Consider the following 71,937-nt stretch of genomic DNA (forward strand, 5'->3'; position numbering starts at 1 on the left):
ATCGACAGATCTCTAAAGGTTGCCACTCAAGTGGATAGAGCTGTGAAGAAGGCCTATAGTGTGTTAGCTTTTATTACCAGGGGGTTGGAGTTTACGAGCCGTGGGGTTATGCTGCAACTGTACAGGACCTTGGTGAGGCCACATTTGGAATATTGTGTGCAGTTCTGGTCACCTCACTATAAGAAGGATGTGGAAACGCTGGAAAGAGTGCAGAGGAGATTTACCAGGATGCTGCCTGGTTTGGAGGGTAGGTCTTATGAGGAAAGATTGAGGGAGCTCGGGCTGTTCTGTCTGGAGCGGAGGAGGCTGAGGGGTGACTTAATAGAGGTTTATAAAATGATGAAGGGGATAGGTAGAGTGAACGTTCAAAGATTATTTCCTCGGGTGGATGGAGCTATTACAAGGGGGCATAACTATAGGGTTCGTGGTGGGAGATATAGGAAGGATATCAGAGGTAGGTTCTTTACGCAGAGAGCGGTTGGGGTGTGGAATGGACTGCCTGCAGTGATAGTGGAGTCAGACACTTTAGGAACACTTAAGCGGTTATTGGATAGGCACATGGAGCACACCAGGATGATAGGGAGTGGGATAGCTTGATCTTGGTTTCAGATAAATTTCGGCACAACATTTTGGGCCGAAGGGCCTGTTCTGTGCTCTACTGTTCTTTGTTCTATGTTCTATCATTGGTCCGCCAATTTAGACACAGCCTTTCGGGTATCAGTCCTCCCTGATGTTCTGTGCGGATGCTGGACCCGTAGCTCACTGGCTACATGTCTGCAGATATCCATTCGTCTGGTTCTCCTCTCCGCGATTATTGCCTTCGGATTCTTCTGGTATTCCCACCAGCTGTTCATCTTCGATGACCATGTTGACTCCTGGCACGACCTGAGCCATCATAACTTTACAGCAGTTATTAAGAAAGCCAATAATCAGACAGCAAACAACTCTGATTACAACAAGAGCAATCAATCATAGAAAGCTTAGTGTAAATCAAATAACACTTTGCATATCCATTCATTTGGATATAATCTTATCAAAAGCCATCGCTTTCCTTATTTAAATCACATACCACACAGCTCCGATCTTTGTATGATGTATTCTTACATTATATCTAATTTAATCATTTGTTTGAGCAGAAATAATCCCTCTATAGGCAGATTGTCTCATAAGGTAAACAACAGTATTACGTGGTCACAGAGCCAGGCACAGCTCTTTAAAAACACAGATAACCGAATGAGCTATCTGTTGTGTTCAGTCGAATGCTGCAAGATTTTTGAATCTGGTTGTAAGGCCAGTCACCAACTCTTTCTCTCTCTCTCGTTCTCTAGTAATCCGGTTTCACTTCCTGTCATGTCAATGTTAATTGTGCAAGTTATTACAAATTATGGCAAAGAATGGTTAAATATCTGGAATAAATAGCCTCTTCTCCCACAGAATTATGTTTTATCAATACAGAATATATAAAATTGGTTAAGGCTCTCCAGGATTCGATTCTCTCAGGTATATCCAACCCCTCTTAATTTAAGTCGTTTTATTTTTAAACTGCTCCAGATCGGAATCCCTGTATCTTAGAACAATAACAAGCACAATACATATAACAATAACAATCGTTACTTGATTAGAAATGTTTTGATTTGATTCCTAGCTGGCTAGGTTTTAGGCTTTGCAGTGTTTTACATCTGGAAAACCTTGAACAATAGATGGCACATGCAATTCCAATGGTAGTATATAATTTTACAGAACTATCATCAATGAGAGATGATTTAAATGATGTAATTTGTTGCATGTTATCGGAACATCGCAGAAGTCTTGAATTTCATTTTATTATCATGTTATTTAAAAATAACTAACTGGTAACACAATAGAACATAGAACATAGAAGAGTACAGCACAGAACAGGCCCTTCGGCCCACGATGTTGTGCCGAGCTTTATCTGAAACCAAGATCAAGCTATCCCACTCCCTATCATCCTGGTGTGCTCCGTGTGCCTTTCCAATAACCGCTTAAATGTACCTAAAGTGTCTCACTCCACTATCACTGCAGGCAGTCCATTCCACACCCCAACCACTCTCTGCGTAAAGAACCTACCTCTGATATCCTTCCTGTATCTCCCACCACGAACCCTATAGTTATGCCCCCTTGTAATACCTCCATCCCCCCAGGAAATAGTCTTTGAACGTTCACTCTATCTATCCCCTTCATCATTTTATAAACATCTCTTAAGTCTCCCCTCAGCCTCCTCCGCTCCAGAGAGAACAGTCCGAGCTCCCTCAAACTTTCCTAATAAGACCTACCCTCCAAACCAGGCAGCATCCTGGTAAATCTCCTCTGCACTCTTTCCAGCGCTTCCACATCCTTCTTATAGTGAGGTGACCAGAACTGCACACAATATTCCAAATGTGGCCTCACCAAGGTCCTGTACAGTTGCAGCATAACCCACGGCTCTTAAACTCCAACCCCCTGTTGTTAAAAGCTAACAAATTATAGGCCTTCTTCACAGCTCTATCCACTTGAGTGGCAACCTTTAGAGATCTGTCGATATGGACCCCAAGATCTCTCTATTCCTCCACAGTCTTCAGAACCCTACCTTTGACCCTGTAATCCACATTTAAATTAGTCCTACCAAAACGAATCACCTCACATTTATCAGGGTTAAACTCCATTTGCCATTTTTCAGCCCAGCTTTGCATCCTATCTATGTCTCTTTGCAGCCTACAACAGCCCTCCACCTCATCCACTACTCCACCAATCTTGGTGTCATCAGCAAATTTACTGATCCACCCTTCAGCCCCCTCCTCTAAGTCATTAATAAAAATGACAAAGAGCAGAGGACCAAGCACTGATCCCTGCGGCACTCCGCTAGCAACCTGCCTCCAATCCGAAAATTTCCCATCGACCACCACCCCCTGTCTTCGATCAGACAGCCAGTTACCCATCCAATCGGCCAACTTTCCCTCTATCCCACATCTCCTTACTTTCATCATAAGCCGACCATGGGGGACCTTATCAAACGCCTTACTAAAATCCATGTATATGACATCAACTGCCCTACCTTCATCAACACACTTAGTTACCTCCTCAAAAAATTCTATCAAATTGGTGAGGCACAACTTGTAACCCTCCATCGAGCCATCTGAACCTTGTTTCCTCATCCCTACATAAGCTTCCCTCTTCCTTTTCACAAGACATTCCACCTCTTTCGTGAACCATGGTTCCCTCACTCGGCCATTTCCTCCCTGCCTGGCAGGGAGATGCCTATCAAGGACATCCAGTATTTGTTCCTTGAAAGAGTTCCAATTTTCACGTGTTCCTTTCTCTGACAGTTTCTGTTCCCAACTTATGCCCCCTAATTCTTGCCTAATCGCATCATAATTACCTCTCCCCCAATTGTAAACCTTGCCCTGCTGTATGGCCCTATCCCTCTCCATTGCAATAACAAAAGACACCGAATTGTGGTCACTATCTCCAAAGTGCTCTGCCACAACCAAATCTAACACTTGGCCCGGTTCATTTCCCAGTACCGAATCCAATGTGGCCTCACCTCTTGTCGGCCTATCCACATATTGTGTCAGGAAACCCTCCTGCACACACTGCACAAAAACTGCCCCATCCGAACTATTTGACCTTCAAAGGTTCCAATCAATATTTGGAAAGTTAAAGTCGCCCATGACAACTACCCTGTGACCCACACACATATCCATAATCTGCTTAGCAATTTCTTCCTCCACATCTCTATTACTATTTGGGGGCCTATAGTAAACCCCTAACAACGTGACCGCTCCTTTCCTATTTCTAACTTTAGCCCATATTACCTCAGTGTGCAGATCCCCCTCGAAGTGCCTTTCCGCAGCCGTTAAACTATCCTTGATTAACAATGCCACTCCTCCACCTCTTTTACCAGCTTCTCTACACTTAGTGAAACATCTATACCCCGGAACGTCCAACAACCATTCCTGTCCTTGTTCTACCCACGTCTCCGTAATGGCCACAACATCGTAGTCCCAAGTACCAATCCACGCCCCAAGTTCATCTACCTTGTTCCGGATGCTCCTTGCATTGAATTAGACACACTTCAACCCACCTTCCTGTCTACCGGTACCCACCCTTGACCCTGATACCTTCCCCAATACCTCACCACCCTCACTGACTTCTGGACTACAACTCCTTTTCCCACTCCCCTGACAAATTAGTTCAAACCCCCCTGAAGAGCCGTAACAAATTTCCCTCCTAGGATATTAGTGCCCCTCTGGTTCAGGTGCACCCCGTCCTGTTTGTACAGGTCCCACCTTCCCCAGAATGTGTTCCAATTATCCACGTATCTGAAACCCTCCCTCCTACACCATCCCTGCAACCACATGTTTAACTGCACTCTCTCCCTGGTCCTCAACTCGCTATCACGTGGCACTGGCAACGTACCAGAGATGACCACATGTTTTGACTTGGCTCTCAGCTTCCAGCCCAGCTCCAGAAATTCCTGATTTAAATCCCCGTCCCTTCTCTTACCTATGTCATTGGTGCCAATGTGTACCACGACTTGTGACTGTTTCCCCTCCCCCTTCAGAATCCTGAAAACACGGTCTGAGACGTCACGGACCTTGGCATCCGGTAGGCAACATACCATCCGTGAGTCTCTTTTGCTGCCACAGAACCTCCGACCTATCCCTCTAACTAACGAATCCCCAATAACTATTGCCCTCCCGCTCTGCCCCTTACCCTCCCGAGCCACAGAGACGGACACAGTGCTGGAGATCCTCTCACTGCGGCTCAGCACTGGTATGTCATCCCCCTCAACCGTATCCAAAGCGGAATAGAACATAGAACATAGAAAGTCACAGCACAAACAGGCCCTTCGGCCCACAAGTTGCGCCGATCACATCCCCACCTCTAGGCCTATCTATAGCCCTCAATCCCATTAAATCCCATGTACTCATCCAGAAGTCTCTTAAAAGACCCCAACGAATTTGCCTCCACCACCACCGACGTCAGCCGATTCCACTCACCCACCACCCTCTGAGTGAAAAACTTACCCCTGACATCCCCCCTGTACCTACCCCCCAGCACCTTAAACCTGTGTCCTCTCGTAGCAACCATTTCAGCCCTTGGAAATAGCCTCTGAGAGTCCACCCTATCCAGACCCCTCAACATCTTGTAAACCTCTATCAGGTCACCTCTCATCCTTCGTCTCTCCAGGGAGAAGAGACCAAGCTCCCTCAACCTATCCTCATAAGGCATGCCCCCCAATCCAGGCAACATCCTTGTAAATCTCCTCTGCACCCTTTCAATGGCTTCAACATCTTTCCTGTAATGAGGTGACCAGAACTGCGCGCAGTACTCCAAGTGGGGTCTAACCAGGGTCCTATAAAGCTGCAGCATTATCTCCCGACTCCTAAACTCAATCCCTCGATTCATGAAGGCTAGTACGCCATACGCCTTCTTGACCGCATCCTCCACCTGCGAGGCCGATTTAAGAGTCCTATGGACCCGGACCCCAAGGTCCTTCTGATCCTCTACACTGCTAAGAATGGTACCCTTCATTTTATACTGCTGTTCCATCCCATTGGATCTGCCAAAATGGATCACTACACACTTATCCGGGTTGAAGTCCATCTGCCACTTCTCCGCCCAGTCTTGCATTCTATCTATGTCTCGCTGCAACTTCTGACATCCCTCCAAACTATCCACAACACCACCTACCTTGGTGTCGTCAGCAAACTTACCAACCCATCCCTCCACTTCCTCATCCAGGTCATTTATGAAAATGACAAACAGCAAGGGTCCCAGAACAGATCCCTGGGGCACTCCACTGGTCACTGACCTCCATGCAGAGAAAGACCCCTCCACAGCCACTCTCTGCCTTCTGCAGGCAAGCCAGTTCTGGATCCACAAGGCTTGTTGCTCAGGGGAACGACCACCGGGGATCCCTGCACGGACTGCTTCCTCCCAACCCCTCTCACCGTCACCCATCTGTATTAATTCCTCGAAGTAACTGTATTCCTAAAGCTTCTGTCTATGGCCACCTCTGCGTCCCTAATGATCCTAAGTTCATCCAACTCCAGCTCCAGTTCCCTAACACGGTTTTGGAGGAGCTGCAGATGGGTGCACTTCCCACAGGTGTAATCAGCAGGGACACTGTCGTCGTCCCTCATCTCAAACATAGTGCAAGAGGAACATAGCACAGCCTGCACACCCATCCCCTCTAGATACCTTGCCAGTACCAGGAAGAAAGTTCAAAAATGAATTAAACTCACCCCTGCTCGCCCTTTCTGCCTAGCCCCTGTGTGCCAAAGCCTTATAGCTCATACTCTGCTTCCCACGCACTACACTGCCCGCTCCCGACGCTGCCCGCTGTATACTGCAGCCTACCTTTTATACTTTGCGCGTTTAAAAAACCCTTCCCAGACTCCTTAGCAGCCAACTTCCAGTTTTCACTTTGAACTTAAAATACTACTGCAAAAGTAAAGGCCAAAACAAAACACACACTAGCTGACTAATTAAATAAATAAACAATTCAATTTATCTCTCACCAGCACTGCTGCCTCCAATCACTCCCTCTCAGCTTGCTCCAGTGGAACAATGAGGGGGAACCTCCCAGGTAACTGACTTTGAAAGTTAAAATAAAAACCCTTCCCAGACTCCTTAGCAGCCCACTTCCAGTTTTCACTTTAAACTTAAAATACTACTGCAAAAGTAAAGGCCAAAAAAAACACAGACTAGCTGACTAATTAAATAAATAAACAATTCAATTTATCTCTCACCAGCACTGCTGCCTCCAATCACTCCCTCTCAGCTTACTCCAGTGGAACAATGAGGGGGAGCCTCCCAGGTAACTGACTTTTAAAGTTAAAATAAAAACCCTTCCCAGACTCCTTAGCAGCCCACTTCCAGTTTTCACTTTAAACTTAAAATACTACTGCAAAAGTAAAGGCCCAAAAAACACACACTAGCTGACTAATTAAATAAATAAACAATTCAATTAATCTCTCACCAGCAATGCTGCCTCCAATCACTCCCTCTCAGCTTGCTCCAGTGGAACAATGAGGGTTTGTTTCAGACATTGTCCAGTGGGAAAGATGGTGTCAGTGACTGGGAACGGAACTTATGGTGGGAACTTTGGTTTTCAAAATATTTACTTGGGGGAATTCTCTGCTTAGCCAGGACTGGAGGTCAGAGAAGGAGTCGAATAATTTAATAACAGGGGATTGGTTGTGACAGGTGATGTTGAGGTAGAGATGGGTGTTATCAGCATACACGTGAAAACTACCACGGTGTTTTGAGATAATGTCACCAAGGGGTAAGATGAGAAATAGGAGGGAGACAAGGATAGATCCTTGGGGGATTTGGATGTTAACAGCACAGGAGAAGGAAGAGAAAGCATTGCAAGTGATATTCTGCATATGACCAGAAAGATAAGAATGGAACCAGCTGAGTGCAGTCTTACCCAACTGAACAATCCCTCCTCATCCTTCTCAGACTATCCATGCCTTTGACAGGGTTGACTGCACCATCCTACTCCAATACATTCCCACTGTCAGGGCAGTGTTCACAGCAGACGAAGATGTTAACGTACCTGACATCCTCGGGAAACATGACGAAGAACGACTGGGCCTCAGTAAACGAGTCAGGAGAAGGCTGGAGTTCTCAATCATCTTCATCTTAGGCGGCAGCGCCTCCATCTCAATGTGTGTGGTGACATACGACCATTCTGAACAGTCAGGGTTACCCAGATTGACTGTAAGAGACAGAGGTTGTAATTAGAACCAAACAATGAGTAACCAAGCCCCACCCAAACACAGAATCATAGCATCCCTCCAGTGCAGAAGGAGGCTATCCGACCCATCATGTCTGCTCTGACCAAATTCCCACTCAGGCCCTTTCCCTCTCACCCCATATATTTACCCTGCTAACCCACTAACACTAGGGTCAATTTAGCATGGCCAATCAACCCAAACCACACATCTTTGGTGTGGGAGGAAACCGGAGCACCCAGAGGAAACCCACGGAGAGACGAGGAGAACGTGTAAACTCCGCACAGACCATTGACCCGGGGCCGCAATTGAACCTGGGTCACTGGTTGTGTGAGGCAGCAGCGCGAACCACTGTGCCACCGTGCCGTTCCCACAGAACATTGAAAGGTCCCAGTATGTCTCCCTGGCCTAATCAGAGTGAGTTGCTCGAACCCGGTATGGCACTGAGCCCCACACACAGAGCACTCGAAGATCCCAGTATCTCTCCCTGGCCTAAGCAGAGTGAGGGGCTCTTACCCGGTGTGGCACTGAGCCCCACACACAGAGCACGCGAAGATACCAGTGTCTGTGCTGATTGGTCTGACTCCAGGTGGTTTGCAGGACCGTCACTGCTGAGACTGGGGAAATGCAGCATGACATGTTTACATCGCAAGCCGCTATTGGAAACCCTGAGCTGCGGGCTGATAGCCGGGCGGGACGGAATTCTCGATGCCAAAACCTTTTACCCATCCGAAGCCCCGCCGCGGGCTCAGGATCCCGGTCCGGAGACTGAAGCCACTGGCCGGACATTTGCTGCCGCTCCGTCCGGTGTCTGATGGACCCAGGGTAAATTTCCGCCAGCGACCTGTGACTGGCAGCTGGGAAAGCCAACAGGAAATTGACGCATCACGGTTATCCAATGGACGGTATGCGCCGACTGATTGATAGCTACTTTATTCAATCTGTGAGCTCCCTTCGGCTGAATTAAGAAAAGAATGAAAATGACAAGAAAAATTCTAACCAATAACAGATCACGCTGCTGACAAACCACGTCCCTAATGTGATTGACATCTTCTTTAGCCAATCGCAACGCACTGACCAATCAGTATGCGCCGAGCTTGCGCGACTGGCCGAGCGTCACTCCCAGCCCAGCGTCATTGCGTCTTTCAATTCGATCCGGGGCTGAAACCAATGAGAACTCAGAGAGCTGGAGGCGAAAGAATCCTTAAAGTGGAATCGCTCAGTGAATTATAGTTGTGCAACTATTATTTGGTGATCGGAATTGAAGAGGCAAAAGTCAGGGTGCAAAATATGAAACCCGCGGGAAATGAAAGAGGAAATAAATGAATGGGAAGGAACGTAAGTGAGAAGCAGAAGCGTTTAGAGAGGGAATTCCAGAGCTGAGACCCAGAGAGCTGGTGGAGTGAATCAAATCAGGGATGTTCACGAGGCCAGAATCAGAGGAGCTCAGATATTTCAGAGGATTGCTGGGCTGGAGTTGATGAAAGGGAGGAAGAGCTGAGGAGATGGAAGGATTTGGAAACATGGATAAGAATTTTATAATCGAGGCATTGCTTAACCACGAGTCAGTGTTTGTCAGTGAGCACAGGGTTGATGCATTAATGGTATTTGGAGTAAATTCTGATATCAGAAATCAATTACCGGCTTTTTGGATCCAGCAGCATAATAAATCGGCTTAGAAGTGGACCACATGGCCCCTCCAGCCTGCTCCGCCATTAAAGACGATCATGTTTTAGATTCTCAAACCACTGAATCTTTGCAATGTACGACAGCCCATTTGGCCCATCAAGTCCACACTGCCTTACTGAAACAGCATTCTACCTGATCCCACTCCCCCACCTCACAGCCCCAGAAACCCTGGTTTGGTTATGATGAATTCGGGGAGATGAAAACCTTTATCACAGGATCCCTAATGTGCAGAAGGTGGACATTCGGTCCATTGAGTCTGCACTGATTCTCGGACCTATCCATGCAACCTCACACATTAACCCTGTTAATCTTCCTAATCTAACCATACTGGGACATATAAGGGAACGTTTAGCACAGTAAATCCACTTAACCTATCAATGGAGTGTGTGCGTGTGTGGGCGGGGCGGGGGGGCGGTTGCGGGGAGGGGGCAGGAGCACCCGGAGGAAAGCCATGTGGATACAAAGAAAATGTGGAAATTACGAACAGTCACCCAAGGCCTGAATTGAACCCGGGTCCCTTTCATTGTGTGGCAGCAGTGCTAACGACGGTGCCACTCTTCTTTCTGTTAAACAAGACCATAAGACATAGGAGCAGAATTAGGCCACTCTGCCCATCGAGTCTGTTGCGCCATTCAATCATATATTTGTCTCATTCCCATTCTCCTGTCTTTTCCTGTTAACCCCTGATCCCATTATTAATCAAAACCTATCTCTCTATGTCTTAAAAAAAACTTAATCACCTCGCCTCCACAGCCCTCTGCGGCAAAGAGTTCCACAGATTCACCACTTTCTCGCTGAAGAAATTCCTCCTCATCTCTGCTTTAAAGAATCGTCCCTTCAGACTGAGGTTCTGCCCTCTGGTTCTAGTTTTTCCTACTAGTGGAAACATCCTCTCCATGTCCACGCTATCCAGGCCTCGCAGTATCCTGTAAGTTTCAATAAGATCTCACCTCATCTTTCTGAACTCCACCGAGGACAGACGCAGAGTCCTCAACCGTTCCTCATACAACAAGCTCTTCAGTCCAGGGATTATTCTTGTGAGCCTCCTTTGGACGCCTTCCAGGCCAGCACATCCTTCCTTAAATACGGGTCCCAAACTGCTCACAATACTCCAAATGGTGTCTGACCAGAGACTTTGTCGGCCTCTGACGTACATCTCTGTTCTTGTATTCTAGCCCTCTCGACATTTCATTTGCCCCCCTAAATGCCGAATGCACCTGCTCATTAACATTAATAGAATTTTGAACTGGGACTCCCAAGCCCCTTTGTGTCTCTGGTTTCCTCAGCATTTCCCCATTTCGAAAAGAGTCTATACTTCCATTCCTCCTTCCAAAGTGCATAACCTCATACTTTTCCACATTGTATTCCATCTGCCACTTCTCTGCCCACTGTCCTAGCCTGTCCAAGTCCTTCTGCAGCCATCCCCCCCCCCACCACCCCTCCTCCGCCCCCCGGCTTGTTTCCTCAATGCTCCCTGTCCCTCTACAGTTCCTCTTAGACTTATTTGCCTCATGGAAAATACGTAACTTCCAATCTATCTTCATAGTTACAGATCTTTATCAATGGAATCATTCATTTAAATCTCCTTTGCACCGTCTCCAATGTCTTCACAACCTTCTTTGATTGTGGTGCCCAGCACTGGGCTCAGTGCTCCAGGTGAGGCCTATCTCGTGTATTTAAAAGCTCAGATTGACGTTCTTATTCATGTATTCAATCCTCCAATAAAACGTAGGATGCCATTTGTTTTATTACATGCTCTCTCAACATGCCCAGCCAACTTCAATTACTTTTGTCCTTAAAAACCGAGGTACCTTTGTTCCTGCATTTCCTTAAGAGTTTCTCCCTTTATTTCTCCACACTCTCAAAATGAATCAACTCACACTTCTCAGCATTGAACTTCATCTAATTAGCTGCATTGACGCGAACAGGAGCCGGAGTATGGAGACGGGGGGAATTTCACTGTAACTTCACTGCAGTATTTATTAGTCAGAATCCTGATTTATGACGAATATAAAACATTATTTAAAGTTTACTTTACTTTACTTTTGCTTTATCTGCTGCTTGTCTGCCCAGAGGACAGGAATGGAAGCATTGACTCAGCGTTTACACATTGTTTTGAGCGCCAGGGTCTCTCAACTTAATTCACTCAGCCTCTCCTCACAGAACAACCTCTTCTTTCCGGGGGGCAATCTCGTGAACCTTCTCTGTACCGCCTCCAATGCAAGTCTATCCCTTCTCAAATGTGGAGACCATAGCTGTACACAGTATTGCAGACGTAGTCTCAATAAAATCCTGGATAATTGCAGCAATACACCTTTCTTTATCTACTCCAATCCACATGCAATAAAAACAGACATGCCATTTGCTTTTCTAATAGCTTCAATGAATAATCCCGAATGTGCTCCGAATTCCCTTCAACATTTTAAAATCCGTCACATTTCAGCCTCTCTTCAACTCTGAAGAAGAGTCATACAGTGTCGAAGTATTCACTATGTTTCTCTCTCCGTAGATGCTGCCAGAGCTGCTGAGGTTTCTGGCATTTTCTGTTTTTATTTCAGATTTCGTCTCCCTGCCATCCTCACCTTCTTTTAGGCACAGAGTTGTGCTTTTTTTAACTCTCCCATTAGACTCATGACTCACACCAGCTCTCTTGCCATATAATCATTGCTGCACTTCTCCATGTTTAGTAACGACAAGACAACAATTCAAATTCGATTCAGTGATCAGTGATGAACAAGAAGTTATGTAAGAAGTTGTGAAAGAAAATGAACATCTCCGCCTTCTCCCTGTAACGCTGCACATTCTTCCTTTTCAGGTAACAATCTGATTCCTTTTGAGCACTTCAATTGAATCCGCCTCCACCACACTCTCCGGCAGTGCATTCCACACATTAAGCACTCGCTGTGTGAAAAATATTTTCCTCGTATTCCTATTCCTTCCTTTGCTAATGATGCTGAACCTGTTCTCTCTCGTTCTTCATCATCCCACGAGTGGGAACGGTTTGTCCCGATCCACTCGGTCCAGAGGTCTCATGATATTTAATACCTGTAAGTGGAATCCCTCAGGGGGTGGTAAGATTTTCAAAGCAGTCGACATTAAGGCATTGATAAAATTACCAGCATTCAGTTAAATGACTTTTTAAATATGTTAATGAACTAACAAAAGGCAATTTACAAATATGAGATGCAGCAATTGACTCAAACGTGTGATTATCTTAGAAATCATAGAAACCCTACAGTGCAGAAGGAGGCCATTCGGCCCATCGAGTCTGCACCGACCACAATCTCACCCAGGCCCTACCCCCCACATATTTACCCGCTAATCCCTCTAGCCTACGCATCTCAGGGGCAATTTTAACCTGGCCAATCAACCTAACCCGCACATCTTTGGACTGTGAGCGGAAACCGGAGGAAACCCACGCAAACACGAGGAGAATGTGCAAACTCGACACAGACAGTGACCCGAGCCGGGAATCGAACCCAGGACCCTGGAGCTATGAAGCAGCAGTGCTAACCACTGTGCTACCGTGCCGCCCCACGGTAGTAAAATACATATTCTGATATTTTGAATGGATTATTATTGATTTTAAGGAAGTTATCAGTTAGCAGTAAACAAGTCCAGATGGCCCTTTCTCAAAGGGTCACCTGGACTCGAAAGATCAGCTCATTTTACTCTTTACAGATGCTGCCAGACCTGCAGAGATTTTCCAGCATTTTCTCTTTTGGTTTGAGATTACAGCATCCGTAATAATTTTCTTTTATTTTCGAGTTTTACTGTTGCACCTCATGTAGAGTTGTAGGACTGAGAAACCTCACTAATGAAATGGATTCGAAAACTTGGAACTGTTTTCCTTTTACTTTTCATTGTCTCTCTATCATCTTCCAATCAGAATGAATCACTTCGCAATTCTCAGCTTTGAATTTCATCTGCAACTTGTCCACTCATTCTGTCAACTTGTCGATGCCCTTTTTGAAGTTTTACATTATCCTCCTCATAGGTCACAATGGTTCCAACTTTCAGATCATCCACAAATTCTAAAATTGTGCCCTGCACACCATTATCTCTGTCACTGATATACCCTGGTGCATGTTCACAGCATCGACAGCTTGTGTGCAGATCAATGTGATTTACTGCAGTTTGAGGGTGAATACAGAAAAGAGGATCCAATGTAAATGCCTGCACATTCCACGAAAAAGTTGCAGAATTGCTGTGAAGTAGTTTTGTTATGATCGCGAACAGAAAGTAGTAGAGGATGGCTTCGAAGCAGCAACCTCTGAATTATCAGTCCAGCACACGTCCGCTGCGCCACTTTGCGATGGCCAAGCCAGCACCCCCCTGCTGTCTATCACTGTAGCCATTCATATATTCACTTCCACATTCTTGTTTAACACCACCACGATTGTCAGGGAGGTTCAGTCTGGCCACACAATTCTACTGCAGAATACCAAGAATGCAATGGACAGAGAAAGACACGCACAGAAGCAGCAAAAGAGACTGTACACGTGTAACGACAGACAAAGGTGCCGCGAAACCGACAGGACACGGAATCTGATGTTTTAAATTAATTTTCAGTTGCAAATATATGCTTGTAAAAATATTTCCTGATGTGTCGCTGTCCTCTCTGCTGTTCAAAGATGTTCAGTGTTGTTGTGCAAAGTGTTTCACTGTTTATAAATATATTTCCAGCTGTGCTCTACGATTTAGAGGATTACAACATGGAAACAGGCCCTTCGGCCCAAAGTGTCCATGCCGCCCAGTTTTCTTTTACTTCGGAGCTACTCCCAATAACCCGCGTTTGGCTAATATCCCTCCAGACCAATCTTATCCAGATAACTGTCTCAAATGTTATTGAGAGTTTTATTTTTCTGCTGTTGTGTAAAATGCTTCCCTGTTGTTGTGTTTCCGGCTCGGTAAATATTTGTTTCTTCTGTTAATATGTCCCCTTCTCTTGCAAACGTGTTCCCTGTTGTGTAAAAAGATTTTCAGTGAAGGTGTTTTTGTCAGTAAATTGTTGCGTATTGTGTTTAGATGTTCCCTCTTCTTGTGTCAAACTCTGGTTGCATATAAAAGTAATTTACTCCAGATCGAGGTTTTTCGCGGGAAAGATAAGCCAAATACCTGTCTTCTCCACGTAAAAATTATAACTGCTTGCCAGTTGTCATATCACCAGCGTGAATTGGAGTAGCAGAGGATGGTTTCGATCCATCGACCTCTGGGTTATGGGCCCAGCACGCTTCCGCTGCGCCACTCTGCTACAGGAAAAAGTGTCTCTGCTGCTTATCAATGTAGCAGGACAGACTTTCACTCCTGTATCGTTTAACAGGAACACCAGTGCGAGGAGGCATCACTGCATCACACCGAGAATACAATAGACAGAGACAAACACACAATAGCAGCAAGAGACTGCTTGGACACATATAACGACAGACAAAGGTGCTGGGAAAACGGCAAGACAAGGAATTGCAGAATCCATCATTGATTTTTAAAGGGATTTTCTGTTGCAAATGCATGTTTGTAAAAATATTTCCTGCTGTGCAACTGTGCTCTATGTTGTTGAGAGGTGTTTTCTGCTGCTGTGTAAAATGTCTCCTTGATGCTGTAAATGTGTTTCCGGCAGTGCCAATTTGATCCATCTGGTGTCAATATTTCTTTAATATTCTGTTAGTATATGCCCGACTCTGTAAACGTGTTCCCTGTTGTGTCAAAATGTTCTCCGTGAAGATGTTTTCTGTTCAGCAAAAGTTACTTATCTGGTCTCATGATGTTCCATATTGGGTTAAATTGTTGCATGTTGTGTTAAGATCTTCTCTGTTCTTGTATAAAACTCTGGTTAAACTGCAACTGGATAATGACTGTCTTTTACCCTCTGTTAGCGAATGTGATTGGGGAATTCATATTGTATCCAAGAGATGCATGTGAGTGAGATTTGTTCTGTATCTGTCCGTCTCCGGTTGCAGTTACGAGTTTTTATTTATGTATTCATTTCGAGAGGTGCGCATTACTGATGAGGCCAGAATTAATTGCCAATCCCTAACTGACCTTACGAAGGTGGTGGTTTGCTGCTCTCTTGAACTGCTCCGTCCCTGAGGTGTCGGTACAGCCACAGTGCTGTTAGTCTAACAGTGTTTCAGGATTTTGCCACTGCGACCGTGAAGGAGCCGCGGTGTATTTCCAAGGTGGAAGGTGAGTGGATTGGGGGCGGGGGTGTGGTCGGGGGGGGGAGGGGGGGCGGGGCGGGGCTTGGTGGGGGAGGGGGGAGATTGCAGTGCTGGTCTTCGCCTGTATCTGCTGCCGCTGTCCTTCGAGACGGTAGAGGTGGTGGGTTTGTGGGTGCAGGCTAAGGAGAGTAGATGAAAAAATACTGTTTCCATTGGCAGAGGAGAGAAGGATGGGTTTTAATGTGCTGAGTGTTTCGGACCTAGAATGCACTGCCTGGGAGGCTGGTAGAGGCAGCATCAATTCAGGGCTTTCAAAGGGGAATGGGTTCAGATCCTGAAGTGAAAGGATTTGCAGGTTTATGAGAGAAGGACTGGGAAAGGGATGAGCTAAGTTGTTCTTGCACAGACCAGCACACAGACAAAGGGCCGAATGGTCTCCCTCTCTTTGTTGTATCCATTCTAAGATTCTAGATGTATGAATATTAGATTCATTCTGTACCGCTCTGTGTCTGGTGCGACATATGTGTGTGATATTCTTGATAAATATATCTTAGAGATTTTGCAAATCTGTACACATTCTACCCGGAAGATACCTAATTGAAACCGGGCCTTTTGTTCTAACTAGTACATGATTCCACACGATCCTCTACTCAAAATCCTCAATGTAACATCATCTACGTATCTCTGAAATTCGTTCTCCATCGTCTCATTAGCTAGATTTCCCTTTAGTACATCGATGCTCGTCGACTCAACTGCTCCAGATAATAGCAAATTGCAAGTTATATTGACTATATGGGAAAGTATATTAATATTGAATTTTCTAATGGATTTAGTGCTGACATCCAATCATTAATTCCTGTTTGATCTGTCTCTGCAACAGCGACAGTTAATGTGATTTATGTCCGCTCTACTGCAGTTCTGCGTTGCGGCCAGTAGATGTCAGCACCCTCTGGTAGACTGAAGTTCAAACATCAGAGAGGGATATAACAGACAGGAAATTTTCACATTGCATTGAACCTGGGGCGGGGGAATTTCGAAATACTAAATGTATTGGCCGCATCAATTCGGAATCTACCAGTGGCGCAATGGATAGCGAGTTAGACTTCTAAATGATGGCACGTTAGCCATTCAAATTTGGAGGTTTGAGTCCCACCAGAGTCGGATTTTGGATCAGATTAGTAACAAACAGTTTGCTGCTTCATTGATGTGATTCAGCTTTCGCACCGACATTTCCTGCTCTGCCATCTCTCCATGCTGTTTCTGTTTACTCGGCTTAAAGGGAAACCACTGCTTTCCTTTGTATTCATCATTTAGATACCGAAAAATCAGCAATGCTATGCTTTTTAAGTCCTTTTGAAGTGAAAATATTAGTTCCAAGAGGTATTTTCTTTTCCACCAAGTGGCATTTTGAATCATTGTTGTTTAGCATAGTTAGAATTTCATTATACAAGGTTTAATTATTAGTACAAACCTATTAAAGCAGATATTACACCAAGTTTTACCTAGTTCTGATTGGGGATAGTATAGAGAGAGAAAGTTGCTTTTCTTGATATATATTACTGACCTATATCTGGGTGTCCAGGTTTCAATCTCAAAATTTGTCAGTGGTGCAAAACGTGAACATATTATGAACGTCAGTGAGAAACATATTGATAATCTTCAAGAAGATATGGACAGGCTGGTAGAATGTACAGACACGTGACATATGCAACTTAATTAATGTAAGGAAGTGTGAAGTGATACATCTTCGTCTGAAGATTAAGGAGAGGCGATATAAAACAATTTATATTTTACATAAAAACATTTAGCGTTCCTAATCCGTATTGCACCTTTACCATGCCAAGATGACGCAGTCTATTCACCCATCTCAGAACCCATTGAATATCCAGCCTGAAGTCTGTATTTCACCGTCTACTTGTACAGTGATCATTAAACATTTAGCACTCCCACTTTCCTATGTACCTTCACTCTGCAACGACTCCCTGCTCCGTCTGACAAGTCAGTCAACGTCGCACCTTCACTATGTGCACTGCCCATGGTAGGCTTATCCTGCCCAGTCCCCATTGTGTTTCACCTTGCTCAGTTACATAAACCAGATTGCATACTGTTCCAACTTTTCTTTTCTCAATTAATAATAAATGAATAAATAGAACACTGTTACCTTTCAATGTTCAACGGGCGAGTTTCATGACGTGTTGTGTGTGATTCCCTCCTTTATGCTTTTGTACAAATTTAGTCAAAGGAAAGTTATCCAAATATATCTTCAATTCTCCTTCTCATTCACAAAGAACTGAGCGGATCATGGATACAGTTTCAATAGTAGCTTTAAAAAAATAGAGAATGGATTAACAAAGTTAAAATCCAAGGGTGACATCAATGCCTGAAGTGATTTTCAGGCTGTGGCGACGAGAATAACAATGCGCATTATCAATTTGAATTGTTCAAAATCATAGAATGGAGCATCCATTGTTGATGAAAGGAAACTTTAAACTGTGCAGCTGTGCTGTGCTTCAGGAGCTGGTTTTATGGAAATCTCCATTAATCAAAAATGTTGCCTCACCTGGTAAGCTTGTCCAGCATTTTCTGTTTTTGTTTCAGATTTCCAGCTTCCAGTTTTGCGTTGTGTTCTGTGCAGCTGTTTCCCTGGAACTGGGAACAGGTTCTGATCAGCCCTGTGACAGATAGAGTAGAATGTGTCTCCCGAGTATCAAACCCGCAAGATTAGTCTCCAAGCTGTACAGGAGAATTAGGAAGAGAGAGAGGGAGGATCATTCTGTAATGGCCAGATTTCCTGTATATAGGACACAAAGGTTTGTATTTCCACAGCCGTTTGAACAGACGTAAGATGCCCCAAGTTGACTTGCAATCAATAAAGTTCCTCTAAACAGTTTTTGGCATTTTAACTACGAGAGTTGTGAACTTACCTGTCGTTTCTACATTGTCAAGAATCCATGTATGGAACTGTAAAGTAGATTTCTGGCACGCGGCTCTGTGGCGCAATGGATAGCGCGTTGGACTTCTGAAAGATGGCATGTTAGCCATTCCAAGGTTGTGGGTTCGAATCCATCTAGAGTCGGGTTTTGGATCACATTAGTAACAAACAGTTTGCTCCTTCATTTATCTGATTTCGCTTTGGCTCCGACAATTCCTGCTCTGCCATCTCTCCTTGCTGTTTCTGTTTCCACGGCTCCCAGGGAAACCACTGACTCGAGAAGAAATCGCAAACCCCAGCTTTCTTCAAGATTGACACAAAATTCGCTGGTTGGGTTAAAAATAGTATTTTTTCAACTCGATATTTCGCTTCCTTTGGAAGATGAAGAAGATTAAAGAGCACACACGGAACAACAACAACTTATAAATAACTACAATCAACCTTTCAACCTGGTGGTGTTATTCTGTTGTGTCTGCTGCGCTTGTCCTTCTCGGCTGTGGTGGTCGTGGGTTTGGAAGGTGCTGGCAAAGGAGCCTTGCTGAGTTGTGCAGTTCATCTTGTAGATGGTGCCAACCGCTGCCGTTGTGTGTTGGTAGTGGACGGAATGAATTTTTGTGCATGGGAAGCGAATGAAGTGGGATGCTTTGTCCTGGATGGTGCCAAACCGTCGTGCTGTTCAAGCTGCATTCACCCAGGCAAGTTATCCCAGGAAACCGAGTGCTCCGGTTTCCTCCCACAGTCCAAAGATGAGCAGGTTGGGTGGATTCGCCATGCTAGATTGCCTCTTGGTCCCCAAGGTGTTTGTATCGGTAGATTAGCGGGGTGGAAAGGTCCTGTGTGCGATTCTCTGTCGCACAGTCGGGACAGGCTCGATGAGCAGAATGGTCTCCTTCAGCACTGTCGGGATTGTGTGATTCTCAGGCCATTTGACTGTGTTAGAAATTCCCTGAGGGAAAAAAAATGGAAAACTGTGTTTGTAGAATTTGCAGCATTGGGTTTATTGCAGAATATTTTTTTGACTGAAAAATGATGAAAATAACTGAATCGTATCAATGAACAGTCGAGATATTCGTGGTGAGTCTCGAAATCTGTGTTTGTTTCATCTTTGTAGATCATCCACTGTAAAGGGAAAGACAATATTGACGAGCAAGAAAGGGACATTGTAACTTGAGCAATTGCAATGAACACTTGAAAGATCACGTGAAAGTAAGCAAGGCACTGCTCGTGTCCCTGAAACCAGGATTTACCTGTTACGAGACACGGGTTTTAACCAACTCAGCTGCAGAGCCTGATACTGCTACTCCCGGTACAGCAGAATGCTGGAAAAACGCTCCAGATCTGGTGGTGTTTGTGAAAAAAGAGATACTGCCAGATCTGGAACGTATCTGAGAAAATAGGGGTAGTTCACATTTCAGATGCAGACCTTTCACGGGAACGACCGTTTCTCTCTCCCCAGATGCTATGGGATCTCGGATAGATTCATGAAAGAAAATAATTGAATCCCACAGTGGGCCATCGAGACTGCACCGATTTCCCTGTAAACATTTCATATCTGCCTTTCCCGACATTGAACAAGCACATCAGCGGGAATCAGACACATCACTCAGTGAAACTCTTCCGCTAAACATTGAGCGGTTTATCGTGAGCTGGTTCCATTTACTGTTTTCAGACACACATCTGGTATAAAAGTAACCGTGTTCAGGATTTGATTCACACATATCGTTTACTGCTCGAAAGTTGATTTTTTTAAATACTTAATTCATACGGGATATGTGTGTCACTGGCCCGGGAAGCATTTATTGTTCAATTTAAATACTTCTCCGTAATTGGCGATGAACTCATTCTTGAGCCACTGCAGTCCATGTGGTGTATGTGCATATACATTGCTGTTTGGGAGGGAGTTGTAGGATTGCGAACGAGCCACAGCAAAGGCGATATATTTCCAAGTCAGGATGGAGTGGACCTTGCAGGTCGTCGTTGTTTCTCTGCATCTGCTGCCCATGTGCAGCGAGGGGAGAGATGCCTTGGGTTTAGAAGGTCCCTCGCGACGGAAAAGATCACTGTCAAGAGTGGGATTTGAACGTCTCCAGAAGAGCCTGCGACCTAAACGCAGCGCCTTCGACCGCTCGGCCATCCTGACTACAGTGGAGCTCGGGGAAAACCTCTGCACAAATCGATTTGAATTCCATCTTGATTGTTATTACTTTTAAAACTCGATGTGTATTTTTCCATTTGTCAATCCCAGCCAGAGGCCCGTATCTGAGTCCCATCCTTCTCCAAGCCGCCGGGGGGTGAGCGGTTTCTCATTACTGCGTTGTCCTGTTTGCCCAAATCAACAAAGACCCAATCCCGCCCTACCTGTTCCTCACATGAAGGTGTTTAGAGTGTCAGATCTGAGTAACATGAAATATTCAATTGTAGAGTTACATCCTTGCGACAGGAATATCTCTCCACAGCTGCTTTCGGAGCTGCTGAACATTTCCAGCATTTCCTCTTTTTGATTTTGTGCTTTCATTACAGGAGTTCATTTACTGACAACCCAAAACTTGTCTCTTGGACGCAGCTCCAGATACAGCTTTTCTGTGATCTTCTCACAGACAAGGTCACTCTTCACTTTCCGACCCACATGCTTTAAAATCGGTTGTTTTACACTCAGCACCCTGCGGCATTGCCTTCAAACCTCACCACACCTCCCATCCGCCCATCAGGGTCACAAGGGTACAAGTATTTTTTAATAAGAATTCATCGGTGCAAAGGGATCACAATGTTTGTGAGAGAATATAGGGGATTAATCCACACTCACAAGCAGAATGAAAATGAGTTAACCTCTCTCTCACACGCACACTCACATAAACACTGACACATCCACTGCCACGGCAGATGGTGAAATTCGACATCAATAAAAGTGTCTGGAATTAATTACCTTGAATCGGTTGTCGTAGAAAAAAAACAACTGATAAACTGATGTCCTTTCGGGAAGGAATTCTTACCTGGTCTGGCCTGTATGTGACTCCCGACCAACAGCAATGCTATTGACTCTCAGCTGCCCTCAAAGGTGGCCTAGCAAGCCACTCAGTTGGAGGGAAATTTGGAGGCGACGTCTTTGTGGTATTATCGCTGGAATATTGATCCCGAAACTCAACTAATTTCAGTGGGGATCCGTGCTCAAATCCCATCACGGCAGCTGGAATTTGAATTCAATGCAAAATGTCTGCAATCAAGAATCTATTTATGCTTTCATGCATTGTCGATTATCGGAATAACCATTTGGTTCACCAATGCCCTTCAGAAAGCGAAATCTTCCGTTCTTGCCCAGTCTGGCCTACATGCGACTCCAGAGCCACAGCAATGTGGTTGACTCTCAACTGTACTCGGGCCATGATGCCATGAGTGAACACACAAAAAAAGGTTGGCCCAGTCAGCGACGCCGAAAAAAATATATCGGAGATTCAAAATGAGGAGATACATCATCTCGTTCACAATCCCAGAGCTTGCAAATACAGAATGAATTCCAACTAATTTACAGTTCCGGGAGCTGACGGTCATACCAAATCGCTTGTGCACGCACAAATCCACAGACAGAATGAGAAAGATCCCAACTCCCACACAGCAGCAGACAATGAAAAACGCAGTTTAACTATGACCCTGATGTGGCGATGCCGGCATTGGGCAGGCGTGGGCATATTGAGAAGTCTCACAACACCAGGTTAAAGTCCAACGGTTTTATTTGGAATCATAAGCTGTCGGAGCGCTGCTCCTTCAACAAAGAACAAAGAACAAAGAAGAGTACAGCACAGGAAACAGGCCCTTCGGCCCTCCAAGCCTGTGCCGCTCCTTGGTCCAACTAGACCAATCGTTTGTATCCCTCCATTCCCAGGCTGCTCATGTGACTATCCAGGTAAGTCTTAAACGATGTCAGCGTGCCTGCCTCCACCACCCTACTTGGCAGCGCATTCCAGGCCCCCACCACCCTCTGTGTAAAAAACGTCCCTCTGATGTCTGAGTTATACTTCGCCCCTCTCAGCTTGAGCCCGTGACCCCTCGTGATCGTCACCTCCGACCTGGGAAAAAGCTTCCCACTGTTCACCCTATCTATACCCTTCATAATCTTGTATACCTCTATTAGATCTCCCCTCATTCTCCGTCTTTCCAAGGAGAACAACCCCAGTCTACCCAATCTCTCCTCATAGCTAAGACCCTCCATACCAGGCAACATCCTGGTAAACCTTCTCTGCACTCTCTCCAATGCCTCCACGTCCTTCTGGTAGTGCGGCGACCAGAACAGGACGCAGTACTCCAAATGTGGCCTAACCAGCGTTCTATACAGCTGCATCATCAGACTCCAGCTTTTATACTCTACAACAGGTGAGTTGACTCAATAAATTCCAAATAAACCCGTTGGACTTTAACCTGGTGTTATGAGACTTCTTACTGAAGATGTCCCAGATATAAAGGTAAAGTCAGCTTAGTCCCAAATGACCATCCGCTGTTCCCCCTCTCAACAGGGAGAGCTTACTGGTGAAGATTTAGCTTAATGATTACCACACCTCAGGCGAGGGGCAAGGCTCAGAAGAGCAAATTTGCTATTTAATAGTACATCTGCATTTTCTTCACTGTAAATTTGTACTAACGTCTTGCTTTCAGTTAGAAAGCCAATGATACTTCAAGCTTTATTAACGGCTCTTAAATAATGTCCTGTCACCTTCAACGATTTATGCACACGTCCACAATATTCCCGCTGTTCCTGCATCCTCTTTTGGAATTATACCCTTTATTTTATATTGCCTCTTTTTGTTCTTCCCAACAAAATTAATCACTTTGTTCTTCATCTGCCACATGACATCCCATTGCACGAACCTTTCTGTGTCCTTTCGGAGGTCCACTGGAAATTCTGTAGCTCCTTTCACAACCACAGGACGTCCCAAAACATTTCACTGATAATAAAGTATTTATTGAAATGCAATCACTGTCCAATTGCTGAACTTTTGAACTTTCTGTTCCACGACGTCAGAAATTCCCATATGGGGATGGGGAGTTACATTAGCGAACCTCCAATCCATTGGAACTCTTCCAGACTCGATACAAAACGGGAAATGATCACCAATGCATCCACCATTTCTATGGCCACGTCCTTAAGTACTCTGGGATGCAGAGCATCAGGCCCTGGGAATTTATCGTGTTTTAATCCCAGCGGTTCCTACAATACAATTTCCTGACGAACAAGGATTTTCTGCAGTTCCTTCATCATGCTTTTGAAGGTAGAGATTTTCTACAAGATGCTCCGAAAACCAATTACTCTCTTGAAGCTTCAAAACACTCTAAAATAATTTCACCAAATATATTTGTGGGTGCTAATTGTTTGGAACGCATAATTGTATACTTTTAAGAGGATATGGCAAATGGAGTATAACGTTGACAAATGCGAGGTTCTACACTTTGGAGGAAATAATAACAAATGGGATTACTATCTTAATGGAAACAAATTAAAACATGCTACCGTGCAAAGGGACCTGGGGGTCCTTGTGCATGAGACGCAAAAGCCCAGTCTGCAGGTACAACAGGTGATCAAGAAGGCAAATGGGATGTTGGCCTCTATCGCGAGGGGGATAGAATATAAAAGCAGGGATGTCTTGATGCACCTGTACAGGGCATTGGTGAGGCCGCAGCTGGAATACTGTGTGCAGTATTGGTCCCCTTATATGAGGAAGGATATATTGGCATTGGAGGGAGTGCAGAGAAGGTTCACCAGGTTGATACTGGAGATGAGGGGTTTGGATTTTGAGGAGAGGATGAGGAGATTGGGTTTGTACTCGTTGGAGTTTAGAAGGATGAGGGGGATCTTATGGAGACTTATAAGATAATGCGCGGGCTGGATAGGGTGGAGGCGGAGAGATTCTTTCCACTTAGTAAGGAAGTTAAAACTAGAGGACACAGCCTCAAAATAAAGGGGTTTCGGTTTAAAGACAGAGTTGAGGAGGAACTTCTTCTCCCAGAGGGTGGTGAATCTCTGGAATTCTCTGCCCACTGAGGTGGTGGAGGCTACCTCGCTGAATATGTTTAAAGCGCGGATGGATGGATTCCTGATCGGTAAGGGAATTAAGGGTTATGGGTATCAGGCGGGTAAGTGGTACTGATCCACGTCAGATCAGCCATGATCTTATTGAATGGCGGGGCAGGCTCGAGGGGCTAGATGGCCTACTCCTGCTCCTATTTCTTATGTTCTTATGTTCTTATGTAAGAGGAACGTTGCTTATTTGGGACTAAAACAATGAAAATTAGTCATTCTAGTTGTTTGCTTTCTTCTTTAAATATTGTTCAATTGTTAATAGTTAAGTTGCTTCATTTGTTAGAGTTGGTTTTAAACTGTGACTTAAACAAATATCTTGCTGCAAAAGATCTTTAATTTGTCAGTGGAATTACTACCTGATCCAGTCCCCTAACTCTTAAACAGCAGCTTCTAAACCCACGATCGTGACCATCGAGAAGAACAAAAGGAGCAGATGCCTGGAAACACCTCCACCCAAATGTTCCACTCCAAGTTACTCACCATCCTGATTTGGAAGCATATCACCGTCCGACACTGTCACTAGTTCAATACCCAGGAATTCCCTCCCGATCAACATTGCAAGCATGTCTACACCCCAGGGACTGCAGAGATTCAAACGCACGACCACATTCTCAAGTACAGCTAGGGATGGTCAATAAATGAAACCTGTCCTGCGGCGCCCAAATCGTGTTAAAAAAATAAAGCAACTTAAAGGGAGGCCATTCAGCCTTATCTGTCTCTGCTAGCTCTCAGCGGGCCCCTGGTCTCACTGCCTTGTCGGTTAACTGTTACCCTGCATATTTTCCTTTCGAATAATAATCGAATTCAAGTGAACCTGCCGTGACTCTCTCTCAGGCAGCATTCCCTTGATGCTGCTGTTGCTTATTTTGACAATTACTTCCAATATCTGCCCTCTGGGTCTCGAGCCTACTAACAATGAGAACAAATTTGTATCAATCTTCAGACCAGACCTATGAGGATTTGCACGTTTTTTTCCCAATTCTCCTCTGAACCTTCCCTTCTCCGAGTAGAGAAGTCGCAGTGTATCCAACCATTCTCAGTAACTCAAGTTCTTCATCAATTGAACTATTCTGGTGAAACATTTCTGCTACCTTCTGAAATCTTTTATATTGTTTTTTTAAATTTGTTCTCCAGAAAATGGAAGCAATATCCACTTGAAACCGAACTCAATTTAAATGCAGGCTTAACATAGTCTCTGTAGTTTTATACTCTGTGCCACATTAACAAAAAGCAGGGCACCGTCTGATTTATTATAATCACTCTCCTCACCATCCTGTGTACAGTTCTGGTCATCCTATTATCGAAAGGATATTATTAAAATAGAAGGAGTGCAGAAAAGATTTACTAGAATACTACCAGGACTTGATGGTTTGAGTTACAAGGAGAAGCTGGATACACTGTGTTTTTTTAATTTAGAGCGCAGGGGTGATCTCATTGAGGTCTACAAAATAATGAGTGGCATTGATTAACTAGATAGTCAATATCTTTTCCCAAAGGTAGGGGAGTCTAAAACTAGAGGACATTGGTTTCAGGTGAGATACAAAAGGGTGCAGCGGGGCAATGTTTTCACACAGAGGGTGGTGCGTGTCTGGAAAATGCTGCCAGAGGTAGTCATAGAGGCGAGGACAATTTTGCCTTTTAGACAGTTACATGAGTAAGATGGCTATCGAGGGATATGGACCAAACGCAGGCAATTGGGACTAGCTTAGTCGTTAAAAAAGGGCGGCATGGACAAGTTGAGTCAAAGGGCCTGTTTCCATGCTGCAAACCTCTATGCCAACCCCTATCAACTTGGGAGATGTATGTACTTGTTTGCCTCTTTAGAATTGTACCATGTATTTTATGTTTTGAATCTGGGTTCTTCCTTCAAAACAGATCAATTCACATTTTGATACATTTAATTTAATCTGCTGTATTAAAAATTTCCATGCTTTCGGAAGTTTATGTCAACCGCATGAACAGCATTACCCTCATCAACACTCTCGGCTACCACTTCAAAGTACTCAAGATAGTTAGTTGAAAACATTGTTACCTTACTAAATCCGAAATTGGAAAGTTATTTTCAATTTCTTCGCAATTACAGATCATTTCCTTCAGTATCCTTAGATACATGTCACCCGGTCCTGGTGTCTAATCAAATACGAACAGCCTCTCTAAATCTCCTCTTCACTGAGTTAATTGCCTCTGGAGTGGAATGCCGAACAGCATCACAAAGATTCATTTCCTGCTCAGTGAAACGCCTGGAGCATAGTTAAAATATAATCAATTCAAAATCAAACTGTGACCCCCAGCTTTGTCAGACTGCAATTTATTTCTGACTAAAATACAATAGAACACACGATGCAAGAATCCCTGACGCGATAAGCAATGGAAAGCCCTGATTGATTTATTGGGATAAGTTTCCAGTCTGGTTACGTGGGTGAACATTCTTGAAAACGTTTCATTTTCTCCATGTGCAGCATTGATAAACTTGTCGCGAGGTGTTGCAGGATTTCAAACCTGAAGTCGAGATATGAAAATCCCGCCATCGAAAACGCAACGTATTTTGTTCAGATAAACAACCAGCATTTGGGACTAAAACCGGCAGCAAGTGAGGGATCGCCAGGGAATTGAACCCGGGACTTCCCGCACGAGCATACAACGAAATCCTCGAAGCGAGAATCATACCACTAGACCAACGAGCCGCTGGCAAGCAGGCTGCTCAGCCAATACACTTCTGCTCACTAGCTGTCTTTACAGACTATGTCATAACAAGGGAAAATTGAAGAAAAACACAGCAGGTTCACGGGGAAATGTGATCTTTTTTGTTTTAGACCCTGAAAATTCAACCAGATGTTCAATGTTGGGATTGTAGTTTCTCTCAGCGAAAGAAATTCCCATCACATCAGTTCAAAGATTGTTGTGAAGAACCGACATGAGCAAAGTGTGGAAGACCACAGCTGCATGTGTTCAAATACAGAGAAGCTGTTTGTTAAAAGTTCCGTAGAATAATGATGAGACTGAGTTTTAAACTCACCCGTGTAGACCATCGCTAAACCCGCTCGGCCATTTCCTCAGCCACCCAGGAGTTTGGAAAAAGGCCTCCATCCATTTGATTTTCGATCCATGAATTTTTGGGGAAGAAGGTCACCCTCACCATCGCTGCTGAATGCCCAGCCAGATGGAATATGTTGGAAATGTAGCTGCTGCAAAATAGAGGAAATTTCCATCCCAGCAGGTCACCTTCTATGACTCATTCCCTCGCCCTACAGTATAAATAACTCCCACTTTTTATGCCTTTTAGCTCTGATAAAGGGTCAGCTGGACACGAAACGTCACCTCTTTTCTCTCCTTACAAATGCTATCAGATCCGGAAGATTTTCCAGCATCTTGTCCATTGTTCATTAACATTTCTGATTGTACAATTACGTTGCGAAAAGATGGTTGATAAGCTGAGGGAGACAATGAAAATATGTTTTCAGTGGGCCTTGATGTCGCGGCTGGCTCACCTCACTGGCCAGAGGGCGTGATTCTTGCTGAGGGCAATAACATTACAATGCGGGAGGTCTCGGCTTCAAACCCCGCACGATCCCAGACACAATTTAAAAAGAAAGTTCTTCGCAATGGAGATGGCGACAATGAACAAAAGCGGGGGCAGAGCTCATCTCTTGAGAAATCATTGCAGAGAATACGTCTCGAGAAGAAGCCATACAGTCTGACAGAGTTGGCAATCCCACGGTTTTGTTTTATTTTTTCCACATTTTGGTATTACTCTGGTTCTCCCATTGAACCGTGAGTATTGGTGCGTTTCAGCAATCCAGTTCAGGGGAAATTAACAATTAGGATACACACACAAGAACACAGGAAACAGGATCAGAAGTAGGCCATTCGGCCCCACGAGCCTGCCCCGCCATTCAATAAGATCATGGCTGATCTGTTTGTGGTTCAATTTCTTTAAGTGTCTGTTGTTCTGGTCGGTGCAGACTCTGCACCGCAATCCTGCCTCATCATTGAGATCTTGTGACTCAAAGCGTGCTGCAGCTTGGGGGAGAGACGTTGGCCATTTTGAACGATTACTAACAAATTGCTCCCAGTCATCAGCATGAATGAATCGCTTCAACCTGGGGGACGTCGGGGAAGCATTGCTCGTAGAATTCCTCTCGTCCACTTAGGATTCTCTGATACACTGGAGCAGTTACCTCATTGTGCTAAAACCACCAACAGTCAACGACATGTATGAGAGAGTGAGATACATTCTTATCTACCCTTCCCTGGCCTATTTTATCGAAATGAAAATTTTCAAAATCTTTCGCTAATTTACAGCCCACCATCAGGCCCCGTCAGCCTTGTTATTGCAGCAGAAGAAGGATCCAGTTTCTCAATCCGTTACCAGGCCATTCTCTTTCTACTTAATGATTCTTCTTTTATGGGCTTTTGGTGTCGCCTGCTGGACCAGCATTTGTTGCGTTTCCCTAATTGCCCATCAACTGAGAGTGGCTTGTTCGGCCATTTCAGAGGGCAGGTAAAAGTCAGCCTCATTACTCTGGGTCTGGAGTCATATGCAGGGCAGACTTCTTTCTCTAAAGTGCACTGGTGAACCAGATGAGGTTTTAGAACAATCGACGGCAGTTTCAAGGCCGCCATCACAGATACTAGCTTTCAATTCCAGATTGATTTAATCAATGAATTAAATTTCACCAGTGGAGGGATTTACTCCATGTTCACAATGATTAATGCACGCCTCTGGATTACCATCCCTGTAAACAGAATCAGTTCATTCAGCTCATTGTTAAACCCCTTCCTGAGGAGATAAGAATTCCCTCCACATCATTCGATTCAACCATTTGCTGCAAAGCCTGTTGCTCCATTCGGGAGCATCAACAATTTATGAAGATCTCAAAGATAAGATTGATTTCTTGGGAGGAGAATAAAATAATGAGATTAGAAAATTGAATGAACAAAACAACAAGGAAGTACATTCTGAGAAAGCGCCCTGCAATATGTGCAAGAAAATGCAGAGCTTTCAGCTGAAGAAGGATATCTCGTTTTTCCGGAACTTTGACCAGATTTCTGCATATAACGACCGCGACAGGACTCGAACCTGCAATCTTCTGATACCATCATCACTACGATTACCGAAGTGAGACGCCTTATCCATTAGGCCACGCGGTCAATAGATGCAACGCTATACACAACGTCAGTACCATGTGAATACTTACCGTGGTTATATTTATTGTCAGTTCTATTTTTGGATGCTTCGCTGATTCCCAGATGGCACACATTGAAGGGGAATCACCAGCGTTTCTAACCGGCAGAAAACTGAAGTTCATTACTAACATTCTTGGCTACCTGTCTGTGTGGAGTTTGCACGTTCTCCTCGTGTGCGTGGATTTCCTTCAGGTGTTCCGGTTTACTGGCATGTCCAACGATGTGCAGATTAGGTGGATTGGCCAGGTTGAATTGACCCTTATTGTCAGGGGATTAGCAGTGTAATTACGTGTGGTAACAGGGAGGGATTATCTGTCGGGGAGTCGGTGCAGAATGTCTGGGCTGAATGGCCTCCTTCCGCGCTGTTGGGATCCGATGCCTCCTCTACATCCTGTGTTAAATCTTCAATGCCTGTCCCTGAATCCTTCTGCTCACAGCTAATGCAGAAACTTCCCCCTGTGTGCCTTAGTTCAATGTGTTATACTGTTTACACGTCTCTTACATCACCACTCAATCCCGTTAGCTGCAAAGAGAGAAAATCCGAATTATCCAGCCAAACCTTCTCGCTAAAATCCATCATCGCAGGATCCAAAGCAGTAACTCGCCTCTTCGCCCTCCTAAGGACCCTCACACACTTTCTAAAGTGTGGTTACCGGGTCTGGGTGCAATCCTAAAACAGCCGCAGTGCAGCAGACCTTTATAAAGATTGAGCATAACTTCCTATTTTTTATACTCAATGCTTCCGTAGAACCATAGAACCAGGCCTTTTGGCCCTTCTTGTCTGTGCCGAACCATTTTTTGCCTGGTCCCACTGACCTGCACTTGGACCATATCCCTCCATACCCCTCTCATCCATGAACCCGTCCAAGCTTTTCTTAAATGTTAAAAGTGCAGATTTACCACTTTATCCGGCATCTCATTCCACACTCCCACCACTCTCTGCGTGAAGAGGCCCCCGCTAATATTCCCTTTAAACTTCTCTCCTTTCACCCATAGCCCATGCCCTCTGGTTTTTTTCTTCCCTTGTCTCAGTGGAAAAAGCCTGCTTGCATTCACTCTATCTATACCCATTAAAATCTTATACACCTCCATCAAATCTCCCCTCATTCTTCTACGCTCCAGGGAATAAAGTCCCAACCTATTCAATCTCTCTCTGGAACTCAGCTTCTCAAGTCCCGGCAACATCCTTGGGAACCTTCTCTCCACTCTTTCAACCTTATTTACATCCTTCCTGTAACTAGCTGACCAAAACTGTACACAATACTCTAAATTCAGCCTCACCAATGCCTTATATAACCTTACCATAATACTCCAACTTTTATTCTCGATACTCCGATTCATAAAGGCCAATGTACTGAAGGCACCTTTTACGACCCTCTCCACCTGTGACGTCACTTTTAGGGAATTCTGTACCTGTATTCCCAGATCCCTCTGTTCAACTGCACTCTTCAGAGTCCTACCATTTACCCTGTACGTTCTTCTTTGGTTTGTCCTTCCAAAGTGCAATATCTCACACTTGTCTGCGTTAAATTCCATTTGCCATTTTTCTAGTTGGTCCAAATCCCTCTGCAAGCTTTGAAAACCTTCCTCACTGTCCACTACACCTCCAATCTTTGTATCATCAGCAAACTTGCTGATCCAATTTACCACATTATCATCCAGATCATTGATATAGATGACAAACAACAATGGACCCAACACCGATCCCTGCGGCACACCACTAGTCACAGGCCTCCACTTAGAGAAGCAATCCTCCACAACTACTCTCTGGCTATTCCATTGAGCCAGTGTCTAATCCAATTTACTACCTCCCAATGTATACCCAGCGACTGAACCTTCCTAACTAACCATCACATGCGGGACCTTATCAAAGGCCTTGCTGAAATCCAGGTCGACAACATCCACCGCCTTCCCTTCATCCACTTTCCTGGTAACCTCCTCGAAAAACTCTAATAGATTGGTCAAACATGACCTACCACGCACAAAGCCACGTTGACTCTCCCTAATAAGTCCCTGTCTATCCAAATATTTGTAGATCCTATCCCTTATCACTGCTTCCAATAACTTGCCCACCACCGACGTCAAACTTACTGGCCGATAATTTCCCGGGTTTCTTTTGGAAGCTTTTTTAAACAACGGAACAACATGAGCCACCCTCCAATCATCCGGCACCTCCCCCGTGAATACTGACGTTTTAAATATGTGTGCCAGGGTCCCTGCAAGTTCAACACTAACTTCCCTCAAGGTCCGTGGGAGTACCCTGTCCGGTCCTGGGGATTTATCCACTCTGATTTGCCTCAAGACAGCAAGCACCTCCTCCCCTTTAATCTGTAAAGATTCCATGACCTCCCTACCTGTTTGTCCTATTTCCGTAGACTCCATGCCCGTCTCCTCAGTAAATACGGATGCAAAAAAACCATTTAGTATATCCCCCATCTCTTGTGGTTCCATACACAGTCTACCACTCTGGTCTTCAAGAGGACCAATTTTATCCCTCACTATCGTTTTGCTCCTAACATACCTACAACAGCTCTTTGGATTTTCCTTCACTCTGTCTGCCAAAGCAACCTCATGTCTGCTTTTAGCCCTCCTGATTTCCCTGTTAAATAGCTTCTTGCACTTTTTATACTCCTCGAGCATCTGATCTGTTCCTTGCTGCCTGTACATTTCATACAACTCTCTCTTCCTCTTAATCAGTGTTACAATCTCCCTCGAGAACCAAGGTTCCTTATTCCTATTTACTTTGCCTTTCATCCTGACAGGAACATACAAACTCTGCACTCTCAAAATTTCTCCTTTGATGGCCTCCCACTTTCCATTTACATCCTTACCAGAGAACAACCTGTGCCAATCCACACTTCCCAGATCCCTTCTCATTTCATCAAATTTGATCTTTTTCCAGTTCACAGCTTCAACCCGAAGACCAGATCTATCCTTATCCATGATCAGGTTGAAACTAATGGCATTATGATCACTGGATCCAAAGTGTTCCCTCACACTCACATCCATCACCTGCCCTAACTCATTTCCCAAAAGGAGATCCAATATCGCATCCTCTCGAGTTGGCACCTCTATATAATGATGCAGAAAATACTCCTGAACACATTTTACAAACTCTACCCCGTTTAAACCTTTAACAGTATGCGAGTCCCAATGTATATGTGGAAAATTAAAATCCCCTACTATCACAGCTTTGTGTTTCTTGCAGTTGTCAGCGATCTCTCTGCTGATTTGCTCCTCCAATTCTCGCTGACTATTGTGTGGTCTATAATAGAACCACATTAATGTGGTCATACCTTTCCTGTTTCTCAGCTCCACCCATAGGGCCTCTGAAGACAAGCTCCCTAATTTATCCTGCCTGAGTACCGCTGTAACATTTTCCCTGACCAACAATGCCATCCCCCCACCTTTTATCCCTCTGCCTCTATCCCGCCTGAAACGTTGGAACCACGGAACATTCAGCTTCCAGTCCTGTCCCTCCTGTAGCCAAGTTTCACGAATGGCTATAATGTCATATTTCCATGTGTCTATCCACGCCTTCAGCTCATATGCCTTCCCCACAATACGCCTGGCATTGAAATAGACACACCTCAAAAGGTTATTTCCACCACACTCAACCCTTCCATTTGTGATTTTACTTGAACTAAACTGTCTTTTTACCCATTGAGAAGTAAGAAGTCTCACAACACCAGGTTAAAGTCCAACAGATTTCTTTGGTGGCTTCCTTCTTACTGTGTTTACCCCAGTCCAAAGCCGGCATTTCCACATCATGGCTTCCATTTATGAAGCAAAACTGCAGCTTCTGAATCTGCAAGAGAATCTTTCTGGATAAAGCCGGAATTTGCAAGGATTTCAGCCACTGAGACATTGTCTGGCCATCTGTGTATCATCGCCCGAACTCACTCTATCCATTTCTATCCCTCCACCCCCACTCGTTAACTGTATATGGAGGGGGGATCTTGTTGGTTAATGACTGAGTGCACACCATCTGTATCTTCATTTCATCAAATAGAATTCAGCATGTGAACAAGATCATAATTTCAACCAGTTCTGGGCTAATCCAGGCACATCTCTGATTGGTTGCAGCCCCCCGAATGTGGGGAACAGGGACTGTAAGCATCGCCGGCCTCAGAGGCTTTAATAGTTACTGAGCTGGGAAACTCCAATTATTCTCCACGAATCCACAGCACAGAGCAAGAGGAGAGGAAAGCCTGTCCTCGGAGCTGTCAATCTGAGACACAGTTTGAAATGTCAATGTGCAGAGATGTCAGCGAGAGTGTGCAAAAGGGGCGGCTGGGTTAGACTAATGTTACTGTGTTTGTGTGTCCGCTCTCAGCGCCTGATTTCCCAGTCCTTCTTGTGTCCAATCACAAGATTCTCTTGTCATTGGATCGCGCTGCTCAGACCTGAAGAGAGAATTTAAGGGAAGGTTTTGGTCGATTTTAAGGTTTCAGTCGACAAACGAAGACGAAGTCAGCGCTGAACTGACAGAGCGCGATCAATGCCGCAAAGAAACGGGTTGAAATGGGAATTGCTGCCTTGAATTCAGATGGAGTTTTCACGACAGGAAACGTTCGGATTTCAGTTACAGAAATAAGTCAGTCTGATAATCTAGATTGTCTAATTTTAATTGCAGTGGGAGAGTTTGTGAGGAGAGAGAAAAACACTGCTGGAGGATCCGGAAGCTGACAACAGCTTGTCTCTGCTCCGTCCGCTCTCTTCCTTTAAGCTGCTCTGTGCCGCCACCACTGGTTTCATTTCGGACCCAGTTCTGACTCTCACACACATTTTCCACATACTCTCGGATATCATTTTGTACCAGAAATATATCGTATGCGTAAGCATGGCAACAATTGCTTTCTCAATGATCTGCCCTGCTCGGTTCGATCTGCGAGAAATCATTGGGCGATTTTAAAGCAACATCGATTTGGTTGCTGAATTCTCTAACATCTGAATATATTCCATGACTTTATCGCTTGTGTTTGGAGTCCAAGGCTGAGTGACCACTTAATCCATAGACGTTTTGAAATTAATTCTGACATGAAATTTCCTGATGTCTTATGATTGTCTATAATTCTCTTTTACTAACGTTCCAATATGGTTAATCTTCCTTATATTCCACATGTTCGTTCCATTGCCAAACTGTTTTAAGCAGGAATAACGAACGCCCAGTGATGACCAGTTTGCAGCATGTTTTGAATGAACACGATATTTTATCATCTAAGCAGCATTTTGAAAATCTCATTCATTCAATGTATTCTGATGAAGTGTATTTCTTATGTCCTGTGTGTCATTACACAAGAATCTTTCTCTGAAATAAGACCTTGTTTTGGCCTTGTGCTGCTCTTTTTCTTTCTTCTCAAGTCATGATTTTTCTCATGGAAGTTACAGCACAGAACCATTCGGCCCATATTGTCGATGCCAGCACTGTTCCCGGTTTTGATAGAAAGAGCCCACAGTAAATTACAATTCAATATCACGGGCTGCCCTGGAGAAGCCAATTAAACATTTCCAATCTCGCTCATTGCTCACAGAGTTTGAACCTTCGCGAGGAAACGATGGTTTTGAGTCCAACGCCTTAACCACTCGGCCAGCACTGCTGCTTATCTCTCAAAATGATGTAATCACCTCAGCAATGTTCATGTTAACTTCATCAAGCACCAGGATTGTGCAGTGAACAGTGTGTGAGCTGACATGTGTTCCTCCATTTTTATTTGGTGTCCTTATGTTTGACTGAGAATTCATTTGTTCAATTATTCTTCTATTTCAATATTGTTTTCAGGATAAAGAAATTGAAACCGAATTCTCCGTCCGAAATAAATAAAATTAAAACGGGAAGCGTATTTATGGGCGATTGCTGCGTTCGAATTAGATTTTGTGCACATGCCTTGAAACACAAAATAAAGTCGCTCGCAACTACATCACCAGTGCGATGGCCGGGAATTGAACCCGGGTCGACTGCTTGGAAGGCAGCTATGCTCACCACTATACCACCATCGCTCACTATATTTGACCGTTCGTTACTTACATTTGTTATAATTACAGAACTACCTTAGCTGCCGATTTCCTCAGACACCAGGTGGTCCTGACGCACATTTTGGAAACTGAAATTGTTTACTCTCGTTATTTGGACAGTTTAAGCCTACTTTTTAACATTGAACCTGCCTGGGAACTCATTGAATAGTTTTGAGGACTGTTCCTTCAGTTAAAAAAAGTCTCCAATCAAAGCAAATTTAGATTCCAAGTCTAACGCCTTAACCGCCAAGAAAACGTAGCTGCTTATTGGCCAGTCGATGCAACCACCTCAGTAACGTTCATATTGACTTCATCCGGATTATTGAGATCACAGTCATGGAGGTCAACTGTGTTCGGTTCCCTTTACTTTATATCTTTGTCTCCGACTGAGAAATCATTCATAAACAGAGAGACTTCTTCCGATGTTTCAATATTTGTTTCTGTAGAAAGAATTTGAAGCTGAATTTTCCGTCCAAATAAATAATATTTAAACGGGTAGTCCTTTTTGTTTCATTACCGGCAAATTCTGCGTTTGAACTGTTTTTCACCACATGATTTGAAACGCAAGAGGCCGTGGATAAGGGCCTAAATAACTGATCACTGCAATGGCCGGGAAACGAATCCGGGCCGACTGCTTTGAAAGCAGCCATCCTCACCACTACAACACCATCGCTTGCTCTGCTGAAGTGGCTGTTCTTTTCATTAGTTATAATTACGGAAGTTCTTTCGTTGCGAACGAAGGTGTGTCCAAAACACAATTTGTAAACTGATCTTGGCTGTCGCGTTTTTCTGCACTGTTTAACCCCCCTTTTCACTGTTGTTTCTGACTGAGAACTCATTGATTAGCTTTGAGGCCTATTCTTCCATTGCAAGAAAGTTTACACTCGAAGCAAATTGAAGAAATATTTCCATTAATAACTCATGAATAGTGAGAATCTTCAGTGAATTTCATTTGAGGTGCTCTATTCTGTTTTGTTCTGACCTGCGATAGCTAATTAAATACGTCACCGCTGTGATGGCCAGGAACCTTGATCAAATGCTCGCACAGTCACCATCGCTCACTTGACTCTTCCACCCCTCTCTGTGTTTGTGGAACGAATACACATGTAATGAAGCAGCATGGAAATCAGAGATTAGGGCATACTATAACAGACATTCCAGCTATGGGAACATTACCTTTGCCGATAGATCGGAATCAGCAGGGTCCGCCCGTCAGAAAGCAGATCTCTGGGACATAGAATTTGATTAATATCATATTTTGTAATCACTTTAATCGGTAAGAACCATGTTGATGCTATTTCACTCCAATGCAAAAAGCTTCTGAACGAATCGTTTCCTTGTTGCACAACTCGCGTTCAGCGAGGAGATGGCGGCAGTGAACAATAATTGAGATTTGCCGTTTGTGTCCACACATCTGGACAGGAATGGAGCTGCTGTTGCCCGCAGAGGTGGCCAAGCAAGAGGCACAGATGTTGACAAACTGCACCCGCTCCAAGTAGATTAACAATATTACTGAACAAAAAAAAGGAACTATGACAGTCTCTTTGAAAGCATTATCCCAACACCTCTTAAATAATGAATTTGCTGTAACTAATTCAATATGAACCTGTTCAATGTCAGCCCTATTCCTTGTCAGTTCTCAAACAAGCATTGACTGGTTAGAAGTTTTAATCTTATCCGACAACAGTTAGGAATATTCTCAGAGAAGTGAAACTGTCGCCCTGAACTTCATAGAATCCCGAAAGCACAGAAGGAGGCCATTCGGCTCATCGAGCCGGCGCCATCAGCAATCCCATGCAGGCCCGTAACCCCACGTATTTGACATGCTAATGCTCATGACAGTAAGGGGCAATTGAACATGACCATTCCACCGAACCCGGCACTAATTTTCATGGCGGAACGTGCGATTCTGGAAAGACAAAATCGCCACTGGTGACTCAAATGAAATTGGAGTCTGCTTCGGAGCTTCTGAAACCACATGTTCTCATGGTGGCAAACTCTTGCCCAGAGCTGGTGTCATGATTTGAATCGATTGCCAGCTGGAGTTTCTCCTTTGGATGAGGAATATGGAATGGTGCTGGATTATTCACCCCTCATACATAAACTACACGTTTGTTCGGAAACCTCAAAATAAGTCATCATTTCACCCTTAATCAGTGGTTCAACACGAAGACGGAGAAAATGCATCCAAGACGAGGATGAGATTCGAACCCACGCGCGCAAAGCACAATGAATTAGCAGTCCATCGCCTTAACCACCCAGCCATCTCATCACGCGTTTGCGTACACGTTCCCCCAAAACAGCTCGTGTTCATAACACCCGTAACAAGAATACATTTCTCCCGCAGGCCAATGTTGTGTTCCTGCTCTCTCGTTAATCTCTGTTCGTTCTTACTCTTCCGTTCGATGTAAATCCATCGAAAGTAAAGAGGGAGACAGTTAATTTCTCAGGTCCCTCCAGGTCAGAAGGTTGCGTGTTCAATTCACGTCAGGCTCCTGGAGGGCTTTGCAGTTGGTCTTTGGATTCTGCATCAGGGGAAAGTTGATTGTTTGCAAATGTTCGCGAAATGATACATTTCAAAATTATGATGAAATGATATTTTAGGGATACCTCCGGTTTCCACGAGCAGGTCATAGTTTTGCTGTTTGTAAATTTAAAGCAACGTCCATGGTTCGAGATGATTCAGCGGACATCTCAGGGGAGAGCTGACTTCTGGTGATTTCACCGGAGGATTCACACCTCAGGCGGGGAGCAAGGCTGAGAAGGCGGGGCCTGTATCAATAATCTCAACCGATACGGGAACTGATCGGGAGCTGTTGGCTGAATCTGCTGTACAGCCAATTCAGCTAAACCTGGTACAAATGCGCTGTGCCACCCACAGTAACACAAATCAACATGACGAAGCAAATTTGCTGCCGAGAAAATCCAGATTTGCTGTTGGACAGCAGCCGAATATGCCTTTTTGATGCGAGTGAAAACACGATAGCAAAGGGTGGTTTCGATCCATCCACCTCTGGGTTACGGGCCGCTTCCGCTGCGACACTCTGTTCCGAAACATAATCGCTTCCTGCCTATTACTGTTGCGCGGCTGTCCGACAACTATTGATTGAAAACAACAACCTCCGTGGTGGGAAGCACACCCCAGCTGGAGAATAACACATCACATCACCTCGAGTATAACAGATAGAGAAAGACACACAGAAAAGCAGTAAGAGACTATCAGGATACACACACAATGACAGACAGAAAAGGTGCCGAGCAAACCGGCAAGATACTGAGATGGAAAACATGATTAATTATGAAAAGCTGTTTTCTGTTACACAAAGCTGGGCCCTGTTTTGAAATGTTCTGTGCTGTGTAACTGTTCTCCCTGTTGTGGAACTGTGACTCTGTCGTTGACAGATCTTCACTGTAGTTTTGTCAAATTCTTCCCTGTGGTTTTGTCAAATTCTTCCCTGTCGTGTAAATGTGTTCCCGGTTGTGTAAATATGATCCATCTTGAGCAGAAGTTTTCTCGGTTCTGTAAAGGCGTGTCCTGTTGTGTGACATGTTCTCTGTTGTTCTGTGATGTTGTCTCTGGAAAACAATCGACGGAAATTTTAAGGCCGCCATTTCTGAAGCTTGCATTCAATTCCAGCTTTATTTGGGGAGAATGGCCAACTCCTGTTTCTGTTTTCTATCCATGTTTCTATGTATTCAATCCGTGATTTTGAATTTCACCAGCTGCAGTGGCGGGATATACTCCGTGTCCCCAAATATTAATCCGGACTTCCGGATTGCCAGCCCAGTGACATAACCTTTCATCCCTGTAAACAAAAACAGTTCATTCAGCTCATTATTAAACCTCTTCCTGAGGACATTAGAATTCCCTCCACAGAATTCCCATTGGCCGATTGATAACAAAGCATTTTGTTCGAGTTGGGAACATCAATAATTTATCCAGATCAAACAGATATTGTGGAATTGTTCGGATCAAAAATTCTAAGATAAGTGAGAATTAAATGGACAAAGTTACAAGGGAAGTAATTCTGAGACAGCTCGCTGCAATTTCTGAAAGAAATAGTGGATTTCAGTTCACAGGCTCGGTTTTGAGGAGTTTCCATCAGATTTCTGTACAAAGTGACTGGGTTGGAAACAAAAAGGCACCGTTAGGCTCCGGTTACGCGCCTGAAAGTGAGTGAGTTTTGTGGAGCATGTGGAATATTTCTTACTCCAGTCCTGTTCAGCCACCGCCAACGCCCCCACCCCCCACCGCCCCCCCGCAACCCCCCCCCCCAACCCCCGCCACCCGCTCAACCCACCCCCCAACTCTTTTTCCATTACATCGATGACTGTATCGGTGCTGCTTCCTGCTCTCATCTGCGCCTGGAACAAATTGCTATTTTGCTTCCATTTTCTACCCTCGCATTTTCGCATGGTCCAAATGCGACACTTCCCTCCCCTTCCTTGACCTGTCTGCCTCCAATTCTAGATAGACTGACCACCAGTAATTAAAGCCCCACCGAATCACACGCCGAGTACAGATCCTCATACCCCGCTCCCTGTAAGGACGCCATCCCCACTCTCCTAGATTGTTCACCTCAGTCGGAACTGTTCCCCTGATGCCTCTTTCCAAATCGGCGCTCCTGACATGGACTCCAACTTCCTGAAACCAAGGTGCCTCCACCACGACCCTCGGTGTTTGGCTGGGCGCTAAACCGTGCCCTATTCATCTCCCGCACCTCTGACCTCACCCCTTTCTCTTCCCAGAGCCACGATGGGCTCCCAAAATACAGAAATCAAACAGACATTGTTATCGTCTTCTTTGCCATCTGTTCGCTCAATATTTCGTCAATATCTTCACAAAATCCAATAGGAATGGCGATCAGTGTTTCAGTCAGTGATCAGCCCTCTGGAGGCGATTAAAGAAAATGTACAGTTTCATACACACTCGAACCCCTGGGGGCTTGAACCTGCGCGGTGAACCACATTAGATTTTAAATCAAACGCCTTAACAACTTGGCCATCGCAACTATAACCAGCATCTAACTAACCAGTTTATTAACAGGTGATATTTTCAAAGTTTACCTTTGACTGTCTCGCCAGACAATGACGAGAAATCCAACACACTATCCGTTGCGCCACAGAGCCACACCTGGTACATTTATTCCCATTCCCATATGGGAATTTCTGACGTATCGAACAGACAGTTCAAAAGTTCAGCAATTGGACAATTACTATATTTCAAAAATCCTTTATTATCAGTGAAATGATTTGGGACGTCCTTTGGTTCTGAAAAGAGCTACAGGAATTCCAGTCGAACTCCGAAAGGACACAGACAGCTTAGTGGAATGGGAGGACATGTGGCTGATGAAGACTTAAGTGATTCATTTTGTTGGGAAGAACGCAAAGAGACAATACAAAATAAAGGATATAATTCCAAAAGGGGATGCAGGAACAGCGGGAAATATATGGACCTGTGTACAAATCATTGAAGGTGGCAGGGCAGTTTGTAACAGCCGTATATTATCCCCGGATTTAAAAACAACATCAGGAATTTGATACAAATTTTCGGCAAAGAGAATCCAGATGTCCTATTAGATCGCAGATTAGATATTCCAAGCACTACCTGTCGCCTGAGGTGTGGTAACCCTTGGGCTAAATCGCCACCAGAAAGCTCTCCCTTTTGAGGTAGAAAGCAGTCTGTGGTCATTTGCAACTACGACGACTTTACCTTGATATCTGTGTCATATTCTTTGATTTTCTTTGATTTGATTTATTCTTGTCACATGCATTAGTACACAGTGAGAAGTATTGTTTCTTACATGCTACGCAGACAAAGCATACCATACATAGCAAAGGAAAGGAGAGAGCGCACAATGTCGAGTTACAGTCACAGCAACATGGAGAGAAAGATCAAATTAATACGAGATGGTCCAATCAAAATTGTGATGGCAATAGGGAAGAAGCTGTTCTTCACTTGGTTCGTGCCTGCCGTCAGATTTTTGTATCCAGTTCTCCACAGAAGCCGGTGGGAGGTAGCCTGTCCACGGGGTGTGGCTGCTTCATTACGGGCGGCATGGTAGCACAGTGGTTAGCACTGCTGCTTCACAGCTCCAGGGTCCTGAGTTCGATTCCCGGCTCGGGTCACTGTCTGTGTGGAGCTTGCACATTCTCCTCGTGTCTGCGTGGGTTTCCTCCGGGTGCTCCGGTTTCCTCCCACAGTCCAAAGATGTGCGGGATAGGTTGATTGGCCAGGTTAAAAATTGCCCCTTAGAGTCCTGGGATGTGTAGGTTAGAGGGATTAGCGGGTAAAATATGAGGGGGTAGGGCCTGGGTGGGATTGTGGTCGGTGCAGACTCGATGGGCCGAATGGCCTCCTTCTGCACTGTAGGGTTTCTATTCTGTTCTATTAAACTAGCTGCTTTTCCAAGGCAACGCGACGTGTCAATGGATGGCAGACTGGTTTGCGTGATGAACTGGCTTTGTTTACGAGACTTTGTAGATTTTCTGCGGTCCTGGACAGAGCAGGAGCCGCACCAAGCTGTGATGCAACCAGAAGGAATGCTTTTTCTGGTGCATCTGTTTGTAATCAGATTGTGTTTTGCATTATCTGCTGCTCAATGAATTTGGGATCTTTCTGATTCGATCAGTTAAACTGTGCGTGGAGAAGTGACTTGTTCTGACTGTCAGCTTCCGGAACTGAAACATGGTTTCTCAATTAATTCTGTCTCTGTCAACCTTTGGTACTGCAACTGAGTTTCTGTATCCCCTCATTTTGACTCACCGATTTATTTTATTTATTCGTTCCTGGGATTTGGGCGTCGCTGGCTGGGCCCGCATTATTGCCCATCCTAAATTGCCCTTGAACTGAGCGGCTTGATAGGTCACCTCAGAGGGCAGCTCAGACTCACCAAAGTTGCTGTGGGTCGGGGGCCACATTTAGGTCCAAAGCAGTTAAAATATTCATTCCATAAAGGACATTAGTGAAGCAGTTGTCTTCCATTTGACAATCGATTCATGGTCGTTAGACTTTTAATTCCAGATGTTCTGAATTGATGAAATTTCACCATTTGCCTTGGTGGTGGTGGTGGTCTGTGTGTGTGTGTGTGTGTGTGTGTGTACATGCGTGCGTGCGTGAGAGAGAGATAGATTCTCACATAATCAGTCCGTTTGTGAGTGTGGATTAACCTTTTATATTCCCTCACAAACACTGTGATCCCCTTGCTTTTGTGAATTCCCAAGAAGCATTTGTACTTCTGAGGCCCTGGTGGTCGGGTGGAGGGTGGGGTGAGGGTTGAAGGCAATGCCGCAGGGTGCTGAGTGTGGAAGCAGCCGATTTTAAAGCTTGTGTGTTGGAAAATGAAGAGTGAACTTATCTGTGTGAAGATCACAGAAAAGGTATGTCTGGACCTGCGCCCTCGAGACAAGTTTTGGGTTGTCAGTAAATGAACTCCTGTAATGGAGGGACAAAATCAGAAAGAGGAAATGCTGGAAATATTCAGCAGCTCCGAAAGCAGCTGTGGAGAGATATTCCTGTCGCCAGGATGTAACTCTCCTATTGGATACTTCACGTTGCTCAGATCTGACACTCTCAACACCTTCGTGTTAGGAACAGGTCGGGCGGGAATTGAGTCTTTGTTGATTTGAGCAAACAGCACAATGCAGCAATGAGAAGCTCCTCAGCCCCCGGCGGCTTGGGAAAGGATGGGACTCAGATACAGGACGCTGGTTGGGGGTCAAAAATGGAAAAATACATCGAGTTATAAATGTAATGGCAATAAAGGTGGAATTCAGATCGACTTGTCCAGAAATTTTACACTTTGACACTTTAGTCAGGGTGGCCGAGCGGTCTAAGGCGCTGCGTTGAGGTCGCAGTGTCTTTTGAAGGTGTGGGTTCAAATCCCACTCATGACAGTGGTTTTTCGTTCGCGAGGCTGCATCCAAACCCAATAAATTTCTCACCTGGCAGCACAAGGGCAGCAGAAACAACGACCACCTGTCAGTTCCACTCCGAGACACACTTCATCCTGACTTGGAAATGTCTCACCGTTCCCCTGGCTGGCTCACAATCTTGGAACTCACTCCCGAACAGGAGTGTGCATCCACATATACCACATGGACTGCAGCGGCACCAGAATGAAATCATCGCCAATTAATTTGGAAAATAATTGCTTCTCGCGCCAGCGGCACACATAACCCGTATGAATAAAGTACTTTTTAAAAATCACCTCGTGCCACAGAAGGAGCACATCTGCCTTCAGAGCAGAAAACTGTGTGTGAATCAGATCCTGAACACGGCTACTTTTATACCAGATGTGTGTCTGAAAACAGTCAGTGGAACCAAGCTCACGAGAAACCTCTCAATGTTTAGTAGAAGTGTTTCACTGAGTGATTTGTGTGATTCCCTCTGATGTGCTTACTTTTGTGAATTCCTAAGGAGCACCTCCCCTGAGACATTGGTGGGCGGGTGTCGGGGAAAGGCGGATTTGAAAGGTTTACGGGGAAATCGGTGCAGTCTCGTTGGGCCACTGTGGGACTCAGTTATTTTTCTTTCATGAATCTATCCGAGATCCCATAGCATCTGTGGAGAGAGAACCGGTCATTCCCGTGAAAGGTCTGCATCTGAAATGTGAACTATCTCTATTTTCATACATGCGTTACAGATCTGGTAATATCTCTTTTTTCACTAATACCACCAGATCTGGAATGTATTTCCAGCATTCTGCTGTACCCACGAAGAGCGGTATCAGGCTCTGGGGCTTAGTTGGTTAAAGCACCGATTTAGTAAACTAGAAGATTCTGGATTCAGATCCTCGGATTCCTTTCCAGTGAACTTTGCAACTGCGTAAGTCGCAATATCCATTTCTTGCTTGTCAATGTTGTCTTTCCCTTCACAGTGGATAATCGACAACGATTAAAAAAAACATAGTTCGAGAGTCTCCACAAATGTCGTGACTATTTATTGACGTGATCCAGGTACTTTCATCATCTTGCAGTAAAAAAACATTAAATTTGCAATAAATCCAATTCTCCAAGTTCTACAAATATAGCGTTCCATTGTTTTCTCAGGGAATTTCGAACAGAGTCAAATCGCATGAGAATCACACCATCCCGACAGTGGTGAAGGGGACCATTCTGCCCATCGAGTCTGTACCGACTCTCAGACAGAGAATCGCATACAGGACCTATTCCCGCAGCGCCACGCATCCACTCCACTAATCTACCTATACAAACACCTTGGGGACCAAGGGGCAATCTAGCATGGCCAAATCGACCCAACCTGCTCATCTTTGGACAGTGGGAGGAAAGCGGAGCACTTGGTTTCCTGAGATAACTTGCCTGGATGAATGCAGTTTGAACGGCACTGCAAAAACTAGGCACCATCCAGGACAAAGCATCCCACTTCATTCGCTTCCCATGCATAAAGCTTCACTCCCTCCACTACCCACACAAAATGGCAGCAGTTGGCGCCATCTACAAGATGCACTGCAGCAACAAAGCAAGGCTCCTTTGCCAGCACCTTCCAAACCCACGACCACGACAGCCTAGAAGGACAAGCGCAGCAGACACATCAGACTAACACCACCAGTTTGCAGGGCACTGATACTTATGTATTGATTGTAGTTATTTATAAGTTGTTGTTGTTGTTGCACGTGTGTGTTGTTTAGTCTTCGTGATCTTCAAAAGAAGCGAAATATCTAATTGAAAAAGATGCTACTGTTTCTAATCCAGCCAGCGAACGTCGGGTCAAACTTTAAGAAAGCCCCTGGCGTTTGCGATTTATTTTTCAGTCAGTGGTTTCCCTGGGAGCCAATAAACAGAAGCAGCGTGGAGAGATGGCAGAGCAGGAAATGTCCGTGCCGAAGATGAATCACATGAACGGAGCAGCAACCTGCTTTCTACTTATCTGATCCAAAGTCTGATTCTGGTGGGACTGAAACCCAGAACCTTTGAAGAGCTGACTTGCCATTATTTAGATGTCTAACGCGCTACCCATCGCGCCACAGAGCCACATGCTGGAAGTTTGCTCTACTTGTCCATATATGGATTTTTGACAATGTGGAAACTATTGGAAAGTTCAACAATCTCATCGTTAAAAAGTCAAGAAATTGTTAAGAGGGACTTTATTGATTGCAAGTCATGATGCTACATCTTATGTCTGTTAAAACAGCTGTGGGAATGCAGACCATTTTGTCCTTTGTACATGAAATCTGTCCATCACAGAATGATCCTCCCTCTTTCTCTTCCTTATTCTCGTGTACAGCTTGGAGTGTAATCTCACAAGCTTGATAGTCGGGGGCACATTCTACTCTGTCTTTCACAGCGCTGATCAGAATCTGTTCCCTGTTCCAGTTAAACACCTGCACCGAACACAACGCAAAGCTGGAAGCTGGAAACCAGAATCAAAAACCGAAAATGCTGGATATGCTCAGCCGGTGATGGATTAATGGAGATTCCTGTAACAGAGATCTTGGGGTACAGGTTCATATCTCCTGGAAAGTGGAGTCACAGGTGGACAGAGTGGTGAAGAAGGCATTCGGCATGCTTGGTTTCATTGGTCAGAACATTGAATTCAGGAGTTGGGGCGTCTTGGTGAAGTTGTACAAGACATTGGTAAGGCCAAATTTGGAATACTGTGTACAGTTCTGGTCACCCTATTATAGAAAGGATATTAGTAAACTAGAAAGAGTGCAAAAAAAATGACTAGGATGCTATCAGGACTTGATGGTTTGAGTGAGAAGGAGAGGCACGATGGACTGGCACTTTTATCTCTGGACTGTCGAAGGCTGAGGGGTGAACTTATAGAGTTCTGTAAAGTAATGAGGGGCATAGATCAGCTAGATAGTCAATATATTTTCCCAAAGGTAGGGGAATCTAAAATTAGAGGGCATTGCTGTAAGGTGAGAGGGGGGAGATACAAAAGGGTCCAGAGGGGCAATTTGTTTCACACAGAGGGTGGTGAGTGTCTGGAACAAGCTGCCAGAGGCAGTAGTAGAGGCGGGTACAAATGTGTCTTTTAAAACGCATTTAGAGAGTTACATGGGTAAGATGGGTATAGAGGGATATGGGCCAAATGCGGGCAATTGGGACTCGCTTCGGCGTTTTGAAAAAAGAGCGGCATGGACAAGTTGGGCCAAGGGCCTGTTTTCATGCTGTAAACCTCTATGACAAGTCTCTGAAGCACAGCACCGTTGCACAGTTTAAAGTTTCCTTTCATCCACAATGGATATTCCATTCTATTATTTTGAACAATTCAAATTGAAAATGTGCATTGTTATTCTGGTCGCCACAGCCTGAAAACAACTCCAGGCATTGATCTCTCCCTTGGATTTTAAATTTGTAAATCCATTCTCTATCTTTTAAAGCTACCATTGAAACTGTATCCATCACCCGCTCATGTCCTTGTGAATGAGCAGGAGAATTGAAGATATATTTGGATAATTTTCCTTTGACTACATTTGTACAGAAGCATCAAGGAGGGAACCACACACAGCACTTCATGAAATTCACCCACTAAAAGGTGACAGTGTTTCATCAAGGGATGATTCTATTTATTCATTTATTATTAATAGAGAATATAAAAGTTGGAACAGTCTGCAATCTGGGCATTGTAACTGAGCAAAGTGAAACACAATGCGAATTGCGCAGGATAAGCCTAGCATGGGCAATGGACAGAGTGGAGATGCGACGTTGGCTGGCTTGTGAGACGGAGCAGGGAGATGTTGCAACGTGAAGGTACAGAGGAAAATGGGAGTGGAAAATGTTGAATGATGAATGTGCATGTAGAATGTTCAATATAGACTGCAGGCTGGATATTCAATGGGTTCTGTGATGGGTGAATAGACTGTGGAATCTTGGCGTGGTAAAGGTGCAATGGGGATTAGGACGGGTAAAGGTGTATCCTTTATTTTATATCACCTCTCCTCGATCTTCGGACCAAAATGCATCACTTCACACTTCCTTACATTATTTACATTGCATCTGTCACGTGTCTGCCCATTCCACCAGCCTGTCTATATCTTCTTGCAGATTATTAATATCCTCCTCAGTAAAAATCATAATATCTTCAAATTTTGCACCACTGACAAATTTTGAGATCGAAACCTAAGCACCCAGATGTAGGTCAGTAATATATATCAAGAAAAGCAAATTTCTCTCTATATAATATCCCCAATCAGAAACATGTAAAACATTCTGTAAAATATGCTTTAATAGGTTTGTACTAATAATTAAACTGTTGCTTAATGAAATTCGAACTAATCTAAATGGCATTTAAATGCCATTTGGTTCCAAATAAATTGCCAACCGGCACTAATACATTCAATTATAAGCATAGCCTTGCTCATTTATCAGGATTTAAATGACGAATACAGAGGGAAGCAGCGTACTGGTAGATTTCAAAATGATATGGCCAACAGATTTCCTCCGTCCAGGTTCAATATAATGTGAACAATTCTTGTCTGTTGTGTCCCTCTCTGATGTCTGAACTTCAGTCTACCAGAGTGTGCTGACATCCACTGGCCGCAATACAGAACTGCAGTAGAGCGGAAAAATGCATCTTAACTGTCGCTGTTGCAGAGACAGATCAAACAGGAGTTAATGATTGGATATCGGCATTACATTCCATAGAGAAATCAATATTAATGTACTTCTAAATGCAGTCAGTATAACTTCGAATTTGCTATTACCTGGAGCAGTTGAGTCGACTCGCACAGATTTACGAAAGGAAAATCTCGGTAAAGAGACGATGGAGAATGAATTTCAGAGACAAGCAGATGATGTTACGTTGAAGACTTTGAGTAGAGGATCGTGTGGAATCATGTACAAATTAGAACAAAAGGCCCTGTTTCAATTATGTACCTTCCAGATAGAATGTGTACAGATTTGCAAAGTCTCTCAGAGAGATTCATAATGAATACCACACACATATGTCGCACCAGAGACAGAGCGATACAGAATGAGTCCAACACTCATACATCTCGAACCTTAGGATGGATACAACAAAGAGAGGGAGACCATTCGGCCCTTTGTCTCTATGCTGGTCTGTACAAGAACAACGCAGCTCATCCCTTTCCCGTCCTTGTATCATAACCCTGGAAATCTTTTCACTTCAGGTGCTGAACCCATTCCCCCTTGACAGCCTTGATTTGATGCTGCCTCTGCCACCCTCTCAGGCAGTGCATCCCAGGTCCTAAACACTCTGCACATGAAACGCCATCCTACTCTCCTCTGGCAATGGGAGCAATATATTTTCATCTCCTCTTTTTGGACTGCACCCACAAACCCACCACCTCTACCAGGGTAGAGGCAGAGGCATTCTTTCCACTTAGAAAGGAAACAATAACTTGAGGACACAGCCTCAAAATAAGGGGGAGTCAGTTTAGGACAGAGTTGAGGAGGAACTTCTCCTCTCGGAGAGTTGTGAATCTCTGGAATCCTCTGCCCATTGAAGCAGTGGAGGCTACCTCGTTAAATATGTTTAAGTCACGGGTAGATAGATTTCTGATCAATAAGAGAATTAAGGGTTATGGCGAGCGGGCGGGTAAGTGGAACTAAACCACTATCAGATCAGCCATGATCTTATTGAATGGCGGGGCAGGCTCGAGGGGCTAGATGGCCTACTCCTGCACCAATTTCTTATGTTCTTACCATCTCGAAGGACAGCGGCAATAGATACATGGGAACACCAGCACTGCAAGCTCCCCCTCAAGCCACTCACCATCCTGACTTGGAAATACATCGCGGCTCTTTCGCTGTCCGAGTGGCAAAATCATGAAAGACTGTATGGCGAACAGCACTGTGGCTGTACCGACACCTCATGGACTGCAGCAGTTCAAGAAAGCAGTAAACAATCACATTCTTAACGTCAGTTGGGGATTGGCAATGAATGCTGGCCTCTTCAGTGATGCCCACCTCTCGAAATGAATAAAACAAATAAACACTCGCAACTACAACCAGAGACAGATAGATACAGAACAAATCTCACTCACGTGCATGTTTGGATCCAATCTGAATCCCCCAATCACATTCACTAACAGAGCGTAAAATGCAGTCGAAATTGGGCGATCGCTATCCAGTTGCAGTTTAACCAGAGTTTTATACAAGAATAGAGAACATCTTAACACAACGTGCAACATTTTAGCCCAATATGGAAAATCATGAAACCAGTTAATCATCTTTCTGCCGAACAGAAAACATCTTCACGGGAGAATATTTTCACACAACACGGAACACGTTTACAAAGCAGGGCATATATTCACAGAACATTTTTAAAAAGTACACAAGAAGGATCATATTTATACAACCGGAAAGATATTGACAGCATCAGGGAAGTATTTTACACAACAGCAGAAAGCACCTCTCAACAACAGAGAGCAGAGTTACACAGCAGGAAATATATTTACAAATATGTACTTGCAACAGAAAATTCCTTTAGAAATAGAGATCGATTTTCACATTCCGTGCTTTGCCGGTTTCCCATCACCTTTACCTGTCGTTACGTGTCCAGACAATCTCTCTTACTGCTATTGTGTATTTTTCTCTGTTTTATTCTCGGTTTGATGCAGTGGCTGAGCGTCATGACACTGGAATGTGTATTAAATGATACAGGAGCGAAAATCTGCCTGACTATATTGATAGGCAGCAGAAATGGCCTTGACCGGAGCAGAGTGGCGCAGCGGAAGCGTGCTGGGTCCATCACCCAGAGGTCGATGGATCGCAACCATCCTCTGCTATTCCTATTATTACTGACAATGAAACGACTTGCCATTTTTACGTGGAGTCTGCAGACAGGTATTTACATCGGCTTCTCTTTTCTCCAAAAAACCTCGATCTGCAGTGAATCAATTTTATATGCAAGAAAGCAAACGATCGGGAAACATCTTAACACAACATGCAACAATTTACTGACAGAAACATCTTCACGGAGAATCTTCTTAAACAACATGGAACACATTTGCAGAGCAGGGACAATATGAACAGAATAGAAAAAAACACTTCCACAGCCGGAAACACAACAGGGGAGCATCTTACACAACAGCAGAAATCATCTCTCAACAATAATTGAGACAGTTACATGGGTAAGGTGGGTCTGGAGGGTATGGGGCAAACACGAGCGATTGGGAATAGCTCGGTGGTGAAAAACTGGGCGGCATGGACAAGTTGGGCCGATGGGGCTGTTTCCATGTTGTAAACCTCTATATCATAGAGCACAGCAGGACAAAACAGTGAAACACTTTGCACAACAACAGTGAACATCTTCGACCAGCAGAGAGCACAGTTACACAGCGGTAAATATATTTATAAACATATTTACAAGAGAAAACTCCTTTCAAACATAAGAACATAAGAACATAAGAAATAGGAGCAGGAGTAGGCCATCTAGCCCCTCGAGCCTGCCCCGCCATTGAATAAGATCATGGCTGATCTGACGTGGATCAGTACCACTTACCCGCCTGATACCCATAACCCTTAATTCCCTTACCGATCAGGAATCCATCCATCCGCGCTTTCAACATATTCAGCGAGGTAGCCTCCATAGATAACTGGGAAATCTTCAAGTCAGGATGGCAACTGTACAGAAAGGATGGGTTACACCTTAACTGGAAGGGAGCAAATATCCTGGCTGGGAGTTTTGCTCGAGTGTTTCGGCAGGATTTAAACTAGTGTGGCAGGGGGGTGGGGAACAAAACAGGAGGTCAGTAAATACTGAGGCTGGGGTCGAGCTGGGGGCCAGGGCAAGGCTAGCTAAGAAGAGGAGCACTCTGGAGGAGGAGGACCTGACTGGGCCTGGAGGTCTGGAGTGCATCTGCTTCAATGCGAGGAGTGTAACGGGTAAAACAGACGAACTTAGGGCCTTAATGCTTGTGCGGAATTTGGATGTGGTTGCGGTGACGGAAACTTGGTTAAAAGAAGGACAGGACTGGCAGCTGAATATTCCGGGGTATCAGTGTTTTAGGCGAGACAGAGGAGGGGCTAAAAAAGGTGGGGGAGTAGCGATATTAGTTAAGGAGCATATTACCGCGGTGCAGAGGGTAGACAACTTAGAGGGGTCATGTACTGAGTCGCTGTGGGTGGAACTCAGAAACAGGAAGGGTGCAGTCACTATGCTGGGGGTGTACTACAGACCACCCAACAGCCCACGGGAAGTGGAGGAAAGGATATGTCAGGAGATTCTGGATAGGTGCAGAAAACATAGGGTTGTTGTAGTGGGGGACTTTAATTTCCCTGGCACAGACTGGAAAGTGCTTAGAGCTGGGGGACCGGACGGGGAGGAATTTGTAAAATGCGTACTGGAAGGTTCTTTGGAACAGTATGTAGATAGCCCGACTAGAGAGGGGGCTATACTGGACCTAGTTCTGGGAAATGAGCCCGGTCAGGTCGTCAAAGTTTCGGTAGGGGAACATGTGGCAAATAGTGACCACAACTCTGTTAACTTTAGGATAGTAATGGACAAGGATGAGTGCTGTCCTACGGGCAGGGTGCTAAATTGGGGGAAGGCTGACTATAGCCGGATTAGGCAGGAATTGGTGGATGTTGATTGGGAGAGGATGTTCGAGGGTAAGTCCGCGTCTGGCATGTGGGAGTCTTTTAAGGAACTATTGATAAGGCTGCAGGATAGGCATGTGCCTGTAAAAAGGAAAGACAGGAAAGGTAGGATTCGAGAGCCGTGGATAACCAGGGAAATTGAGGATCTGATTAAAATGAAAAGGGAGGCGTACGTTAAGTCCAGGCAACTGAAAACAGATGGAGCTCTGGAGGAATACAGAGAGAGTAGGAAAGATCTCAAACGGGGAGTTAGAAGGGCAAAAAGAGGGCACGAGATGTTCTTGGCAGGCAGGATTAAGGAGAATCCTAAGGCATTCTATTCATACGTTAGGAACAAAAGAGTTGTCAGGGAGAAAATCGGACCTCTCAGGGACAAAGGAGGGGAATTATGCTTAGAACCCAAGGGAATAGGGGAGATCCTAAATGAATACTTTGCATCGGTATTCACGAAGGAGAGGGGCGTGTTAACCGGGAGTGTCTCGGAGGGAGGTGTTGACCCGTTAGAGAAAATCTCCATTACGAGAGAGGAAGTGTTAGGTTTTTTAGGGAACATTAAAACTGACAAAGCCCCAGGGCCTGATGGCATCTATCCTCGACTGCTCAGGGAGACGAGAGAGGAAATTGCTGGGCCTCTGACGGAAATCTTTGTCGCTTCTTTGGACACGGGTGAGGTCCCTGAGGATTGGAGGATAGCGAATGTGGTCCCGTTGTTTAAGAAGGGTAGCAGGGATAACCCAGGAAATTATAGGCCGGTTAGCTTGACGTCCGTGGTAGGGAAGTTGTTGGAGAGGATTCTTAGAGACAGGATGTATGTGCATTTAGAACGGAACAATCTCATTAGTGACAGACAGCATGGTTTTGTAAGAGGGAGGTCGTGCCTTACAAATTTGGTGGAGTTTTTTGAGGAAGTGACAAAAACGGTTGATGAAGGAAGGGCCGTGGATGTCGTCTATATGGATTTCAGTAAGCATTTGACAAAGTCCCACATGGCAGGTTGGTTAAGAAGGTGAAGGCTCATGGGATACAAGGAGAAGTGGCTCGATGGGTGGAGAACTGGCTTGGCCATAGGAGACAGAGGGTAGTGGTCGAAGGGTCTTTTTCCGGCTGGAGGTCTGTGACCAGTGGTGTTCCGCAGGGCTCTGTACTGGGACCTCTGCTATTTGTGATATATATAAATGATTTGGAAGAAGGTGTAACTGGTGTAATCAGCAAGTTTGCGGATGACACAAAGATGGCTGGAATTGCGGATAGCGAAGAGCATTGTCGGGCAATACAGCAGGATATAGATAGGCTGGAAAATTGGGCGGAGAGGTGGCAGATGGAATTTAATCCGGATAAATGCGAAGTGATGCATTTTGGAAGAAATAATGTAGGGAGGAGTTATGCAATAAATGGCAGAGTCATCAGGAGTATAGAAACACAGAGGGACCTAGGTGTGCAAGTCCACAAATCCTTGAAGGTGGCAACACAGGTGGAGAAGGTGGTGAAGAAGGCATATGGTATGCTTGCCTTCATAGGACGGGGTATAGAGTATAAAAGCTGGAGTCTGATGATGCAGCTGTATAGAACGCTGGTTAGGCCGTATTTGGAGTACTGCGTCCAGTTCTGGTCGCCGCACTACCAGAAGGACGTGGAGGCATTGGAGAGAGTGCAGAGAAGGTTTACCAGGATGTTGCCTGGTATGGAGGGTCTTAGCTATGAGGAGAGATTGGGTAGACTGGGGTTGTTCTCCTTGGAAAGACGGAGAATGAGGGGAGATCTAATAGAGGTATACAAGATTATGAAGGGTATAGATAGGGTGAACAGTGGGAAGCTTTTTCCCAGGTCGGAGGTGACGATCACGAGGGGTCACGGGCTCAAGCTGAGAGGGGCGAAGTATAACTCAGACATCAGAGGGACGTTTTTTACACAGAGGGTGGTGGGGGCCTGGAATGCGCTGCCAAGTAGGGTGGTGGAGGCAGGCACGCTGACATCGTTTAAGACTTACCTGGATAGTCACATGAGCAGCCTGGGAATGGAGGGATACAAACGATTGGTCTAGTTGGACCAAGGAGCGGCACAGGCTTGGAGGGCCGAAGGCCTGTGTCCTGTGCTGTACTGTTCTTTGTTCTTTGTTCTATGAAGGGGGGGAGGTTTAACACAGATATCAGAAGGACATATTTCACACAGAGGGTCGTGGGGGCCTGGAATGTGTTGCCGGGCAAGGTGGTGGAGGCGGACACACTGGGAACGTTTAAGACTTATCTGGACAGCTATATGACCGGAGTGGGAATGGAGGGATACAAAAGAGTGGTCTAGTTTGGACCAGGGAGCGGCGCGGACTAATTGTTCCTTGTTTCTCGTTTCAAGGCTTCATTCTATGATCATCTTGCTGGTGCCAGTACAGAGCGAGACTGCGGATAGTTGGGAACCTGTCTCGGGGCAGGGAATTCATATGGTGTTCATGGAAGTGGAAATGACTAGGGTTGGGAAGCATTTTCCGATCAGGGCCATTGTGATCTCCTGGACTCGTTTCGATCGCCTCAGGGGGTCGGAGAGGAATTTCCCAGATTTTTTTTTTCCCCATATTGGCTATGGGGTTTTTCACTCTGGGTTTTCGCCTCTCCCTGGGGATCACATGGTCTGGAATAGGGGGGTGGGGGTGAGTTAATAGGTTGTAATGAACAAAGCATCGTAGCTGTGAGGGACAGCTCGGTGGATAGGATATTGGTATGTAGATAGGCTGGAAAATTGGGCGGGGATCCTGGATTCAGGATTCAATCCTGGACCGGGGAGCGGCGCGGGCTTGGAGGGCCGAAGGGCGTGTTCCTGTGCTGTATTGTTCTTTGTTCTTTGTTCTTTTGTTCTCCACCACCTCAGTGGGCAGAGAATTCCAGAGATTCACCACCCTCTGGGAGAAGAAGTTCCTCCTCAACTCTGTCTTAAACCGACCCCCCTTTATTTTGAGGCTGTGTCCTCTAGTTTTATCTTCCTTACTAAGTGGAACGAATCTCTCCGCCTCCACCCTATCCAGCCCCCGCATTATCTTATAAGTCTCCATAAGATCCCCCCTCATCCTTCTAAACTCCAACGAGTACAAACCCAATCTCCTCAGCCTCTCCTCATAATCCAAACCCCTCATCTCCGGTATCAACCTGGTGAACCTTCTCTGCACTCCCTCCAATGCCAATATATCCTTCCTCATATAAGGGGACCAATACTGCACACAGTATTCCAGCTGCGGCCTCACCAATGCCCTGTACAGGTGCATCAAGACATCCCTGCTTTTATATTCTATCCCCTTCGCAATATAGGCCAACATCCCATTTGCCTTCTTGATCACCTGTTGTACCTGCAGACTGGGCTTTTGCGTCTCATGCACAAGGACCCCCAGGTCCCTTTGCACGGTAGCATGTTTTAATTTGTTTCCATTGAGATAATAATCCCATTTGTTATTATTTCCTCCAAAGTGTATAACCTCGCATTTATCAACGTTATACTCCATTTGCCATATCCTCGCCCACTCACTCAGCCTGCCCAAATCTCTCTGCAGATCTTCTCCGTCCTCCACACGATTCACTTTTCCACTTATCTTTGTGTCGTCTGCAAACTTCGTTACCCTACACTCCGTCCCCTCCTCCAGATCATTTATATAAATGGTAAACAGTTGCGGCCCGAGTACCGATCCCTGCGGCACGCCACTAGTTACCTTCCTCCAACCGGAAAAACACCCATTTATTCCGACTCTTTGCTTTCTGTCGGATAGCCAGTCCCCAATCCACTTTAACACACTACCCCCAACTCCGTGTGCCCTAATCTTCTTCAGCAGCCTTTTATGGGGCACCTTATCAAACGCCTTTTGGAAATCCAAAAACACCGCATCCACCGGTTCTCCTCCATCAACCGTCCTCGTCACATCTTCATAAAAATCCAACATGTTCGTCAAGCACGACTTTCCCCTCATGAATCCATGCTGCGTCTGATTGATCGAGCCATTTCTATCCAGATGCCCTGCTATCTCCTCTTTAATAATGGATTCCAGCATTTTCCCTACTACAGACGTTAAGCTGACCGGCCTATAGTTACCCGCCTTTTGTCTCCTTCCTTTTTTAAACAGCGGCGTAACATTAGCCGTTTTCCAATCAACCGGCACTACCCCAGAATGCAACGAGTTTTGATAAATAATCACTAACGCATCCACTATTACCTCTGACATTTCTTTCAATACCCTGGGATGCATTCCATCCGGACCCGGGGACTTGTCCACCTTCAGTCCCATTAGTCTACCCAGCACTGCCTCTCTGGTAACATTAATTGTATTCAGTATTGCTCCTGCTGCCAACCCTCTATCGTTAATATTTGGCAAACTATTTGTGTCCTCCACCGTGAAGACCGACACAAAAAACGTATTTAAAGACTCAGCCATATCCTCATTTCCCAGTATTAACTCCCCCCTCTCGTCCTCCAAGGGTCCAACATTCACTCTAGCCACTCTATTCCTTTTTATATATTTATAAAAACTTTTACTATCATTTTTTATATTAATTGCTAGCCTAGCTTCATAGTCTATCCTTCCTTTCTTTATCGCTTTCTTAGTCTCTCTTTGTTGTTTCTTAAATTTTTCCCAATCACTTGTTTCTCCACTATTTTTGGCCACTCTGTACGCAGCTGCTTTTATTTTAATACTCTCCTTTATTTCCTTCGTTATCCACGGCTGGTTCTCCCTTTTCTTACAATCCTTGTTTTTTGCTGGAATATATTTCTGCTGAGAACTGAAAAGGATCTCCTTAAAAATCCTCCACTGTTCCTCAGCTATCCTACCTGCCAGCCGGCTCTCCCAGTCTACCTTAGCCAATTCATCCCTCATCCTATCATATTTCCCTCTGTTCAAACAGAGGACACTGGTTTGGGACCAAACTTTCTCCTCTTCCATCTGAATCAGAAATTCGACCATATTGTCGTCACTAGACCCAAGAGGGTCCTTCACAATAAGATCCTTACTTCTACCTCCCTCGTTACACAATACCAGATCCAAAACAGCTCGTTCCCTCGTCGGTTCCGTAACATGCTGTTCAAGGAAACTATCCCGACAGCATTCTAAGAACTCTTCCTCCATTCCACCCTTACCGACTTGAGTCTGCCAGTCAATGTGCATGTTGAAGTCCCCCATGATTATTGCCGTTCCGTTTTTACACGCATCCCTTATCTGCTTGTTTATAGCCCTCCCTACCTCAACATTATTATTTGGGGGCCTATATACCACACCTACTAGTGTCTTTCTCCCTCTACTATTCCTCATCTCTACCCATAACGATTCCACGTTTTGTTCCTCAGAGCCTATGTCATCCCTCAGTACTACCCTGATATTATCTCTTATTAATAGCGCGACCCCACCACCTTTTCCTTCCTGTCTATTCTTCCTAAACGCCTGATACCCCTGGATATTCATCTCCCAGTCCTGGTCACCTTTCAGCCACGTTTCTGTAATGGCCACCAGATCGTACCCACTTGTGCTGATTTGCACCATCAACTCATTTACCTTGTTCCGAATGCTTCGTGCATTCAGGCAAAGTGTCCTTATTCCAGCTTTTATCTGGACCTGCTTTGATGAGTCGCGAACACCCTCTTCCTCTACTCCCTTATCTAAATTACCGCCTTCATTCACTTGCACCCTCTCCTCTACCATTAATTTTGTAATTCCCCTTACCCCTGCATCCTCCCCCCCATCAATTAGTTCCTTGATCCTAGTCAACTCTTCTAGCTCCCCTCCCCCCAACCATCAGTGATCAATTCCGTGACTGTCGTTACACGTGAACAAACAGCCTCTTTGGCTGCTTTTGTGTGTGTGTTTCTCTGACCCTTTATTCTTGGTGTTATGCAGTGGAATTTTGTAGCCAGACTGAGCCTCCTGACACTGCTGATAGTGTTAAACAACAGTGTGGAAGTGAATATCTGACGGTTAAATTGATAGGCAGCGGGGGTGGGGGGTAGGGTGAGGGGGAGGAGGAGAGGGGGCAGGGAGGAGTGGGAAGGAGGGAGGGGGACGTGGAGGAAGAGAGGGGAGAGGGGAGCGGAAGGCGGAGGGGGAGGGGAGAGGGGTGGGGTAGGGGATACAGGGAGGGGGAGGGGGGAGAGGGAGGGGTAGATGGGAGGGGAGGGGGAGGGGAGGGGAGAGCGGTAGGGGAAAGTGGGGAGGGAGCGGGGAGAGGAGGGGGCGGGAGCGGGGGGAGGAGGGGGCGGGCGAGGGGGGAGGAGGGGAAGGGAGGTGGAGGGGGATGGGAAGGAGGAGGAGGGGGCAGGGGTCGTGGGGGAGGGGGGGCAGGCGGAGACTGGGGAGCGGAGCCGGAGGGTGGAAGCGAAGATGGACTTTCTGTAACAGAGTCGAGCAGCTGAAGAGTGCTGGGCCCATAGCTCAGAGGCCGATGGATCGAAACCATCCTCTGTTACTTCCTCTTAACAATAATAACAAAACCACTTGACTACAATTCTGCAGCATTTACGTGGAATATGCAGGCAGGTATCTGCATTGGCTCCTCTTTTCTGTTATAAGCCTCAACCCAGTTTGATATGCACACAAGGTGTAGATACTGTGAACGTGCACCAGGATATATTAGACAGACGTAATGGTGCACAGGGCACAATTTCAGAATTTGTGGACAATGTGAAATTTGGAAGCATTGTGAACTGTGAGGAGGATAGTGTAAAACTTCAAAAAGGACAGAGGGAAGTTGACGGTATGAGTGGACAAGTTACAGATGAAATTCAAAGCTGAAAATTGTGAAGTGATTCATTCCGGTAGGAAGATTATAAAGAGACAATGAAAAGTAAAAGGAAAACAGTTCCAAAGTATCTAATCCATTTCATTAGTGACGTTTCTCAGTCCTACAACTCTAAATGAGGTGCAATAGTACAACTCTAAAATAACACCAAATTACTGCGGATGCTGTCATCTGAAACCAAAAGAGAAAATGTTGGAAAATCTCTGCCGGTCTGGCAGCATCTGTAAGGAGTGAAATGAGCTAATGTTTCGAGTCCAGATGACCCTTTGACAAAGGGTTATTTGGATTGGTTTACTGCCAATTGGTAACTTCCTTAAAGTCAATAATAATCCATTCAAAATATCCGCATATGTATTTTACAATCATAATTACTCATTTGAATGAAATTACTGCATCTCACATTGCTTCTTGTTAGCTCATAAACGTATTTAAAAGTCATTTAACTGAATGCTGCGAGTTTTATCAATGCCTTAATGTCGACTGGTTTAAAAATCTTACCACCCCATCAGGGTTTCCCTTACAGGTATTAAATCTCATGAGACGTCTGGACAGAATGGATAGGGACAAACTGTTCCCACTCCTGGAATGATGAAGAATGAGAGAGAACAGATTGAACATCATGAGCAAAGGAAGGAATAGGAAGACGAGGAAAACATTTTTCACACAGTGAGTGTTTAAAGTTTGGAATGCACTGCTGGAAAGTGCGGTGGATACAGATTCAATTGAAACGTTCGAAAGGAATTAGATTGTTATCTGCCGCGTTACAGGGAGAAGGTGGAGATGTTCATTTTCTGTCACAATTCCTCACATAATTTCTCATTCATCATTCATCACTGAATCGAGTGTGAACTGTTCTCTTGTCGTTTCTAAACAAGTAGAAGTGCAGCACTGATTAAATGACAAGGCAGTTGGTGGCCTAAGTCACTGGAGAGTTAAAAAATTACAAATATCTGTCTAAAAGGAGATGAGGATGGCACAGAGACGGAATTTGAAATAAAAACAGAAAATGCTAGAAGCCTCATGCAGGTCTGGCAGCATCTATCGGGGGAGAAACAGAGTTAATGCTTTCGGTGTCTGTGACTCTTCTTCAGAGTTGAGGAGAGTTTGAAATGTGACGGATTTAAAATGTTCTGGAGAATTCGGAGCACAATCTGGATTATTCATTAAAGTAATTACAAAGGCAAATGGCATGTTTGGTTTTATTGCAAGTGAATTCGAGTAGATGAAGAAAAGTGTCTTGCTACAATTGTACAAGAGTTTATGGAGACCACATCTGCAATGCTGTGTACAGCTGTGGTATCCACATTTGAGAAAAGATCAGCTTGCATTAGAGGCGGTACAGAGAAGGTTCACTGGATTGCCCCCTGAAATGAGGTGGTTGTTCCATGTTGAGAGGCCTAGTGAATTATTCTGAGAGACCCTAAAGCTCAGAACCATGTGCAGATGCTGAGTGAATGATTCCATTGCTGTCCTCTGGGCAGACGAGTGGCAGATGAAGTAAAAGTAAAGAAAAGTAAAGTTAAAGTAAAGTTTATTAGTCCCATGTAAGGCTTACATTAACACTGCAATGAAATGACTGAAATTCCCCAATTTGCCACAGTCGGGCACCTGTGCGGGTCAATCACCGAACTAGATGAAGTTCAATGCAGAGAAGTGTGAGTTGAACAACTTTGAGAGTGTGGAGAAATAAAGGGAGCAACACTTAAGGAAATGCAATAAAAAAGGGATCTCGGTTTCTCAGTACAAAAGTCTTTTTAAGGTGGCTGGGTATGTTGAGAGAGCAGGTAATAAAGCAAATGACACCCTATGTTGTATTGGAGGATTGAATACATGAATAAGAAGGTCGTGTTGAGATTTTAAATACACTAGATAGGCCTCACCTGGAGCACTGAGTCCAGTGCTGGGCACCACACTTGAAGAAGTTTGGAGGGAGTGCAAAGGATATCCACATGAATGATTCTATTGACCAGGATTTGTAGCAATGAAGATCGATTGAGAAGTTGGGTATTTTTCCTCACGGAAAGAAGTCTGTGAGGACCTGTCGAGGGAAAGGTAGCATTAAGGAAGCAGGTGTGCTGCAGAAGGATTTGGATAGGCTGGGAGAGTGGGCAGAGAAATGGCAGAAGGAAAACAATGTGGAAAAGTGTGAGGTTATGCACTTTGAAAGGAGGAATGGAGGCACAGATTACTTTTAAAATTGTGAAATGCTTAGGAACTCAGAATCACAAAGGGTCTTGGGAGTCCTTGTTCAAGATTCTCTTCAGGTAAACGTGCAGGTTCAGTCGGCAGTTAGGAAGGGAAATGCAATGTCGAGAGGGTTAGAATACAAGAGCACGGATGTACTTCTGAGGCTGGTAAAGGCTCTGGTCAGACATCGTTTGGAGTATTGTGCACAGTTTGGGCACCGTTTCGAAGGAAAGATGTGCTGGCCTTGGAAAAGGTCCAGGGGAGGTTCACAAGAATGATCCATGGAACGAAGAGCATGTTGTATGAAGAACGGTTGAGGACTCTGGGTATGTACTCGTTGGAGTTTACAAGGATGAGGGGGGATCTTATTGAAACTTAAAGGATACTGGGAGGCCTGGAGAGAGTGGACACAGAGAGGATGTTTCCACTTGTAGGAAAAACTAGAACCAGAGCACAACTTCAGACTAAAGGAACGTTCCTTTAAAACAGAGATGAGGAGGAATTTCTTCAGCCAGAGAGTGGCGAATCTATGGAAATCTTTGCTGCAAAAGGCTGTGGAGGTCCGGTCGTTGAGTGTATCTCAGGCAGAGATAGATAGATTTTTGATTAATAAGGGGATCAAGGGTTATGGGGAAAAGACAGCAGAATGTGAATGAGAAAATGGCGGAGCAGATTCGATGGGCTGAGTGGCCTAATTCTGCTCCTTTGTCTTTTGGTTTTATGAAAGAGAAATAAGAGTGGCTTTCGCACTGCTGCTGCAGAATGACAGGGACCTGGACTCAATTCAGGCCTTGGGTGACTGTACGTATTTTTCTCATTTTCTCCATGTCCATGTCGCTTTCCTCCGGGTGCTCTGCTTTCCCCCACACTCCATTGATAGGGTAAGTGGATTTACCCTGCTAAATTTACCCTTATGTCTCCCAGAATGTTTAGATTAGGAGGATTAACAGGATAGATATGTGAGGTTGCGTGGATAGGTCAGAGAATCAGTGCAGATTCAATGGGCCGAATGGCCACCTTTTGCAATGTAGGGATTCAGTGATAGAGGTTTTTATGTTCCAGTCAAGCGTTCATCAAGAGCCAAAGGAAAATTTTCAAAATAAGTGTCAAAATTGCACAGATTCAGTGCCTAATGTACACATCTTTGGAAACTAAAAGAACATTTAACATGGCCAACCCACCCAACCTGCACATCTTTGAATCAGGGGAGTCTACCAGAGCACCCAGAGGAAACCCACGGGATAGAATGTGCAAAATTTGCACAGTCAGCAAAGGCCAGGAGCAAACTGGGGTCTCTGGGGCTATGAGGCAGGAGTGCGAACCACTGTGCCACCCAAAATTATTTCCAGTCTCTTCGCAAATTTCCCGTGTCATATCCTTCAGTACCTTTGGATGGTCAAACGAAATTTAAATCTGGCGATCTTTTCTTCTCGTGTTCTGCAGTGACATATTCACTGCAATGATTTCTCATGAGCTCAAACCTGCTCCCGATTTAATAAACGATGGCTGGGCTTGTCCGGTTTTTAAATCCGGAACCACTGGCATACTAATATTACCCTAACCGAGAATCATACCCCTCGACCAACGAGCCAACTGCCAATGCCCTGGACGATAGCAAATTGCAAATGCTGCCGACTGAATGATAATTTAATATTGATTTCTATAGTGGATTTAATGATTAAAGTACGAGGTCTATCCAATCACACCCCTTTATTAATTCTTCATGTTGACCTCTTCCTGGAACACCCTCACTTGATGTGAACGTCTTCCCTCTGTTGAAGTTCTGGGTTGCGGCCAGTAGATGTCAGCACACCCAGGAAGAGCGAAGCTCGCAGACCAGAGAGGGACAAATGAACAAGAATTGTTCAGACTATGGGGAAGTTTTACCAATATTAATGTTGGACGTGGTTTTTTATGATAGTTATTTTGTAACAAGCAATTGTTATCGTTGTCTGTCTCTTGATTCGAGGATGACACCCAGTCAGGGCCGTGAATTACTGCCATGGGTCTTCAAGTGAGTGAACAGGCCCATTCTCGGCCCACAGAGCTTTATTCTCTGTTACTTTCTTCTCTCCCGCCATTCTGCCTCATAAAAGCGTGCTGTAGATTGAGGGATATCTTTTGACCATTTTCAACGATGAGTAACAAACTCCTCCCAGTCACCAGCATGAATGCTGCCTCGCTTCAATCTGGAGGATGTCGGGAAGCATTACTGATGGAATTTCTGTCACACTCTTAGGATTCTCTGATATGTTGGTCGCATGTACATCATTGTGCTAAAGCCAGCAACCATCAATGAGATATATGAGAGAGTGAGATACATTTTTATCTGCCCTTCTCTGGCCTATTGTGTCGAAATGAAATTTTTCAAAATCTTTCACTAATTTACAGCCCAGCATCAGGCCTCCCTCATCCTTGTTATTGCAGGAGAAGAAGCATCCGGTTTCTCAATCCGTTACCAGGCCATTCTCTTTCGACTTAATTATTCTACTTTGTATGGGCTGTTGGTGTCGCCTGCTGGACCAGCATTTGTTGCCTTTCCCTAATTGTCCATCAACTGAGAGTGGATTGTTCGGCCATTTCAGAGGGCAGGGAAGAGTCACCCTCATTGCTCTGGGTCTGCACTCGCATGGAGGGCAGACTTCTTTATCTAAAGTGCACTGGTGAACTAGATGAGGTTTTACAACAATCGGCGGCAGTTTCAAGGCCGCCATCACTGATACTAGCTTTCAATTCCAGATTGATTTAATCAATGAATTAAATTTCACCAGTGGTGGGATTTACTCCGTCTTCCCAATGATCAATTCACGCCTCTGGATTACCAGCCCAGTGACATAACCTTTCATCCCTGTAAACAGAAACAGTTCATTCAGCTCATTATTAAACCCCTTCCTGAGGAGATTAGAATTCCCTCCACATAATTCGATTCAACCATTTGCTGCAAAGCCTGTTGCTCTATTCGCGAGCATCAATAATTTATTAAGATCTCAAAGATAAGATTGATTTCTTGGGAGGAGAATAAAATAATGAGATTAGAAAATTGAATGAAGAAAACAACAAGGAAGTGCATTCTGAGAAATCACCCTGCAAAGTTTGCAAGAAAACGCAGCGCTTTCAGCTGAAGAAGGAGATCTCGTTTTTTCCGGAACTTTGACCTGATTTCTCCCTGAAATGAGCGCGACAGGACTCGAACCTGCAAATTTCTGATAGGATCATTACTATGATTACCGCAGTCAGATGCCTTATCCATTAGGCCACGCGGTCAACAGATGCAAAGTCGCACAGAATGTCAGTACCATGTGAATACCTACCGTGGTTATATGTATTGTCAGTTCTATTTTTGGATGCTTCGCTGATTCCCAGATGCCACAAATCGAAGGGGAATCCCCAGCGTTTGTAACCGGCAGAAAACTGAATTTCATTACTAACATTCTTGGCTGCCTGTCTGTGTGGAGATTGCACGTTCTCCCCGTGTGCGTGAGTTTCCTTCGGGTGTTCCGGTTTCCTGGCATCTCCAATGGTGTGCAGATTAGGTGGATTGGCCAGGCTGAATTGACCCTTATTGTCAGGGGGATTAGCAGTGTAATTACGTGTTGTTACAGGGAGAGTGGGTGCAGAATGTCTGGGCCAAATGGCCTCCTTCCGCGCTGTTGGGATCCTCTGCCTCCTATACATCCTGTTTTAAATCTTCACTGCCTGTCCCTGAACCCTTCTGCTCGCAGCTAATGCAGCAACTTGGCCTGTGTTCAATGTGTTATGCTCTTTTACACGTCTCTTACATCACCACTCAATCCCGTCAGCTGCAAAGAGAGAAAATCCGAATTATCCAGCCAAGCCTTTTAGCTAAAATCCATAATCGGTGGATCCAAAGCAGTAAATCTCCTAAGAACACTCACACACCTTCTGAAGTTTCGTTACCGGGTCTGGGTGCTATCCTAAAACAGCTGCAGTTAAGCTGAGCTTTATAAAGATTGAGCATAACTTCCCATTTTTTATACTCAATGCCTCAATTTATGAAGTAAGAAGTCTCACAAAACCAGGTTAAAGTCCAACAGATTTATTTGGTGGCCTACTTCTTACTGTGTTTACCCCAGTCCAACGTCGGCATTTCCACATCACGGCTTCCATTTACGAAACCAAACATCCAATCCGCCTTCCTGACAGCTCTCCCAAATTCGCCTCTCTCCTTCGAAGATTTCTCTGAACCTCTGGTCACTCTGAGCCTGCACACTGCTCAGAACTGGACCATTCAGTTTCTATTGCCTCTCCCCATCCCTTCTGTCAAAATGCAGCACTGTCCCTGAGTGTGGGATTAATAATGTGTCTCTGTTACAATATCAGTGAGAATCTCCAAGAGAATCTTTCTGGATAAAGCCGGAATTTACAAGGATTTCAGCCACTGAGACATTGTCTGGCCGTCTGTGTATCATCGCTCTAACTCACTCTGTCCATGTCTATCCCTCCACCCCCACTCGTTAACTGTATATGAAGGGCGGATCTTGTTGGTTAATGACTGAGTGCAAACCATCTGTATCTTCATCTGAACAAATAGAATTCAGCTTGTGAACAAGATCATAATTTCAACCAGTTGTGGGTTAATCCAGGCACAGGTCTGATTGACTGCAGCGCCCCCCACCCCTCCCCCGCCCCCCCCCCCGGAATCTGGGGAAAAGACACTGTGAGCATCGCCGGCCTCAGAGGCTTTAATAGTCACTGAGCTGGGAATCTCCAATTATTCTCCCCGAATCCACAGCACAGAGCGAGAGGAGAGGAAAGCCTGTCCTCGGAGCTGTCAATCTGAGACACAGTTTGACCTGTCAATGTGCAGAGGTGAACACTGTGTCAGCGAGAGTGTGTCAAAGGGGCGGCTGGGTGAGTCTAATGTTACTGTGTTTGTGTGTCCGCTCTCAGCGCCTGGTTTCCCAGTCCTTCTTGTGTCAAATCACAAGATTCTCCTGTCATTGGATCGCGCTGCTCAGACCTGAAGAGAGAATTTAAGGGAACGTTTTGGTCGATTTTAAGGTTTCAGTCGACAAATGAAGGCTAAGTCAGCGCTCAACTGACAGAGCGCGATCAATGCAGCAAAGAAAGGGTTGAAATGGGAATTGCTGCCTTGAATTCAGATGGAATTTTACGTAGAACATAGAACAGTACAGCACAGAACAGGCCCTTCGGCCCACGATGTTGTGCCGAGCTTTATCTGAAACAAAGATCAAGCTATCCCACTCCCTATCATCCTGGTGTGCTCCATGCGCCTAACCAATAACCGCTTAAATGTTCCTAAAGTGTCTGACTCCACTATCACTGCAGGCAGTCCATTCCACACCCCAACCACTCTCTGCGTAAAGAACCTACCTCGGACATCCTTCCTATATCTCCCACCATGAACCCTATAGTTATGCCCCATAGCTACCGCTCCATTCACCCGAGGAAATAGTCTTTGAACGTTCACTCTATCTATCCCCTTCATCATCTTATAAACCTCTATCAAGTCTCCTCTCAACCTCCTCCGCTCCAAAGCGAAAAGCCCACGTTCCCTCAACCTTTCCTCATAAGACCTACCCTCCAAACCAGGCAGCATCCTGGTAAATCTCCTTTGCACTCTTTCCAGTGTGTCCACATTCTTCTTGTAGTGAGGTGACCAGAACTGCACACAATATTCCAAATGTGGTCTCACCAAGGTCCTGTACAGTTGCAGCATAACCCCACGGCTCTTAAACTCAAACCCCCTGTTAATGAACGCCAACACACTATAGGCCTTCTTCACGGCTATCCACTTGAGTGGCAACCTTCAGAGATCTGTGGATATGAACCCCAAGATCTCTCTGTTCCTCTACATTCTTCAGAACCCTAGCTTTGACACACAAAAAAAATTGATTTCTTGGGAGGAGAATAAAATAATGAGATGAGAAAATTTAATGAACAAAACAACAAGGAAATACATTCTGAGAAAGCGCCCTGCAGTGTGTGCAAGAAAATGCAGAGCTTTCAGCTGAAGAAGGGAATCTCGGTTTGCCGGGAGTTCTCCCAGATTTCTGCATTAAACGGCCGCGTGCGCATTGAGCTCAGATACGCATTGTACATATGTTGCCGAGGAACGACAGAACTGTGCCGAGATGTGTTATTTTAGCCGATTACGGAGTGCCATTGAATGGAGCGAACTGCAGGTTTACCCAGTTGACTTCGTCTTGTAGATTAGCAGTAAAGGGATTCAGAGGGACGCATGAAATATTCAAGAAGGTGGAGATCCAAAGTTGCGCCTGCATGTTCTTTTGCCTTTTCGATCAAAGATGGCATGTCCACAAATCTGAACATGCGGGACAAATTCAGCTGCTCTCTCTCAACAGATCACGTCCGAGCTGCTGATATGTTCCAGTATTTTTGTTTGTTCTTTCTGATTGCATCATCTGCAGTATGTTGCTTTTATCTCATGGCGAGAAATTCGTTTTCGTCCCACTGCCGCCCCCCTTCCCCCTCACCTCCCCCGCCCCCCGAAACCGCTGGAAGTCCCAAAGTGCGAACAGCTCAGATTTTTAAAACGATTTTCTTCTGTATTGACCGTGGTATAGTTGCAGATTCATTGCAATTATCATTGCCAATCACACATAATTATGGAAAGATTTTGTTGACCATCTTATTAATTGTTTGATATAGATTCTTTTGATAAATGCTGCCTCAGTTCACATCATCTTCGTGCATATCTCTGCCAGCCACTGTGAAATGAAGCCAGATTCCAAACCGGTTTAAAATCTTGAAGTCGTTGTTTACATATTCTGTGTCTCCGATGATAATTTTAAGGAGCTCAATTAAAACTCCACGGTGTTGCGACGGATTCGTAAACTAACACACATTTCTAAAAGATCGAACAACATGATGCCTGCAGCGGAAAACGTAGCCAATTTATCCTGTCGCGTCAGGGCAGCCGATTCACCATTTCGCCGTCTTGTTCTATCCCAAAATTGAGCTCAGGTAAATAATGGAGACGCTGACACGTGGGCCACTTATCAGCATGACATGACATCCCAAATACAGTTGGTCGTTTGGACAAACATTTGAATTATTGTAAAACAGACGTTATAAAAATAAGATGACATAAGTTTTCTTTCAATGCCCGATGTCATGTGATCAGTTGTTCTGGGAATGAACATGATATTCCATGAGCGGGAATTGAACCCTGGCCACGGCGGTGAAAGGGCCGAATCCTAACCACCTGACTACCAAGGTGCACACGTGCCAAATTCGGAATGATCAGGCAGCAGTGTCACTTTCTATTTGGGGAAGACATCAGCAGTGTCGGTCATTCAGCCTCCCATCTTCGGGTCAGCGTTCTCCAAGGCGACCTTCATGACACATGACAAGGCAGAATTTCCGAGCAGAAACTGACAGGAAAGTTCCACATTCTTGGCTTTAATTCGCACGACTCCAAACCCGCACCATGCTGCCCGCATTTACAATATCTTAATCATTGCACTCGCATCAGTCAATTCACACATCAGTATCCAGTCATCCCTCTCCTCACTCGCATTGTCTGTACCTTTCAACATTGGAGAAACTGTAAAGACTCACATTCTAACCATTGTTCACAATCCAAATGGTAATTGTTTTCCGATTGTTTCTTGGCCTGACGATGCCGTGATGTGAACATACCTCCGTTCACCTGGTGGAGGGGCAGCAATCCGACATCTCGTGATTCCAAATAAACCCTGTTGGATTGTAAGCTATTTTTGTGAGACTTCTTACTGTAACCCCGCCAATCCAACGCCGGCATGCCCACATCAGAGGTGAGTAAAACGTTGTTGAATTGAAAGAAGGTTGATCTGCAGCGACGAGAAATGTCCAAGGCATGTAAAGAATCGCATTTTGGAAAGCATTTTGACTTGAGAGTCATTTTTTTGACATTAAAATATTGGCGATGTCAAACGGACGACGTGAGGTAACGAAAATGAGATAAACTCCCCGTCGGGGAATTGAACCCCAGTCTCCCGCGTGACAGGCGGAGATACTACTCACGATACTAACGAAGAAACAATGCTCCGCGCCGGTGGGCGCGTTGAGCTCAGGTACGCATTGTACATTTGTTGCCGAGGAACGACAGAACTGCGGTGAGCTGTGTTATTTTAGCCCATTACTGAGTGCCATTCAATGAAGCGAACTGCAGTTGACTTCGTCTTGTGGATTAGCAGTAAAGAGATTCAGAGGGACGCATGAAAACTTCAAGAAGGTTGACATCGAAAGTTGCGCGTGAATGTTCTTTTGCCTTTTCGATCAAAGATGGCATGTCTCCAAATCTGAACATGCGGGACAAATTCAGCTGCTCTCTCTCAACAGATCACGTCAGAGCTGCTGATATGTTCCAGTATTTTTGTTTGTTCTTTCTGATTCCAGCATCTGCAGTATTTTGCTTTTATCTCATGGCGAGAAATTCGTTTTTGTCCCCCTTCGCCCCCCCCCACCCCACTTCCCCACGCCCACCGGCCGCTCCCCCACCCCGCACACGCCTCGCCCCGCCCCCCCCCCCCCAACCCGCTGGAAGTCCCAAAGTGCGAACAGCTCAGATTTTTAAAATGATTTTCTTCTGTACTGACCGTGGTTTAGTTGAAGATTCATTGCAATTATCATTGACAATCACACACGATTATGTAAAGATTTTGTTGATCAACTTATTAATTATTTGATATAGATCTCCCCCCACCACACCACCCTTTCCCACTCCCCCCACACACCCCTTTCCCACTCCCCCCGTACCCCCTTTTTCCCACTCCCCCCCAGACCCCACTTTCCCTCTCACCCCAACACCCCCCTTTCCCTCTCACCCCCAACCCCCCTTTCCCTCTCCCCTCCATACCCCCTTTCCCTCGCCCCCAAATGCACCTGTCCCTCTCCCTCACACCCTCCTGTCCCTCTCCCCCCACCACACCTCCCTTTCCCTCTCCCCCACACACCCCTTTCCCACTTCCCCCATACCCCCTTTTTCCCTCTCCCCCCCAGACCCCACTTTCCCTCTCACCCCCACACACCCCTTTCCCTCTCACCCCCACTCCCCACTTTCGCGGTCCCCCCCCACTCCTCCCTTTCCCTCTCCACCCCAAACCCCCATTTCCCTCTCCCCTCCACTCCACCATATACCTCTCCCCTCCACACCCCCTTTCATTTTCCCCTACAACCCCCTTTCCCTCTCCCCCACCCCACACCCTCTTTTCCCTCTCCCCCACACACCATCCTTTCCCACTCCCCTTCAAACGCCCCTTTCCCTCTCCCCCCCACACCCCCCTTTCAATCTCCCCTCCACACCCCCCTTTCCCTCACCCCCTACACCCCCCTTTCCCTCTCCCCCCACAACCCCCTTTCAAACTCACCCACACACCCCCGTTTCCCTCTCCCGACAGACCCCCTTTCCCTCTCCCCCCCCTCTCCACACCCCTCTTTCCCTCTCCCCCCACACCGTCCTTTCCCTCTCCCGCCAGGCCCCCCTTTCCCTCTCACCCCCACACCCCCCTTTTCCCTCTCAACCGCCACACCCCCCTTTCCCTCTCCCCCCTCACCCTCCTTTCCCTCTCCCCCCACACCCCTCTTTCCCTCTCACACCCACACCCCCGTTTCCCTCTCCCCCACACCCCCCTTTCCCTCTCCCCCCCACAATCCCCTTTCCCTCCCCCCCGCACTCCCCTTTCCTTCTCCCCCCACACACTCCTTTCCCTCTCCCCCACAGCCCACCCCCTTTCCCTCTCACCCCCACACCCTCTTTCCCTCTCCCCCCCCACACCCCCTTTCCCCCCCACATGCCCCTTTCCCTCTCCCAATACAGCCCCCTGTCCCTTTCCCCCACACCACCCTTTCCCTCTCACCCCACTCCCCCCTTTCCCTCTCCACCCACACCCCCCTTTCCCTCTCACCCCCACACCCCCCTTTCCTTCTGGCACCCACACCCCCCTTTCCCTCTCCCCCATCCCACACCCTCCTTTCCCTCTCCCCTCCACACAATCCTTTCCCTCTCCCCTACACACCCCCATTCCCTATCCCCCTCACACCCCCCTTTCAATCTCCCCTCCACAGCCCCCTTTCCCTCTCCCCCACACCCTCCTTTCCCTTTCTCCCCATACCCCCTTTCCCTCTCCCCCCCACACACCCCTTTCAAACTCACCCACACACCCCCGTTTCCCACTCCCCACACACCCCCTTTCGCTCTCGGCCCCACCCCCCCTTTCCATATCACCTCGAAACCCCCCTTTCCCCTCTCACCCCCCACACGCCCCTTTCCCTCTCAACCCACACCCGACTTTCCCTCCGCCCAACATACCCGCGTTTCCCTCTCCCCTCCACACCCCCCTTTCCCTCTTCCCCCCACAACCCCTTTGCCTCTCCCACCCCCACACCCCCCTTTCCCTCTCCCCCCACACCCTCCTTTCCCTCTCCCGCCCACACCCCCCTTTCCCTCTCCCCCAAGACGCCCCTTTCCCTCTCACTCCCACACCCCCCTTTCCTTCTCCCCCCACACCCCCCTTTCCCCCCCTCCCCCACACCCCCCTTTTCCCTCTCACCCCCCACACGCCCATTTCCCTCTCCCCCCCACAACCCCTTTCCCCTCCCCCCCAAAACCCCCCTTTCCTTCTCCCCCACCACAACCCCCCTTTCCCTCTTGATCCCACAAACCCTTTCCTTCTCCACCCAC

General features: G+C 45.5%; 3 non-coding genes across 3 annotated transcripts; 1 reads left to right on the top strand and 2 right to left on the bottom strand.

Moving 5' to 3' along the window:
* Positions 1-14,616: 14,616 nt before the first annotated feature.
* On the bottom strand, positions 14,617-14,688 carry trnam-cau (transfer RNA methionine (anticodon CAU)). The gene has a single exon. It is a non-coding gene; the product is annotated as a tRNA-Met (tRNA).
* A 21,018-nt stretch (positions 14,689-35,706) lies between these two features.
* trnag-ucc (transfer RNA glycine (anticodon UCC)) lies at positions 35,707-35,778 on the bottom strand. The gene has a single exon. It is a non-coding gene; the product is annotated as a tRNA-Gly (tRNA).
* A 7,828-nt stretch (positions 35,779-43,606) lies between these two features.
* trnal-gag (transfer RNA leucine (anticodon GAG)) lies at positions 43,607-43,689 on the top strand. Its single transcript has one exon. It is a non-coding gene; the product is annotated as a tRNA-Leu (tRNA).
* The last annotated feature ends 28,248 nt before the right edge of the window (positions 43,690-71,937 follow it).

This window comes from Mustelus asterias, unplaced genomic scaffold, assembly GCF_964213995.1.
Source record: "Mustelus asterias unplaced genomic scaffold, sMusAst1.hap1.1 HAP1_SCAFFOLD_76, whole genome shotgun sequence".
Lineage (NCBI taxonomy): Eukaryota > Metazoa > Chordata > Chondrichthyes > Carcharhiniformes > Triakidae > Mustelus > Mustelus asterias.